At 35.4% G+C, this 72,089-nt stretch overlaps 1 protein-coding gene, 1 non-coding gene and 3 pseudogenes across 2 annotated transcripts; 4 read left to right on the top strand and 1 right to left on the bottom strand.

Moving 5' to 3' along the window:
• Positions 1 to 31,348: 31,348 nt before the first annotated feature.
• On the top strand, positions 31,349 to 34,446 carry LOC120127339. The gene is made up of 8 exons (XM_039145254.1): positions 31,349 to 31,391; positions 32,093 to 32,469; positions 32,542 to 32,644; positions 32,745 to 33,326; positions 33,515 to 33,615; positions 33,706 to 33,795; positions 33,882 to 34,009; positions 34,083 to 34,446. The coding sequence occupies exons 1-8, from the start codon at positions 31,349 to 31,351 to the stop codon at positions 34,225 to 34,227; spliced, it is 1,569 nt and encodes a 522-aa protein (XP_039001185.1). The 3' UTR covers positions 34,228 to 34,446.
• A 43-nt stretch (positions 34,447 to 34,489) lies between these two features.
• On the top strand, positions 34,490 to 37,109 carry LOC120127338 (annotated as a pseudogene).
• A 709-nt stretch (positions 37,110 to 37,818) lies between these two features.
• On the top strand, positions 37,819 to 37,890 carry TRNAH-GUG. The gene has a single exon. It is a non-coding gene; the product is annotated as a tRNA-His (tRNA).
• Positions 37,891 to 45,372: 7,482 nt separating this feature from the next.
• On the top strand, positions 45,373 to 46,137 carry LOC120127337 (annotated as a pseudogene).
• Positions 46,138 to 65,491: 19,354 nt separating this feature from the next.
• LOC120127276 lies at positions 65,492 to 70,285 on the bottom strand (annotated as a pseudogene).
• Positions 70,286 to 72,089: the final 1,804 nt, after the last annotated feature.

The raw sequence follows: 72,089 nt of genomic DNA, 5'->3' as shown, positions 1-72,089 counted from the left end.
CTGAAAATTGAATCTGGTATGGGTTAAAAAGAATAAAATTGTTCCACTTGAATCTGATGAGGTGGAAATGCTTCTAGGTTTCCCTAAAAACCATACACGAGGATGAGGATCATTAGAAACATGTTCCTCTAGGTTATCAATATCCTGTCTCTTTTCTCTGGAATCAGTGATGCAGAGATTGCCTTCTATTGTCTTGGCATATCTTTGAAAACAGATGTGTAAGAACTGAATGATGATCAGTTGGAGCAATTGATGAGTAGTTTTGGCGAATTCAACCTTGTTGTCAGTGTCATCCAGCGTAACAACCTTACTGGAAGAAATAAACATCATCATGATGAACTAGAAGATTTTTGTTAGTGCATTTTCTTGCAATGACTGCCACAGTGACTGTCTATTTTGCTGCTCCAAAATACACACTGCCATATCCCACTCTTCCCTAACCATGGAAAGGTTTAGTTGATGGTAAAACTGGTTATCTCAACTTTTAGAATCCTGTACGGCATACAAATGTAGAATTTGTTCCAACTTCTTATTCTGTGCCATAAGTCCTCAAATTCAAATTCAACAATCTTCTGAAGGACATAATGGATATCATTTTGACAAAGAAAGTGATCGGCGTAGAAGAAGTAACAATGATGTATCAAGACTTGAGCTAACACCAGAGTGCAGGTAGTAACTGTTCATGGCTTTATGATGTAATCTTCTAGAGAACATGAATTGATGATTGGGGAAAATAATCTATCTGGTGATGCTTATCGCCCTCAGCATGAGATAAACGATAATCTTTCTTGATGAATTGCTAATGTCATAAGAGAGTGTCACAAGTTCAATTCTCCAGACTTTCTGGCTTCTTGGACCACTTGCCTTCAAAAATGTGAAGCGCTTCATTCTTCTGGCTTCGTTCATTCTTTTTCTACAACAGAGGTAGAATAAGCAACAATTTCTTTAAGGACCTTCCTCATTTGAGACTGTATTGTTTGAAAATGTTTTTTCTCCTTTCTTTATTGAAGAATGAAAGAATTTTGCAAAGTATTACCCCTTTCAGGTTCACAATATAATCGAATCATAAACAATGAGTTTAATGAATATCAAATAAATCAACTACACTTTTAAATCATTCAAAAATCATAGTTCTATGGCAAGTGTCAAAATTATTGATTGATTTGAGGTGTGGTTGATTTTGGTAAAGTAGGTTCTTTCAAGTTGGTTCAGTATGTCGTTTCGGCTTCCACTATCTTGAAGAAAAGGTTGTTATGCTCATCTTGTAAAGATGCTTCTCATTTCCAAAATCTCAGGAACGTCTTTGGGATGTGCGGTGCTTCTTTTAAGAGCTTAAAATTGTCTCTTATGTCGTTGTTGCACCATTCAATATTCGAGCCGCCTTTTCAGGTTTTCAACTCAAATCCTCCTTTGGTTCTAAGATGTTATTTAAAAATTTACATCTTGAACCCCCCTTTTATCATTTTTCATATCATGTATTAAAGATTTTAAAAACCAATTTTTGCAAATAAAAATCAATCTTGAGAGGCGGAATGAATTCTAAAGATATTCTCTTTTACTTAGAAATCCATGTATGATTAAAATGGACTTTTCAGGTACGTAATGTAGGTCATGGCTTATGGTTACGAAAGAAAGGGATAAAAAGGCCCAAATAAGTGTTTAAGGGTAATCAAACCAAGGATCAATTCATTCTGATGCCATCAATCTTGCCTTGCTTAACTTGGATCTGCTTTGTTGGAGATTTTTCCATCATCTAGATCCCTCTAGACTGCCAAATTTTGGATTCATTTCCATTTTCTAATATCTTCAGCATTTCTTGCTCTTCTTTTTTGTACTTGATCAACTTTGTAACTTGAGGCTCAATAATTCACCCATCTTGATTTAATTTTTTTCTTTTTCTTTTTTGTTTTTTTTTCTATGTCTTTCCTTTTTTTTTCTTTTTTCCTCTTTTTTCTTTTTTCCTTTCTTTGCTGGATTTTTTTTTCTTTCTTTGTTGAATGAGTATAATACTTCAATTGCTTTGAGCATCTCCTTTTCCTTTTGCATTTTGGAGGTTTTCCATTATTCTTGATTGGATTGATCTTCAAGCACTTTGTATTTGACATACTTTATAGTTCAAAACTTTCATGACTTCATGGAAACTTGTCTTAGTAATAAAAATGTATTAACAATCTTTATTCTTGTGAGCAAATATCCTTCACCTTGCCCCCTAATGTGGAGGGTGATCCTTGGTTATGGTTGAATCAGAAGAAAAATCATTCAGGCTCAAGTGGGGACAACAAAGGATATATATATATATATTAAAGGATAAATGAAACAATGCCATTCGTCATCTCATACACAGAAACCTTTGTAAAAAGAGGTATCTCCAGGTGGATGAATATTCAAAATTAATTTTGCTTACATGAAAAATGTAATTAATGCATGATATATTTATTTCAATCAATCACTTTCCCCTTCTTCTTTGAGTATGCCCTAATCACTCGAAATTATCATCAATGAGTTGGTCCATGATGCCTCATCTCGTCTCTTCTTGCAGTAAAATTCACGGATAATTGAGAGTTTGGTTCTTTTGAGGTCTTTTGGTTTATGATGGTTTTGTGTTTGGAAGGATAAATGTGTGACTCTTAAAGTCATGTATATGGTGGAAGGGGTAATATCATAAACCAACCAACTCTATCCGAGAAGGTAAACATCTAGAGTTGATGTCTCAAAAACAAGTAGAGACATTTCTTCAGAATCTCAGATAAATGTAGTGTCAGGATTTGGTTTTGGTAAGGGTCGAGTAATTGACATTGGATGGGATATTGAAGATATAATTTTACCACTTGCCAATAGATCTATAACTCTTGCAAATTTAAAAGAATATTTAATCTACTTGATACTCAATAATCTCAAGATTAAAACTTGATTCTTTGCTCATAACCATAAAAGCAACACAATTTATTTTTTTGCACAAAAGGCAGAGAAAGGAACAGAAAACATATTCAAACAAGATGCTGAAAGCTGAAAGGTACTACAGTGGTAAATAATACTTCCACTTGTTTATGCATCATTACTCCTCTATTGTTGGGTGTGTACTTGGCCCAGGATTTTTATCCTTATTTGCTCCCCATTTCTAGATCATTTCTTGTGTCAAGACTCCCTTATCGATGAGCGTCTCTATTTCCTTTAACAGTGACCAATAATTCCCTGTTAAATGTCCAGATACTCCCAAGTGAAAATTACAGAAGCTATTTTGATCATAGCAATGAGCATAAGGCCTTGGTGACACCTTCACCAATCTTGGTGTAATGTATTGACCTTTAACAAAATGAGGGTACAGGTCTGAGATAGATTCTTGAAACACCTTTAGAGTTTTTCTCGCTCGCGAGGCCATCACTTTCTTTGATCGTTCTGAACGAATGAATGCTCTCACGTTATTGAGGGGGTTCTGAATGCTCATTTCAGCTATAACTGGGGTAGTATTAACCAGACTCCTTAAGTTTCCCCTTGCCTTACTGGTTTTCGGAAAATCTGATATAGGTATCTGAGGTGTCTTCTGGGTTATATCTGCCTCATTCTTTCTTAGACCTATAGGCCAATCTCGAATTACATCCATGGGAGCCTTTTGATTTCTTTTCCCATTTTCGTGTGCCTGATATTCTTCATAGGATTTGGTTATATTAGTTTTTGTTGCAACAATGGTTTCTGAACATTGAACCTTAACCCCTTCTTTTATCTTGCATTTTTGAATTGCTTGCTCTAAAGGGTCTTGGAAATTTCCCTTAAGGTTACCAGGAACCTTAGCTGAACAATTTGGAATTCTAGTCTGATTTATCCAAGGAACTTCCTTATAGGTCCAATTCTCATTTGGAGGCCATTGTGATTGATCAAGTTGTGGAGTAATTGATCTGGCTGAGAGCATTTTTGGATGCAATTTTTCACTCGAATAGTGGAAGGGAGGAAATTGAAATCCCTGCACATTCTTTTTCTTCTTGATCACTCTATAAGGTTTGGCACCATGTTTAACTGAATAAGACCTCATTGTATTAACCCCAGCTTCTTTCTTGACTTTAGTATTGTCAGAGCCTCTTATCTTGCCATTCTTGATAGCCATTTCGATGATTTCTCCACTTACGATGATGTCAGAGAAATTATTAGGGACAACCCCTATCATGTGATTAACATAAGGAAATTTTAATGTACTGATGAACAAAGTAGTTAACTCTTTTTCAGTCAATGGTGGATGTACTTGAGAAGCAATGTCTTTCCATCGTTGTGAATATTGTCGAAAGCTTTCATTGCACTTCATATTCATGCTTTGCAACATTGTTCGATTAGCGGCCTTATCAGTCATGTGCTTGTATTGACCCAAAAAAGCTTGAGCTAAATCCCTCCAAGAACGTATTTGAGTACGTTTTAGCTGATTATACCATCTGGATGCAGACCCAGATAAACTGTCTTGGAAACAGTGGATCAACAATTTTTCATTCTCTACATAGCCAGTCATACGACGACAATACATAGTGATATGATATGAAGGGCATGTGGTCCCATTATACTTCTCAAAATCTGGAACCTTGAACTTTGGTGGAATAACCAGGCCAGGGACCAAACTTAGTTCTTTGGCATCAAACCCATAAAATGACTCAACTGTCTCTATAGATTTTATCACCTCTTCTATATTTTCCAGTAGTTGAGTGAATTTTTCCTTCTCAACTGATTTGTTTTGGTCAAAGACCTCATTACTAATACAAAATTCATCAGGCTTCAACTCAGAAGTAGTAGGACAATCAGTGGGGAACGATGCTCCAGCTTGATATGGTGAGTTCTTAACAGCGAAGTAAATCGGTGATTGAATTTCCTGGGGTATAGAGGTGAACTCAGGAATATGAACAGGTTTAACATCCAAAGAATTTCTGTGGTTTTCAACAAGACTCTTTCCAGCGGTCTGATGCTTCTCAATCATTTTTTTCATATTGTTTAGTAGATCGATATGAGAATTTGTGATATTAGCTTCAATTTGTGCCAACTTGCTCCTCAATTCTTCCTGTGTCTCTTTTTGTTCTATCTCTAATTTGGATAGCCTATCTTCAGTTTCTTTAGACATTTTTCTTGTGTCGTGCTGAGCGTTCTTGCTTCAAGGAAAAACCAAGATCACTTCGTTTGAAATCCTTATTTTAATGAATAAATGTTTTAATGTATTATGACATAAAAAATGCAAAGATGCCAAATGCAAATGTAAATATGTGAATGTAATAATAAGAATACAAATTGTGCAATACAAAAGCAAACATAAAAATACAAATGCAAAGATGCCAAATGTAAATATGCAAATGTAAACATGTAAATTATTTAAAATATCAGAATAGGACATCCAGTTATATTAAGACTGCCCTTTTCTTTGATATTGAAAATAAATAAACATTATTATTTAATTAAATATGTTTTAATGCATGATGTAAGTTTAAAAATGTAAATGTAAATACAAACGTAAAAATGTACAAATGCAAAATACAAATGCAAGTATGAAAAGGTGTTACTCAAGAGTGATCATCTTAGAACAGATTTCATTGAACATAAAAGTTTCTGTGCATCAAACAAAACTTTACATATAGGGGACATCTTTCAGTCCTAACTTCAACAAAACTTTACATATAGGGGATAACTTTCCCTCCTAACTTCTCTAAAGCCAAGTTAGTTTCCATTCATGCTCAACAGTTGAATTATCAGTCTGTTTCAATTCTTTGTAAAGTTAGGTTGGTTTATCCGCTTATGGGTCATATTGTTTGTCTGGATTGTAGCTTCTTCTGTGACATTTTTTTTCTTCATCTTCTGTGTCACTTCTCGGAGTTGCTCATTTTCCCTTGTAAGAGAACATTTTTGTCCAAGAAGTTCTTGAACAAGATTTTCATATAAGTTGCAGTTCTTTTTCAGCTTGGTGACCCCTGTTATCCACTCTTCTGGGGTACTTCCTAGGCCAGCATTTTGAAAGGCTTGACTGATCTTCTGAAAATCTTCATGCATGGTTTTCATTTCTGTGCTCAATTTCTTGTTTTGGTCGTTCAAGTCCTTCAAATAACATGCTTGAGCTTCATAAAAACCTCCTCCACTCTGAATGCCCTGACTGATGCTCTTACCATAGACTGCTTTTGGTATCAATCTGGCAGAATCTTTGTGGAGTACTTTTGGTATTAATATAACCGGTTCTCTGTGTGCAGAACTTCCCTCTATCCTCGTAGTTTCTTCAGGATGTCTTTCCTTGGCCGCATCATATTTTGTTTGATCATAAAACTTTTTGTCCATTTACGATTTCTTTCCAATATGATGAACAGTCTTTCTAGTAAACACCTTTTGATTATGCCATGATCATGCAATGTAAACAAAAGAAAATAAACAAATTAGAGCAATGTAACATGCATGGAAAAATAAAAAAACAAAAATAGAATAATTAGTACCAACTAATGGAAAAAATATATCTATCAAGGTATAAATCTTAACCTCATGCTTTCTAGTTCCATGCTTTGTTTGGAAAATTTAACCTAACCGCATGATTTCTAGTTCGCATGCATTTATTCAGGAAAAAGAAATAAATTAAAAGCTAGAGTTTATTTCTCCTTTGTGTATACCTACTGACAAAATTTCGGCATGGTTTCAGATCGGGAGAGTTTCTAGGGTTTATTATATGCAGGTTTTCAGTTCTAGGAGTAAAGGTACTCGAACTGTCCTTGTTGATGCCCCCTTGGGCTGTCAAACCCTCAATCCTAGTCCATTACAGACTTAAGCGGATCGAGTTCAATTCGAGTGGACACATTTCTCTATGACTGACACGGAGAATAAATTCTCACGAAGACATAGAGCATATGAACCCCGAAAGTTACTTGCTAGGTCTGACACGGAGAATAAATTCTCACGAAGACGTCGCTTTCACTCCCACTTAAAAGGGACAAACTCAATTATAGAGCTTTATGTTATGCAATGCAAGTGTTGTGTGTGAGGAGAAATGTTCAAACCTCTAACAAATAAATAATAAAATTTAATATTTGAAAATAAAGCATTAAATAACATATAAATATTATGAAAATAATAAGTATATATATAAAAATTTTGAAAAGAAAGAATTAAAAATTAAATATATGAATTTTTAATTTTCTAATTGATAGAGGCAATTAATAATTGGTTTTAAAGTTTGACCAGTCCCCAGCGGAGTCGCCAAGCTGTCGTAACCGGTTTTCGTCCGGGCACGAATTTTTATACTTGGCGGGAAAAGTGATGTGAATAAATGGTTTTTTAAAATAATTTGGGAGTCGCCATCGGCCTTTTGGGTCAGGTAGGTCGAATACCTAAAAATTATCTTTTAAAAGAGTTTTTAAGAAAACATCAGTTAAAAGATGAACTGATATGCGTTTATAACCAAAAATTCGTTCTTTTTATTAATAAAAAGAGATTCGTGGTCGGTTACGTTTAGGGAAGGATTAGCACCCCTACAACACCCAAAATTGGTACTTTATTAATTATAAATTGTCTCTATTATTAGAAATTTAAAAATTCAAAAATATATTTAATTCATAATTTTGTTATTTCAAATAATTTAAAAAAATATATTAATATATATAAATAAGATATTTACTTATTTAGAAATATCAGAAAAGGGCTTCTAGGTGTCTTAAGACAACTCTTTTCTTCGATATTAAAAAAAATTAAAACAATTAATATATAATTTATAAAGTATGATATTTATTTATTTAAAAATATCAGAAAATGGACATCCAGTTGTTTTAAGACTGGCCTTTCTTAATATTGAAAAATAAATAAATATTAAAACAAGATTAAAATAAGTTAAAAGTAATTAAATAATAAATAAAATAAATATTATTTATTGTATAAATATATATATTTATGGCTAATTATTAATAATAGTAATAATAATTAAAAGTAAACATATAAAATTAACATATAACTAAACAATGAATAAAATTAAAACTATATAAATAAACTTGTAAAAAATAAATAAAAATTGAAATTAGAGACTAAATTATAACCTAATAGAATTAAATACCTAATTCATAATTAATTAAAATTTCAGAGATTAAACATGTTATTTTCCTTATTTATTAATTTGGTGACTAAAATAAAATTATATAAAATTCATATATCAAATTAAAATAAATTAAAAAATATACTCGGGATTAAAAAATAATTATTAAATTAAAGGACTAAATATGATATTTATCCTAAATATTATTAATACTGTTAATGGCTAAAATATAATAAAATAAAATTTAAACATTAAATTAAAATGATTAAAAGTTAATTTTAGTGACTAAATTGCAAAGTTACAGACCTATAAGGGTTGCGGAAAGGGTTTACCCTTTCCTAAATTACACAGATACCTTAAACGCCTGGCCCGAAGGGCCAAGCTTCCCCATTTGCATCTTTCCTTTCTCTCTCAAAAATGAGAGAACCAGAGTTCTCTCTGGTTTCTCTCTAGTTTCCCTCGCCGGAGGGAAACCGACAGCCATAAGCCACCGTACTCCGCCGCCGGCCACCGCCGCCGACCACCGTGAACGGTGGCCGGAATTTACAAAATACCCCACCAAAGCGTAGATCTAACCGTCCTAATGCCCGATATAAGGTTATTTTAACCTAAAATCCCATAATATATCGTAGATCTACGATTTTCACCTTTGGCGTTTCGGTTCTCCGATGACTCGTGGAGGCTCTCACGGCGACGATTTCCTCGGTAAGTCTCTTTTTCTCTTCTTTCGGTTTGTATTTTCTGGGATCGTTGGTGTAGCTCTTTCTCTGTATCTCTTTTTTTTCTGTTTGTTGTTGTCCGTTTGTTCTCGGTTTTTTTTTTCTTCTTTCTTTGCTGGTTGTTGGTTGCCTCCTCCTGGCTCTCCTCCTGTTTCTTTTGCAGATTCGGTGGTGGTTTTATAGGCCACCACGACGCTCGCTTCAGACCGGTCACAAAGGGGCGAACCTCGATGAGTCACCAAACTATGGTGGTGACTCATCCTAGAGTGAAGACGTGTGCAGCTGGCGTTCTGGAAGTGGAGCTTCTGGAGGCTTCAGCGGCAAGGTGACGTGGTACTGGAGTGTCGGCGCCGTGTGGCAGCTGGAATGGCTTCAGAGGCGGCTGGAAACCCTTGAGGCGGCGTCGCACAGGGCTAGGGTTAGAAAACCCTAACTGAAACCCTAAATATTTTAGGGTTTCTATCTGGTTTGGGCTTGTAAAATGGGCCTGATTATTGGGTTGTGGGTTTTGTAATTATTTATTAAATAATAATAATATATAATATTAATATTAATAATAAATAATAATAATAATAATAATAATAATAATCAAATGAATCAAATGAAAAAATTAGTGTCTTCAATAATAAAATCAGAGAAATGGAGAGAGAAAGGGGGAAGAAAAAGTAAGAAGGAAAGAGTAAAAATAAAAAAGCAAAAACTTTTTTTTTGGCGTGTTTACCCCTTTTTTCTGACGTGTCATTTATAATATTTTCAGATGATTTAAAAATTATTTATGTATTCCACGTCATAACGCCGTTGCAAAATTAACGGCAGAGTGACCAAAAAAGTCCAATGTCTAAAGTTTAGTGAGATAATTAAAAAAATTGATAATGCAGTGAGTGAAATAGGAGAGAGAGTAAAGTTCAGTGAGTAAGCATGTAATTTACCCTAAATTTAAATGAAGAATGGTGTGTAGGTTTAATAATTAAGATACTAATATATTTAGCTTCAACGTTTATAACTTGTATTTTAATATCTTATAGAAGTAAAAGGTAATTTATTATTAGGTATAATGTAAAAATTAGCTCTCAACATTTATTAAAATAGTCATTTTAGCCCATTATGTTTCATTTTAGGGTAAAAAAGCCCCTAATGATTGACTAAATATTCAATCTAACCCTTATTCTTTCTTTCTAGAGAAATTTGACCCTTAATTAATGAGGTGAACGACAATATTTGTAGCAAATGCCCAAAACTTCAAGGGTAAAGAACCTCGAGCGAGCAAGACAATAGTCATTTCAAAAATGTGTCGATGTTTACGTTCCACAACACCATTTTACTGAGAGGTGTGAGGATATGTGACACCATGGTAAATTTCATCTTAAAGCAGAAGTGGTGACAAACTCCGATACTCACCACCCCAATCGGATTGAACTGCTTTAATACCAACCCCAAATTATTGTTGAACCATCCTTTGAAACAAACAAAACACTTGCACAACTTTACCCTTTTTCTTCAACAAATACAACCAAATGTATCTCGTATGAGCATCAACAAAAGCTCAACAAAAGATACATAAAAATTATAGTCATTTGATACGATATGCAACAGCCCCAAAAGATCAGAAAAACTAATTCAAATGGCTTAGTATAACGATTCTTTGAAGAAGAAAATGGTAATAAGGGACTTTTTCTCATTTGACAAGGAAGACAAACATACAACATTGTTTTATTTAATGATTTTGCCAAGACAACATTACAACTTCTACAAGCCTGAAATAAGGTATCAAAAGCAGGATGACCAAAACGATCATGTCAAAATGTAAAGTTTGTTGTCAAACCAAAAGCTTCAAGTCTTCTACCACCATGAACTCAGTTTTCTTGATCAAAAGTGTATAATACATTCACCACTTTCCCTAGTAACAAAAAAACACCGATTTCTTCATCATGAACCACACATCGGCCAACATGGAACTCAAAGAAAACTTGGTTGTCTTTAACAAGCTTTGAAAATGAAATGATTTTTTAGAAATGTGAGGAACTATCAATATATTACTTAAATTCAAAGCTTTAAATGTAGTAACTAATGAAGTTTGTCCATGTAACGTCCTGAATCTCGGGTCAGTAGTTTCGGGTTAACCCGAGTGGGTTTAGATAAAATCCATTAGCTTAATAGAGAAACTTGGGTCAAATGAGCATTGATTTGGGCTTGGGTTTGGCCTAACATGTGATAAAAATGGTGTTTTTAATATGGGATCAAAGCTAGAGTCACCAAATGAGTAATTATACCAATTTTAAAAAAAAAGTTGAATTTCCTTAATTGAGCCTATGGCACCTGTTGATGCCTCATTTTTCTCCCACTTCACTTCATCATTTTCTTCATATTCTTCAACTTATTCCTTTTAAGCTAAAGCAAAGGTAGAAGCTTTAGTGACTTCCTCAACTAATCTTACCAAGGCAAGGTAAGAATCATAATCTCTATCCTTAGAGCTTTAATTCAAGCCCTCAATCTCATATTTCCACCTTGGACCCCAAAATATGGGTTTAGTGGGGGTTTATAAAACCATGTCGTTTTTGAAGAATTTAATCTTTAAGAGATGCTCTAAATTACTTTCTAAACCTTCCAGCAATGTTAGTAATGTTTATGCTTGATTCTTGTCTAGTGAGAGAAGTTGGGGAACCTCTCAAGCCAAGGGAAAGAAAAACCTTATGCTAGGGTGACTTGGTGACATTTCCGAAAGCTTAGAAACCAAAGGTAACTCACTTCTAACTCAACTCTACCACATGTAGGTCATTAAAATGTGTTTATTGAGTTGCATGAGTTATGAATGTAGAAATTAGTGTTTTCCAGCATGTTTATAGAACGTTAGTAAATTACTGAGGGTCCCAAATGTTATTAAACTCATTTATTTCTAGAGAATATAGAAATTAGTGTTTTACAGCATGTTTATAGACTTTTTATGACTCATATATTCATACATAAGACTTTGATAACAATTAGGGCCCTCAGTAGGACGTTTGGGGTGGAAAGTTAGTATTTTTCATGCTCAAAACAGGGCATTTTTGGGCAAGAGTATCAGTACTGGAAAAACAGTATCGATATTGTTCTTCAGCTAGAGTAAAACAAGGAAATTTTGTGAATGTAGTATTGGCACTCCTTCATAGGGTATCGATACCATGGGTAGGGTATCAATACTCCCCATAGAAATATCGATAGCTAGGTATTTTTCAGAACATCGAAGCCAAATTTGGTACCAATACCCAGGCATTATTGATACCAATATTGATATCCTCAATAGGGGTATCGATATTCAAATATTTTTCAAAACATCAAAGCCAAAATTGGTATCGATACTCAAGAAAGTATCGATACCCTAACCAAGGTATCGATATCAACTCTTATTTATTAGGCTAAAATTTGTCAGTGGTATCGATACCTAGAAATCAGTATCGATACCAAGAGGTCAGTACCAATAATAAGGAGTTTAGTATCGGTACCCACGGACAGAGTTTGGGAAAGAATCCCAAAAGTTTAAAGGATAGATTTGAGGGATCTCGTAATACTAGAATACCATGAAATAAAACTACAAGTGAGAACAGTGATTAAACTCAAAACAGTTAGAAATAATAACAACTAGGATGACATAAAACTAGCCTTATTTGTTACTCAGGACATAGTCAGGACACCCGAGATGCAAAACCCTCAGTCGCACTATGATGTCAGCCACATCATAGTAGATTAGTACTTCTTATGTCTTTATACATGTGCCTTTAGCTAGCACATATAGTGAATGCATGTAGTACAATACAGTTATCAGTGAGGCATAAGCTCGTAAGCTCAGCGTTCGAAATGTGTTTCCCTGCACAGGTTCTTAGGAGGCTGATCGTGGGGAGTTGCAATTATCAGATAATCCAATGCAATAGTTCTAGATCAGTCAGAGTATTCAGAGTATGTCTTGAGTCATTCTTAGAGCGCATGTACTATTTATGGACCCTTATGTATTCAGTTGTAGCTCTTTTGATGTAAACTCAATATTTTATTATTTTGATATTTTGGGAGCTGCCCTGTATTGTAAACAATATTACCATGATTTACTTTAATTACTATGGATGGATTTTTATCAGACGCTTCAAAGTTAGTTATTTTAAAAGAAAATTTTTGGGTTAGCCACTTAGGTGGTCCCATGTGACATCATGATCCAGTAATCTTCGGGTCGGACTGGATTAGGGTGTTGCAGTCCAATTTCAAAAATAGGCAAACATGTGCCATCACCAACTATCAACTTATCACTTATCGGCACCGGAGTAGTCTGCTTCGTCCAGTGCATCCCCGGGTTTGGTAGTAACATGATGAGTTACCTCGGATTCGATGAACCATTTGCCTTGAACTGAGCAAGTTTGTGATTAGCAGTCGTATTCATGGATGGTTAGATTAGCACCAAACCAACTTGTAGTCAAAGAATAATCATCATCCATAGAGACTTATAAAACCTGTACCAACACCGGTCAACAAGGTGACCATTTTTGCCACACAGTTGGCACTGAAATCATACACGACCCCACGATCTTCTTGATGCCCTTGGGACCGACCACCTTGTGAACCAAAAGATTGAGACGGACGACGAAGACCTTCAGCAACGCTAGCACTCAGACTCAGCCCTTCAAACTGGTCAAACCCCTTTTGTTCTAACTCAACATCAAGAAGCAAAGAAACAACCCCATCCAGAGTAATCGGGTCATGACTCATGGTTAAAACAATCACAAACGTTTTAGATCCAATAGATAAACCTTCCAAAATAGTGGTTATCTTCTCGTGATCGAAAATCGGACTTCCACAAGTAGCTAAAACATCTCAGATCTCTTTCACTTGAGAAATGTACACATGCATGGACAGTTCACCCTTCTTAACCGCCTTCAACCTAATGATGGTGGTGATCGATTTACTTGAGAAGAACTAAGTAATAGCACCCCTAACTTCCATCGTCTTGTCTACACCAACCTGCTGAGGAAGAAGAGGAGGCTCATCATCGACAACAGCCACAACACAATTAGTACTATCCTGAGCAACGAAAATCTCATAATCTTCTTTCTCCATCGACTCACAATCTTCATAAATCACCGTTTGAGGCAGCAGCACAATGCCACAATCATCAAGAACCACACTGACTTTTTTATTCGTGAATATCTTGGAATGAGTAGTCGGGTGGTGTCAGACTTCGCCGTACTGTCACCAACAGCGAGAGCACGAGACATCATTATCATCAATGGAAGCAAGAATACAACCTAGAATACGCAGCAAATGATACCATGTTAGATTTCTAAAAGGAATAGGTTTAGAGAAAACTTCATCAATATCGTAGAAAACCAACTTGCTTTTTTCTTGCAACTTGCATGGGAATATATTGCGTAGCTCTTCACCTCAAACACGTGAAGGGCTAGCTGACTCATCAACAAATGCAACAAATCTACAATAGACTTATGACAACCTCGACAACCTGCTTAGTCACCAATTATATTATGCATGCTAACACTAACTATCGTATCGATGTGAGTTTGATCAAGTTTAAGACATCTTTGACAATTCAAAATCAATAAATTTTGATAACGCGATTCTCAAATCTCACATTTGTTGAGATATAATGTTTTTAGGTGTTTAAACATATATTCACTTGTACTCGTGTTCATACAATCTCACATTGACTAATTAAGTGTTAAACTATAATTACGTATGGCAAGATGGCCTTCCTCTAAAGTTATTTTTCTTAAGGGTTAATGCAAGCCCTTGCATTAACCTTTACGTTTAATATGTTTTTACCAATATTCACTTTGGATAACTGATCTCGTTTACAATAAATAAAAGTAACCTTCCAAAAGCTCTCAAAGTTTATACATTTTCTATTTAATCTTCAAATCCACCATCTCTCAATCACAGCAATAACAAACCATCAAAAAATGGTCTCATCGCAGCCATCACCGCAGCCATCGACGTTAGCTTCGAATCCTCAGATCAGAAGCCTATGTGACGAAACTTTTGAACCCGATCTTTGGCTAGCCTCCATTGCACAATTCTTTAATGGCGAAACCACCTACAATCCCTCAATGTGATATTGATAAAAGCCATGGCCGAACAACCAAAGGGGCGATTACCAGCGCAACAGAGAAGGCCGCGACCCTAAAACTCCCATGATCCGAAGATAGTATTCGGTCTAAAAGCCTGCCGTGAACTGTATGGCGATGCTTTGAACGCTTGAAACAAGCCTGCCGTGATCGCAATGTTGATAAAAGCCATGATTGAGCGAACCAAAAGGGCGATTACCGCTGCAACATAAAAGGCCGCTAACCCTAAATACTTCCATGATCCGAAGGTAGCGTCAGCACTTAAAGGCTGCCGTCAACATTACGATGATGCTTTGGTGGCTTTGAAAGAAGCCATGGATGCGACTCTGGTTCCTGAAAACGACACCGTCCAAACCAAGGTTTTTCAAGCCCTGGACGATTACGAAATCTGTGACAATGGTTTTACGACGCACCCGGATACCTTTCCCCCCACAGAGTCTTATATCCTTATAATTATAACGAAATTGTCATATGTGAATATATGCTAAGAACGATTTTATTTGGAAAAAAGGTTAGTATTAAATAAGATAAATTAAAAAAAATAGAATCGATAATTATGATCGGAGTTGAGAGATGATAAAAGATTTTGACATTTATTTTTATTGTGATATTAATTTTTATAGTATTCACGTCATTTGAATCATAGTTAATATCAGACCATATGTGTGTTCTCTAATAATGAAAGATCCGATATAATTGTAAGCCAAATAATATTCACATTCTATTCTTCATTACCAATAAAACGAAACCTATGTTTATATATCTTGAATGGTCGTGAAAGTCAATATACATCATCCGCACATATCATGTGACCAAATAAACATACGAACCTACAATTATGATGTAGAGACATACATACTTGAGTGCTTGAAACAACCAACAATTGCACCACCATTGTTGCAAATTCAGGGTCTAGTTTGCCATTACACCTTCAATAGGTCGCACAACCTTCATTATATGGAAGCTTTGATTTTCACAAGAATTATTTAGAAATTTTTAAGTGTTCTTAAAATTTCAGATGAAAAAAAAACGAGTCTATTACCATTAAAATGAGTGTTTGTCTCCCTAAATCCCTAAATAATTTACCCAATCGATAATATATTACTTTCACAAGGGCATGTATAGGAAAATGACACATCTCATTTAAAGATGAATTGATAATCTTCATCGAATTGTTCATATAGTCCTATCGATATCCTCTCATCATGTCTTAGTCCACATTTCCTTACAAATTTTAGTTATATAATCATGGTGAACACTATGTTTGCGATCCTCTAATTTGTGATCATCATTACCACAATATTATGAGTTGTACATTTTGATACAATCAAACGTCTATCGTAAATGGTGGTAGTTTAAATATTGATGTTAGATACACCATAATTTATGTGAGATACACCATAATTTATGTGATGGTAGTTGATTAATAAAAGATTTATCCGCCTACATAATAGGACCAATATCTTTGGTCATTTAATTGAATGAAATTAGAAATGTATGATCATACTCAAATAAGTTGATTTGAACTATCATTATTGTTTGTTTATTATAGTATACTAAAAAAACATAAGATAAATTATACAAGTGTGGTTATTTATGACTCGTATTCAATCTAAATAATAAGAATAAAAGGATATAATAAATAAAATGTTAATCATAAAAAAATTATGTCGAATCACAAATTTTTCGTAACTTAGATAATAATGATACATCGCTAGATAATACTCCTAGTTTGTAATATTAAAATTATTCTAATATTACTATAATATTACTACTATAGTTAGAAGAATCTATTATGATTCTTATTATAATATAGTATTATTGTAAAACAAGTATGTCAGCATTGATTAGCAAGTAATAATAAAACATGTACTGGAGTAAAGAAACAAACATGGCCAAAATTTGTACAAAATTAACATTTACTACACCATTTCTCTTTAGTTTCTTAAACTACAGTCGCTGCAACAAAAGATGGTGCTTGTCTTACTTTTCTGCTGCATCATTTTCTTCAACCCTGTCATTTGCGTAAGTCCACAACCGCCGGCTTCTGCTCCAACAACTGCCTCAGCCCCGGTTCCGACGCCTATACCACAGCCATCGACGGCGGCTTCGAATCCTCGGATCAGAACCCTATGTTCAGAAACTTCATACTCCCTTCTTTGCATAAGGTCCGTTGCACCATTCTTCAACGGCAAAACAGACCCACGATCCGTGGTCGTGATGCTGATAAAAGCCATGACTGAACGGACCAAAAGGGCGATTAAAGCTGCAACGAAAATGGCTGCTGGCCCTAAATACTCCAATGATCCGATGACGGTGTCGGCACTCAAAGGCTGCCGTGAACAGTATGGTGATGCATTGGTGGCTCTGAAAGAAACCATGGGTGCGGTTCTGGTTCATGAAATCGACACCGTGGACACGAAGGTTTTTCACGCCATGAAATATTACAAATCTGTGAGCATGGTTTTACGGTTACTGACGATATCTATCCATTGACGAAGATTAATGACAAACTTACAAATCTTGTTGACATTATCACTGACCTCACGACAAGCATATAATCATGGTTTTCAGAACCGGACCGGTTAACGAACCGGCTATGCTATCGGTTTACTGGTTCAACCGGTCGAACCGATCCGATCGATCGGAAGAACCGGACGACGTCATAATTATTTAAAAAATTAAATAAAAATACCAAAAATATTTAATAAAAAATAATTTTTTATATCATAATTCATATTCAAAGCAAGTCATAACATATATAAGTTAAAAACCATAAAATCAAGTGAAACAAAATGATTCAAATTAACTACAACATAATATTTAAGGTAAAACATATTAAATAATAAATATAATTATATAACTATAATTAAAAAATAAATTTGGGGCTAAAAAATCATAACAAAATGATATTGTTTGGTTTATTTTTTTAAAAAAAAACAATCCCACATGGCTAAGAATTATAAAAGATCATCCAACTAACTTATATAAATAATAGAGGTAATTTGTCATTCAAAATTATGGAGCATTTTGGTAAGCATTGAGTGAACTATTTTTTCACTTCAATCAAGCTCGAATTTTAGGTTTCAATCGAGCTTCTAAATTTTTTTTGAGTTCAAGCCTTTTCGAGTTCAAGTTTCAATATTATATTTCGAGTTCGAGTTAAACTTCATAATTTTTAGCTCGTGAGTTTGAATCGAGTTGAGCTTACTTTTAAATTTTTCAAGTTCGAGTCGAGCTCAGCAATACTCGAGTTCGACTTGGCTCGTTTAACAAACGACGTCGTTTGGTTTAATTTTTTAAAAAAAAACAAAATTGGCGGTTTTTCCCGGTTTTCAGCCGGTCCGGTTTGAACGGTTCAGCGGTTCCGGCCGGTTCACTAGTAGCGGTTCAACCGGTCTAGATTAAACCGGACTAGGCAACAGTTCCCGGTTGAACCGGCCGGTCCGGTTTTCAAAACAATGGATATAATAGAAATTTTGAACGTTCTCGAAAATTATACTTTGGGTAAACTACATCATATATATAGCACTAAACTTTAGAGATTATATCATTTATACCACTTAAATTTTGATTTTACTAATAATAGCATTAAACTTTGATTTTCGTTTCAATTATATTTATAAATCGATAAAACGTTAACGACATGATGACGTGGTTGAAGACTGACGACGTAGACTTCTCACTAAAACGGCGTTGTTTTGATTTGATTATTAACGATATAAAGGCTTAATAGTATAATTGAAATGGAAATCAAAGTTTAGTACTATAATTGGTAATATTAAAAGTTTAGTGGTATAAATGATATAATGTTTAAAGCTTGATGGTATTTGATGTAGTTTACCTATTATTTTGATTAAAAAACTTGCTTCTCCCTAAATATATATTGTCAATATATTAAGAAAACTCTTAACAGATATTATCTTATAATCAAACTATTTAAAATAATAATAATAAAAATAATAATTTTAACTCTTAATACTTATATAATAATAAATTTAATTATTTATGCTAACATAATTTATAATTTGACCCATAATTATAAAAGATGATTCTTAATGTTTTTTATAATTTGATCTATTCAATTTGATCGACATTAAAGTTAAAGGTATAATGTTAAAATTAACATTTTATTAAAATTATTATTTTTTATTTTTATTTTATTTTTTGGAGTATTTTAGCTCTTTAACATTTTATTTTTTGGACAAAAAAAAACTCTTCATAGATGGATTACTAAATAAATGGTTAATGTTTCAAAATATAGGTCGTTTACTCTAAAATAACATATTGAGGGTACTCCAAAAAATAATAAGGATCAAAGTGAATGTTTAGTTAAATGTTAAGGTCACTCTGGTGGCCCTAATGTGATATATCAGATCGAATCGGGTTACCCGTATCAGTCTTAAGCTGTTACATTTAGTAGTATCAGATCATAGGTTGAGTCAAGTCCTTCTGAATAGATCAGTTAGTCGACTATCATAGGGTGTCTGGTTAGTACATTCTCCTATATGATAACCGTACTTCTCTAAGCCGAAACTCCAAGGTCGAGTCGTCTTTGTTGCCAATTGCACACACCGCCACAAACCACCAGTACGTGTGGGCTTCAAGTCCAGTTGAGTCAATTGATTCCTCTAGAAGTTGAGTCAATTCAGACCGAGTTGATCAAGTCAACCTGTTGACCCGTTGATTCGACCATTGACCCTTGACCAAAAAGTTAATTTTTCTGAAAAAATGCCTATTTTATATTTTTCGACGTCTTTAGTCCGAATTCAAAGTTTGTTTCGCCAAATTCAAACCCGGTAAGTTGTTTTTTTCAGCATTTTAATTTTTGATTCGAATAGTTTTCCTAATTAAGTTCCATTTCTGACGTAATTTGTTTTGCTATGTATCCGAGACTTTTTAGGGAGTTGAATTTAAGTTCAAGGGAGACCAAATGGATTTAATTGGTCGATTGGTGTGGCTCAAAAATCGAGGTAATACTTTACTACCTTTTGAATTCTTTATCTTACTCGTTGATAATTGATAATTTCATGAATGAAAATGATCGGTCTCGTGCTTATTAAGAGTTTTTGAAACTAATACTGAATACGGTATAAAGGCGGTAAATTGAATAAGACTTGATAGACTCGTATAAGGAACTAGAAGATTAACGAGAAATAATTTCAAGTTCGCTGGTTAATTGGTAATTCAAGTAACCTAAGAATCCATAAATTCTGATTACTTCTATAAAAAGGTAAAATGTCAGAAATACTTGGAAAAGAAATTATGTAAATACTCCTGCTAGGTAAAATTACGAAAATACCCTTATGATGTAAAAAGACGAGAATTATGCCCAAAGTGGAAAATAACCCTAGAAAGCATACTTAGAGTTATGTTCCTAAGCAAACACCTGAAGACTAAACCAACAAACGTATTAGTTACGTCTGAATAGTTCGAAATGGTTGAATTATATGATAAGACTAAATCGAAATATAATGACTATAATAACCCTGAGTATTGAAATGACCCAAATACCCTAATGACATGGTTTAAGGAAATGTTTGTAAATAAGTTTTGAAATTACTAGTGAAGTATTAAATATTTTAACGACCCCTAAAGGTTATGGAAAATACCCAAGTACGTAGGTCATCTTGGAGACTGTTGCAATACATAAATAAAAACAAATACAATTGAAATACGTACAGTTCCTCAATATTCGTTCAATGATGGTTCCGAAGTTGATCAGATCGACTAGTGATGTCAGTATTAAAGTGTGAATATTCTTGAAGTGTATTGATTCGAGTGGTTTTCAGGTATAGCAGTGCTGGGATTTGTTCAACTCAAGTTGACCCGATATCCTGATAAATCGACATGAATCTTGAATACCATAAATAATTATTTCACTTTTATTAGATTAAGTTGCTAAGAATCTACTAGAAATCAAAGTGTCTGAAACATCATTGATGGCCTAAATAATGGAATCGCTCTGGTTATATCTGAAATCTTAATTTATTCTGATGTAAAAGTTCCTAAATATCTTTCTGATACACCTGAAATCCTAAATGGTCCTGAAGCATCAATATATGAATGTTTGTTTAGATCTGATAGTAATTAAACCATTTGAATAGGGACATCGATCCTGAAATCCGATCAATTTTGTGTAAGTTTGTATTTTCTATTCCTGATAATTTCCAAGCGCTTTCGAAAAATATATGGATTCTCTAATATGTTCCTATTGAAAAAAATGTTTTATCTGATTTATATAAAGTATGATTTCTGATATCTAGTTTTTTATTTATGACACAAGGTACAATTAGCACCTGATTTCTGGTATTATTATTTGATATATGATTTGTTTTATTAGGGTATTATCTGGGTAGGCGTTTGGAGACTTTGAGGTTCAACTAGCTGGTAAATCTTTTCTGTTCTGATCATTTATATTAGACTCCTAGATCCTAGAGGTCTAGGGTAAGTCCTTATGGAAACCTGTTATGGAGTACTGCATTTGGTGTATGGTTGGATGGAAACTCTGTATTTTAAATAAAAACCCAAATTCTGATTTATGTTTTCTGATATTATTGGTTCTATCTGAAACTATTTTATTGGGGTATTGATTGGGTAGGATTCTAGAGTCTCTGAGGTTCAGCTAGCTAGTAAATCCTTTATATTATGGTCATTCATATTTGACTCATAGATCCTAGAAGTCTAGGGTGAGTCCTTATAGATGATGTCCTGGGGAATTTCACATTGAGTATTTGGATGGAGGGTACTACAGTGATTTTACAAACATGTTTTACTGAAATAACTACTACTGTTTTAAAATTATAATTAAATTTTATTCTAGTTTTGAAAGATCTTACTAGACGTATGTTTCAATCTCTGAACCTGATCTTCTAAATATTTCATATGAGCTATAAGCTACTTGTCTGATACGTGAAGAAATATCAGTGGAACATCAGCTCATCACGAAAACATGTAGATGCTTGAATCAATGAGAAAATTTTTATATTTGTCATTTATTTGCATGTCCTTCAGCATCACCTGGTAGGTCTGTATTACTGAGCTCCCCAAAACTCACTCTTTTACTTATCATTTAGGTTAAAAGAATTGATCAAATACATCTATCGACTTCAGTAATGAGAGTTCATTCAGCTTGGCTTGTAGAGTACGGTACAAGCGTAATTAGGGGCATGTAGGTCATATTTGATTTTTATACGGAGTTTAGAACTTGTATGATTTTAATTTTGTTTGTAATATATAAATGGTTTTCTGAACTTGTATTTTATTTATAAATTATTTTATGATTTTACATGTTTTAAAAAATGAATTTCTCCTGGATTTTTATTGTGGGTCGCTCCGGTGGCCCTAATGTGACACCTCAAATCGAATCAAGTTACCCGTATCGATTTAAGGGTCTTACACTTTCAATTTTAACAACATGACCACATAATTATTTAAGTAGTTTCAATGTAGCCACATATCATTACAAAACAAAAGATGTAGTTAATATGGCTTTTATTGACTGACAATGAGTTAGAGGCCCACATAAAGGAACGGAGGTAGATTTTATGTTAAGAGTGAACTTGAACTTATAAAATTTCAGGAGGAGAAAATATTTTTTAAAAATAAAATACATAAAAATCTAAAATATATGATAATTTAAAATTTTTAGGGGGCTATCGCCTCCGTCTAAGTCAACCTCTGTCCACATCAATTATGTCATTCGTTTTGTAACAGCATGTGCCTACATTAAAACCACTTAAATAATTATGTGATTATATTATCAAAATAAAAAATATGATGGTCATATTGACATCAACCCCACAGTTAAGTGGTCATTTGAGTAATTTACCTTAAAATTTAACTTCACTAGTGATTTTTAAATATAATATCAATTTTACTTTAAAATTTACATAAAATATTAATTTAACTCTTAAACTTTATATAAAATATTAATTTGACATTAAATCCAAATAAAATATACGTAGGTAACCATATCTCTTCATTGTCGTTGGTTATCATTAATTGTCGTCAGGGACAAATACAAAATTTTATGTTAGGGGACGAACTTGAATTAAAATTCTAAAGATTAAACTTGAATTTATAAAATTATAAAAAAAAATTCAATAAAAATACATAAAAAAAATTTAAAGTATTTAATAGTATTAAAATTTTAGGGACGATTATCTCACTCGTTTTCTCTTGATCTATCTTTGATTGTCGATGCCCGTCACCGTCGACAGGTAAATAAACAAATAATAATAAATGAACAAACAAAAGAAAAGTGGGTCCAAGCCCACGGTTTAGGAGCGAAAGAAATAAATTGAAAATAAAAACGGAGCGGAAAAATGGAAATTCCTGCTTACAGTATCCTTTACCAAAGCCATTCCTGTAAGAGCTAAACCCTCTGCTCTTTCTCAAACCCAAATTTTCTTCAAAACACAAAGGCAAAGGAAAATTTGACAAATCCCCTCCCTCTGTAAAGGGTCCACCTCTCCTTTTCAGTTCTTGTAATTGGGTAAGTGTTTGCATTTTCTTTATTCATTTTCTTCTTTGTCGGTTTTCTTACCCTTTGTTTGTTTACTTGGAAAATCTGGTAGCAAGCTTCGATTTTTATTGCTTTTGATATTTCAAATGTGTATACTTTGAAGCTAGTTTCTGGGAAATTATATCTTTTGTTAAGCTCCAAGTTGTAGATTTTAGGGTGAAAATGCAGCCTTTTTTTAATCAGTCTTTGCCTTATCATTGAAGATTTTGAGCTTCAAAGTGACTATTAGTTTTTAGTTTTTTTATTTAACTTTTCCTTAGTAGGTAAATATGAAATGGAGACATTTAGGATTGTGTTTTTTAAAACTTGGGTGTGGTTGATTTTCCTAGTAATGAGAAATTTTCTACTATATTAATATTGATTTCGACTTGTAAAGGACCAAGTTGACTAAAGAAGTATGGGATTTAACATCTGCTAAAAAATTTGTTCTTTTTTTAAAATTTATTGTGAACATGATTATTGAATTTCTTTTGTTGTTTGGATTTGCTTTCTTAATTGTTTTTCAATGTCTTTTTTGAGCTTACTTGTTTCATTTGCTGCTTAAGACTTGGATTCCCTGGCTGTTATGGAAAGCTTTGCCGGGTCCTTGTTAGCTGTCGTGAGCTGTGCCATGAAGAAGAAGAGGAGTGGCATGTTACGTCGTCCACGTGTTACTTTACCGACATTCACGTATAATCATGTTTTAATGTCATCGCCAACGCCAACCATAGGTTGTAGTGGCAGTGAAGAGCAAAATTTTAAGAACGGTTCTAATGGTTTTGGAAGTGAGAGTAAGCTGAAACTTAAGCTCAAACTTGGTGGGGTTATGCGTACGATTCACACTAACTCCACCGCTGATCATGCCTTTGACGGCAACCCTAGCTTAACTAAGTATTCCGATTTCTCCGAAGTTGCTCAAGCCGGAGAAAGGTCCATTTTCCTGGTATTTCCATCTAATTCGAGCACAGCACTGCCTGATTATATTGTTTGTATAGAATTTATTTGTCATGATCAGGAATCTGGTGTGAAATTGATCCTTCTCTATTCCATTCGTCATTGCAATGGGAGAGGTTTCTTGGACAGGTTTTGGATGAAATTTATTTGTCACAATATCTTTGGTCATTTAATTGAATGAAATTAGAAATGTATGATCATACTCAAATAAGTTGATTTGAACTATCATTATTGTTTGTTTATTATAGTATACTAAAAAACGTAAGATAAATTATACAAGTGTGGTTATTTATGACTCGTATTCAATCTAAATAATAAGAATAAAAGGATATAATAAATAAAATGTTAATCATAAAAAAATTATGTCGAATCACAAATTTTTCGTAACTTAGATAATAATGATACATTGCTAGATAAAACTCATAGTTTGTAATATTAAAATTATTCTAATATTACTATAATATTACTACTATAGTTAGAAGAATCTATTATGATTCTTATTAGAATATAGTATTATTGTAAAACAAGTTTGTCGGCATTGATTAGCAAGTAATAATAAAACATGTACTGGAGTAAAGAAACAAACATGGCCAAAATTTGTACAAAATTAACATTTACTACACCATTTCTCTTTAGTTTCTTAAACTACAGTCGCTGCAACAAAAGATGGTGCTTGTCTTACTCTTCTGCTGCATCATTTTCTTCAACCCTGTCATTTGCGTAAGTCCACAACCGCCGGCTTCTGCTCCAACAATTGCCTCAGCCCCGGTTCCGACGCCTATACCACAGCCGTCGACGGCGGCTTCGAATCCTCGGATCAGAACCCTATGTTCAGAAACTTCATACTCCCTTCTTTGCATAAGGTCCGTTGCACCATTCTTCAACGGCAAAACAGACCCACGATCCGTGGTCGTGATGCTGATAAAAGCCATGACTGAACGGACCAAAAGGGCGATTAAAGCTGCAACGAAAATGGCTGCACACCCTAAATACTCCAATGATCCGATGACGGTGTCGGCACTCAAAGGCTGCCGTGAACAGTACGTTGATGCATTGGTGGATCTGAAAGAAACCATGGGTGCGGTTCTGGTTCATGAAATCGACACTGTGGACACGAAGGTTTTTCACGCCGTGAACGATTACAATATCTGTGAGCATGGTTTTACGGTTACTGACGATCTCTATCCATTGACGAAGATTAATGACAAACTTACAAATCTTGTTGACATTATCACTGACCTCACGACAAGGATATAATCATGGTTTCCATAACCGTACCGGTTAGCGAACCGATCATGCTACCGGTTCACTGGTTCAACCGGTCGAATCGGTCCGATCAGTCGGAATAACCTAACGACATCATAATTATTTAAAAAATTAAATAAAAATACCAAAAAAAATTTAATAAAAAATAATTTTTTATATCATAATTCATATTCAAAGCAAGTCATAACATATATAAGTTAAAAACCATAAAATCAAGTGAAACAAAATGATTCAAATTAACTATAACATAATATTTAAGGTAAAACATATTAAATAATAAATATAATTATATAACTATAATTAAAAAATAAATTTGGGGCTAAAAATCATAACAAAATGATATTGTTTTGTTTAATTTTTTTAAAAAACAATCTCACATGGCTAAAAAATATAGAAGATCATCCTAACTAACTTATATAAATAATAGAGGTAATTTGACATTCAAAATTATGGAGCCTTTTGGTAAGCATTGAGTGAACTATTCTTTCACTTCAATCAAGCTCGAATTTTAGGCTTCAATCGAGATTCTAAATTTTTTTTGAGTTCAAGCCTTTTCGAGTTCAAGTTTCAATATTTATATTTCGAGTTCGAGTTAAACTTCATAATTTTTAGCTCGTGAGTTTGAATCGAGTTGAGCTTACTTTTAAATTTTTCAAGTTCGGGTCGAGCTCAGCAATACTCGAGTTCAACTTGGTTTGTTTAACAAACAACGTCGTTTGGTTTAATTTTTAAAAACAAAAAACAAAACTGGCGGTTTTTCCTGGTTTTCAGCCGGTCCGGTTTGAACGGTTCAGCGGTTCTGGCCGGTTCACTAGTAGCGGTTCAACCGGTCTAGATTGAACCAGACTAAGCAACGGTTCTCGGTTGAACCGGCCGGCCCGGTTTTCAAAACAATGGATATAATATAAATTCTGAACGTTCTTGAAAATTATACTTTGGGTAAACTACATCATATATAGCACTAAACTTTAGAGATTATATCATTTATACCACTTAAATTTTGATTTTACCAATAATAGCATTAAACTTTGATTTTCGTTTCAATTATATTACTAAATCGATAAACGTTAACGACATGATGACGTGGTTGAAGACTAACGACGTAGACTTCTCACTAAAACGGCGTTGTTTTGATTTGATTATTAACGATATAAAGGCTTAATAGTATAATTGAAACGGAAATCAAAGTTCAGTACTATAATTGGTACTATTAAAAGTTTAGTGGTATAAATGATATAATGTTTAAAGCTTGATGGTATTTGATGTAGTTTATCTATTATTTTGATTAAAAAACTTGCTTCTCCCTAAATATATATTGTCAATATATTAAGAAAACTCTTAACATATATTATCTTATAATCAAACTATTTAAAATAATAATAATAAAAATAATAATTTTAACTCTTAATACTTATATAATAATAAATTTAATTATTTATGCTAACATAATTTATAATTTGACCCATAATTATAAAAGATGAATCTTAATGTTTTTTATAATTTGATCTATTCAATTTGATCGACATTAAATTTAAAGGTATAATGTTAAAATTAACATTTTATTAAAATTATTATTTTTATTTTATTTTATTTTTTGGAGTATTTTAGCTCTTTAACATTTTATTTTTTGGACCAAAAAAAACTCTTCATAGATGGATTACTAAAGAAATGGTTAATGTTTCAAAATAGAGGTCGTTTACTCTAAAATAACATATTGAGGGTGCTCCAAAAAATAATAAGGATCAAAGTGAATGTTTAGTTAAATGTTAAGGTCGCTCTGGTGGCCCTAATGTGATATATCAGATCGAATCGGGTCACCCGTATCAGTCTTAAGTTGTTACATTTAGTAGTATCAGATCATAGGTTGAGTCGAGTCCTTCTGGATAGATCGGTTAGTCGACTGTCATAGGGCGTCTGGTTAGTACATTCTCCTATATGATAATCGTACTTCTCTAAGCCAAAACTCCAAGGTCGAGTCGTCTTTATTGCTAATTGCACGCACCGCCACAAACCACCAGTACGTGTGGGCTTCAAGTCCAGTTGAGTCAATTGATTCCTCTAGAAGTTGAGTCAATTCAGACCGAGTTGATCAAGTCAACCTGTTGACCCGTTGATTCGACCATTGACCCGTTAACTGTTGACCAGACCCATTAACTTTGACTTTGACCAAAAAGTTAATTTTTCTGAAAAAATGCCTATTTTATATTTTTCGACGTCTTTAGTCCGAATTCGAAGTTTGTTTCGCCAAATTCAAACCCGGTAAGTTGTTTTTTCAGCATTTTAATTTTTGATTCGAATAGTTTTCCTAATTAAGTTCCATTTCTGACGTAATTTGTTTTGCTATGTATCCGAGACTTTTTAGGGAGTTGAATTTAAGTTCAAGGGAGACCAAATGGATTTAATTGGTCGATTAGTGTGGCTCAAAAATCGAGGTAATACTTTACTACCTTTTGAATTCTTTATCTTACTCGTCGATAATTGATAATTTCATGAATGAAAATGATCGGTCTCGTGCTTATTAAGAGTTTTTGAAACTAATACTGAATACGGTATAAAGGCGGTAAATTGAATAAGACTTGATAGACTCGTATAAGGAACTAGAAGATTAACGAGAAATAATTTCAAGTTCATTGGTTAATTGGTAATTCAAGTAACCTAAGAATCCATAAATTCTGATTACTTCTATAAAAAGGTAAAATGTCAGAAATACTTGGAAAAGAAATTATGTAAATACTCCTGCTAGGTAAAATTACGAAAATACCCTTATAATGTAAAAAGACGAGAATTATGCCCAAAGTGGAAAATAGCCCTAGAAAGCATACTTAGAGTTATGTTCCTAAGCAAACGCCTGAAGACTAAACCAACAAACATATTAGTTGTGTCTGAATAGTTCGAAATGGTTGAATTATATGATAAGACTAAATCGAAATATAATGACTATAATAACCCTGAGTATTGAAATGACCCAAATACCCTAATGACATGGTTTAAGGAAATGTTTGTAAATAAGTTTTGAAATTACTAGTGAAGTATTAAATATTTTAACAACCCCTAAAGGTTATGGAAAATACACAAGTACGTAGGTCATCTTGGAGACTGTTGCAATATATAAATAAAACAAATACAATTGAAATACGTACAGTTCCTCAATATTCGTTCAATGATGGTTCCGAAGTTGATCAGATCGACTAGTGATGTCAGTATTAAAGTGTGAATATTCTTGAAGTGTATTGATTCGAGTGGTTGTCAGGTATAGCAGTGTTGGGATTTGTTCAACTCAAGTTGACCTGATATCCTGATAAATCAACATGAATCTTGAATACCATAAATAATTATTTCACTTTTATTGGATTAAGTTGCTAAGAATATACTAGAAATCAAAGTGTCTGAAATATCATTGATGGCCTAAATAATGGAATCGCTCTGGTTATATCTGAAATCTTAATTTATTCTGATGTAAAAGTTCCTAAATATCTTTCTGATACACCTGAAATCCTAAATAGTCCTAAAGCATCAATCTATGAATATTTGTTTAGATCTGATAGTAATTAAACCCTTTTAATAGGGACATCGATCCTGAAATCTGATCAATTTTGTGTAAGTTCATACTTTCTATTCCTGATAATTTCCAAGCGCTTTCGAAAAATATATGGATTCTCTAATATGTTCCTATTGAAAAAAATGTTTTATCTGATTTATATAAAGTATGATTTCTGATATCTAGTTTTTATTTATGACACAAGGTACAATTAGCACCTGATTTCTGGTATTATTATTTGATATATGATTTGTTTTATTAGGGTATTATCTGGGTAGGTGTTGGAGACTCTGAGGTTCAACTAGCTGGTAAATCTTTTCTGTTCTGATCATTATATTAGACTCCTAGATCATAGAGGTCTAGGGTAAGTCCTTATGGAAGCCTGTTATCGAGTACTGCATTTGGTGTACGGTTGGATGGAAACTCTGTATTTTAAATAAAAACCCAAATTCTGATTTCTGTTTTCTGATATTATTGGTTCTATCTGAAACTATTTTATTGGGGTATTGATTGGGTAGGATTCTAGAGTCTCTGAGGTTCAGCTAGCTAGTAAATCCTTTATATTCTGGTCATTCATATTTGACTCCTAGATCCTAGAAGTCTAGGGTGAGGCCTTATAGATGATGTCCTGGGGAATTTCACATTGAGTATTTGGATGGAGGGTACTACAGTGATTTTACAAACATGTTTTACTGAAATAACTACTACTGTTTTAAAATTATAATTACATTTTATTCTAGTTTTGAAAGAACTTACTAGACGTATGTTTCAATCTCTGAACCTGATCTTCTAAATATTTCCTATGAGCTATAAGTTACTTGTCTGATACGTGAAGAAATATCAGTGGAACCTCAGCTCATCACGAAAACATGTAGATGCTTGAATCAATGAGAAAATTTTTATGTTTGTCATTTATTTGCATGTCCTTCAGCATCACCTGGTAGGTATGTATTACTGAGCTCCCCAAAGCTCACTCTTTTACTTATCATTTCAGGTTAAAAGAATCGATCAAGTACAACTATCGACTTCAGTAATGAGTTCATTTAGCTTGGCTTGTAGAGTACGGTACAAGCGTAATTAGGGGCATGTAGGTCATATTTGATTTTATACGGAGTTTAGAACTTGTATGATTTTAATTCTGTTTGTAATATATAAATGGTTTTCTGAACTTGTATTTTATTTATAAATTATTTTATGATTTTACATGTTTTAAAAAATGAATTTCTCCTAGATTTTTATTGTGGGTCGCTCCGGTGGCCCTAATGTGACACCTCAAATCGAATCAAGTTACTCGTATCGGTTTAAGGGTCTTACACTTTCAATTTTAACAACATGACCACATAATTATTAAGTAGTTTCAATGTAGCCACATATCATTACAAAACAAAGATGTAGTTAATATGGTTTTTATTGACTGACGATGAGTTAGAGGCCCACATAAAGGAACGGAGGTAGATTTTATGTTAAGAGTGAACTTGAACTTATAAAATTTCAGGAGGAGAAAATATTTTTTTAAAAAGAAAATACATAAAAATCTAAAATATATGATAATTTAAAATTTTTAGGGGGCTATCGCCTTTGTCTAAGTCAATCTCTGTCCACATCAATTATGTCATTCGTTTTGTAACAGCATGTGCCTACATTAAAACCACTTAAATAATTATGTGATTATATTATCAAAATAAAAAATATGATGGTCATATCGACATCAACCCCACAGTTAAGTGGTCATTTGAGTAATTTACCTTAAAATTTAACTTTACTAGTGATTTTTAAATATAATATCAATTTTACTTTAAAATTTACATAAAATATTAATTTAACTCTTAAACTTTATATAAATTATTAATTTGACATTAAATCCAAATAAAATATACGTAGTTAACCATATCTCTTCATTGTCGTTGGTTATCATTAATTGTCGTCAGGAATAAATACAAAATTTTATGTTAGGGGATGAACTTGAATTAAAATTCTAAAGATTAAACTTGAATTTATAAAATTATAGAAAAAAATAATTTTTCAATAAAAATACATAAAAAAATTTTAAAGTATTTAATAGTATTAAAATTTTAGGGACGATTATCTCACTCGTTTTCTCTTGATCTATCTTTGATTGTCGATGCCCGTCACCGTCGACCGGTAAATAAACAAATAATAATAAATGAACAAACAAAAGAAAAGTGGGTCCAAGCCCACGGTTTAGGAGCGAAAGAAATAAATTGAAAATAAAAACGGAGCGGAAAAATGGAAATTCCTGCTTACAGTATCCTTTACCAAAGCCATTCCTGTAAGAGCTAAACCCTCTGCTCTTTCTCAAACCCAAATTTTCTTCAAAACACAAAGGCAAAGGAAAATTTGACAAATCCCCTCCCTCTGTAAAGGGTCCACCTCTCCTTTTCAGTTCTTGTAATTGGGTAAGTGTTTGCATTTTCTTTATTCATTTTCTTCTTTGTCGGTTTTCTTACCCTTTGTTTGTTTACTTGGAAAATCTGGTAGCAAGCTTCGATTTTTATTGCTTTTGATATTTCAAATGTGTATACTTTGAAGCTAGTTTCTGGGAAATTATATCTTTTGTTAAGCTCCAAGTTGTAGATTTTAGGGTGAAAATGCAGCCTTTTTTAATCAGTCTTTGCCTTATCATTGAAGATTTTGAGCTTCAAAGTGACTATTAGTTTTTAGTTTTTTTATTTAACTTTTCCTTAGTAGGTAAATATGAAATGGAGACATTTAGGATTGTGTTTTTTAAAACTTGGGTGTGGTTGATTTTCCTAGTAATGAGAAATTTTCTACTATATTAATATTGATTTCGACTTGTAAAGGACCAAGTTGGCTAAAGAAGTATGGGATTTAACATCTGCTAAAAAATTTGTTCTTTTTTTAAAATTTATTGTGAACATGATTATTGAATTTCTTTTGTTGTTTGGATTTGCTTTCTTAATTGTTTTTCAATGTCTTTTTTGAGCTTACTTGTTTCATTTGCTGCTTAAGACTTGGATTCCCTGGCTGTTATGGAAAGCTTTGTCGGGTCGTCGTTAGCTGTCGTGAGCTGTGCCATGAAGAAGAAGAGGAGTGGCATGTTACGTCGTCCACGTGTTACTTTACCGACATTCACGTATAATCATGTTTTAATGTCATCGCCAACTTCAACCATAGGTTGTAGTGGCAGTGAAGAGCAAAATTTTAAGAACGGCTCTAATGGTTTTGGAAGTGAGAGTAAGCTGAAACTTAAGCTCAAACTTGGTGGGGTTACGCGTACGATTCACACTAACTCCACCGCTGATCATGCCTTTGACGGCAACCCTAGCTTAACTAAGTATTCCGATTTCTCCGAAGTTGCTCAAGCCAGAGAAAGGTCCATTTTCCTGGTATTTCCATCTAATTCGAGCACAGCACTGCCTGATTATATTGTTTGTATAGAATTTATTTGTCATGATCAGGAATCTGGTGTGAAATTGATCCTTCTCTATTCCATTCGTCATTGCAATGGGAAGAGGTTTCTTGGACAGGTTTTGGAAAATAAGTCTTTGATCTTGTCTCATTGTCATTTTACCTTATTTTTGTCGTATATACGCACGTGTCTGTGTGTGTAAATTTATTGTGTCTCATTTGTTCTTCGGGATGCAATCTAGCTTTTTGTGAGCTGATGATTTGTTGCATAAACAATCACTGCAGGGCAAGAAAGGCTCCCATCTTTCTGATAAGGGAGAAGGATATGGAGTTCAATGGAAGGATTTATCCAGAAGTGGCTCGGGTTGTGGAAAGGGGCATTCATCTAGGGGAAAGGCACTTGAGAATGAAACTGACAGAACTGAGCCAACTCGTAAGAGCAAGCGGGTTCCTAAGAGGCGTGTCTTGGATGTGGGCAAAAATAGTGATGATGATGATGACGACGAGGAAATCCGTTATCTAGGGAGACTGAATACTTCAAACGGTCTCTCGAATCATAGAGATGAAGAGGATGAGATAAATAGGAGAGAGGGTGCTGTTCTTGAGGATAGAGATTATGTGGAAGAGGACGAGTGGGAATCTGATGATGAGCCTGGATCTAAAAGGAAGAAGCTGGGCCTGGGAAGGGGATCAGTTGATTTGTTCGTGGATGGAAGAACCGAATCAACTCTCGTTACTCGTACTGGTGCGCTTCAGTCTGGGAAAGATCTAATATCTGGTCCAGGTGCTGGTCTTGTTGAGTTCCCCGATGGTTTACCTCCTGCACCACCTAAAAGTTAGCAATTCCCTCACTCACTCCTATGTTTACATCCCTTTGTTCTTTCCCCTACTTTAATCCTTTCACTTAACTCCTTTTTAATAACTTGGATCGGTAATTCAGCCTCAATGTGTTTAAAGTATATTTGAGCTTTAAATGCTGAAGATCACGAAATTGATTGTTTTAATAATGACTGTTGATTATAGAACAAAAGGAGAAACTTTCTGAAGTGGAGCTACAGTTGAAGAAGACCGAGGCTGCACAGAGACGTAGAATGCAGTCCGAGAAAGCAGCTCGTGATGCTGAGGTTTTCCCCACTATTTCTTTTGACTCATTTTACTGTTGCTCCATGATCATTCGAGAAATGGTATTCAGTAGGTCTTTGAATTTGTCTTAGGCTGAGGCAATCAGAAAAATACTCGGTCAGGATTCCGCAAGAAAGAAAAAGGAGGATAAGATGAAGCAGCAGCGGGATGAATTGGCACAGGTTTGTGACCCTTATTAGGTATCATGCATCATTCTGTGTGCTTTGTAGCATTATTTTCATTCATTTTGATGCTGTCATTAATGCAGGGAAAAGCTACCAAATCCGAAACTCTTGCATCAAACACAGTGAGATGGGTTATGGGTCCTGGTGGAACAACAGTTACATTTTCTGAAGATATCGGTCTACCTCAGCTATTCAATTCAGCACCATCAAGGTACTCTTATGAATCCATCTGCCTATGCTTTTATAGTAATTTCATGTTATTTATGCATTTCTTTTCCCTCTAGTTATCCACCGCCCCGAGAAAAATGTGCCGGTCCAAATTGTACAAACACATACAAGTATCGAGATTCCAAGTCGAAGCTTCCATTATGCAGTCTTGCTTGCTACAAAGCAATACAGGCAAGGGCTCAACCTTCGACTGCATGTTGAGATGTCTCCCTTTGATTTCACTGATGATGCGGAAATGGTTCCATTGTATTATTTGAGATGAGAATTGAAGGTGACCATTGAAATGTCATTTGTCACTTCTAATGTTCGAGCTCGTATCGAGTGACCAAGCTCTCTCGCCCTCATTGTTGCTATTGTATTCATTTCGAACTCGTCTGTTCGAGGACGATGTATTCATTTACCTAACCACAGTAACAGAAACCCCACCATTTAAAATCCCAATTATGTCAAGAACAAGATCTTTATGGAGCTTTGTGATGGTAAAATTTTAATGATTTTAAAAAACTAGTTGTGACACCATCATCATTGGGGAAAAGACCCAAGTTGATGACTAAGCTAATAGTTGATTTTCCTCCATTAATACATTAAAAAAAGAGAGATGGCAATGGAAATATTTACATAGGACAAAACGTAAGTCAATTGCTTGGTTGTCAATCTCAAAGCTCCAGTCTTTGTTGCAGGCTGCATTGTAAGATCTCATTTTCATGTCCTTTTCGAAGTTCTCATTTTCATGTCCTTTTCGAAGTTTACTTTATGATTTTTCAAAGCTATTTGATATTTTTTGTTTCTTGTTTGCTTGCCATTTATGTTTTTCTTTGTGCTTGTAACCATGCAATTGTCTGATTCATTACTTTCCCGACAAGACGATATCAGGTAGATTGTGACATAAATACTACAACACCTCAATTTTTTAAATCACTTATGTCCGAAACGTCCGTATCGGTCGTATTTCAGAAAAGAAAAAAAAAAGAAATTTACTCATACTCGAGTTGGAGTAACATAGTTTGAACTCGGATACCTTAGTGGCATTCAAGTAAATGTGGTTGATTTCCATCAATGGTGCAGGCCACCTTGGAAACATCAATAAGACTCTTTCGTTGAACAATATACTAAAATATTGCTTGTTGTTCATAAAATATCTTCTCGTATGCATCATACAGAAATAGTTGAAATTGTTGAATGCTTTCTATATAGTTTCATTGAGGGATCTCTTAGATTCCATTGCTGTCTGCCATGGGAAATGATGTATTCTTGGGATGAATTTATGTTTATGCAGCTCCAGATAAGCTAAGTTCTTCCGATAAAGGATTTGAGAGCTTTAATGGCGATGAATCAGTGGCTTCTGATTATGAATTCTATGGAGATGAATCAATGGCTGCCACAGGTTTCAGTTTCTCGAAACAAGGACTGCAGCAGCAGCAACAGAATTTTAGGGGTTATGGAGTTCTTGATGGAGTGAGTTTCAATGCTCGATCTCCGTTGATTCCGGCATGTTTCAATGAAACCGCGGAGCTCAGTCGGATCAACAATGGAGTTGGTGAGGATATTGATGGGACAAAGAAGGGAAGACAGCAGCCTCGTTGTTTATCTTCCTTTGGATTGCTGAACAGCTATGGCAATGAACTCAAACGTTTGCATGGGGAAAGAACCGATGATTATGAAACAGTATCCGATGCTCGGGATGATGAAAACCGGAATTTTTTGACTGAAGAAATCACGAGGATTGCTGGAGAGATTTTTATAAAGTCATGTGGCCAAACTGTTGATGGAATCTCCATGTTTGATCATCCTTCTAATGTTTGTTTTTCGGGATTGTCAGACCTGAAGACAAGAGATGTCGAGCTTGCTGTGCTTCTTCTAGCCATCGGGGAGAAAATAGGGTACCAACAAAATGAAAGTGCTAGCAGATTGATGAAACAATGCGATTACATGTCGTCGAAAACCGGAAATCCGGTTCAGCTAGTAGTCTATTATTTCACCGAGGTGCTTCGAGAGAAGATCGAAAGAGGGTTCAAAGTTGAGACTGTATTTTAATACCGATGAGGCGATGAAGTCCATGAACCCGACTGTACTGGCATGCCATCAAGAACTTCCTTTTGTTAAGGTTGCACAATTTGCAGGGATCCAGGCCATTGTGGAAAATGTAAGGTTCACATAATTGATCTTGAAATAAGGCATGGTGTTCATTGGACTATCTTGATGCAAGCTCTTGCATCTCGACGACACGAATGCCGTCTGGAACTCCTGAAAATAACTGCCGTTTCAACTGAAGCAAAGGCGTACGTTGAGGGCACCGGCAAGAGGCTGTCGGGTTTTGCTCAAAGCTTAGGAATACCCTTTGCCTTAAAGGTTGTTATTGTCTCGGATATGTTAGATCTTAAAGAAGATCTCTTTGAAATCGATGCTGAAGAGTCCATTGTGGCATATGCGGCATTCGCTTTCCGAAGAATGCTCGTGATGCCGAACCGGATCAAAAATATAATGAGGGTACTCAGAGTTATGAATCCTTGTTTAATGGTGGTAACCGAAATCGAAGCCAACCATAACTCGCCAATCTTCGCGAACAGTTTCATCGAAGTACCGTTTTTCTTCAGTGCATACTTCGATTGCCTCGCGACTTGCATGAAACATGATATTAAAAGCAGAGAGATCATAGAATCAGTGTTCTTTGGAGAGGGGATTCGGAACATGATAGTGAGTGAAGGCGACGAAAGGAAGGTCCGGCACGTGAAGTTCGATGTTTGGGGAGCGTTCTTCGTTCGATACGGGATGGAGGAGGCGGAATTAAGCATGCTATCCAGGTACCAGGTAGACCTTATTCTCAAAAGTCTTTCCTGTGGGACTTGCTTTACACTCTATATGAACAGGAAAAGCCTACTCATCGGTTGGAAGGGAACGCCGATGCATTCGATTTCGGTTTGGAAATTTCTATAAACCGACAGATTAACGTCTCTAATCTTTGATGCTTCCGTTCAACTGTTTGAAGTAAGAAAGTCATGATCTTCATCAATCATCGGCAGCCGCAGTGAGTGTAGTGGTATAGTTTTATCTCATGATCTTTGCTTATGAATGTCCTTTCTGAAATTTTGTGGAAACAACAAGCTCTATGCTTTTACTGTTTTGAATGTGTTACCTTAGACTTCTTAATTTATTTTTTTAAGTATTTGATATCCATTTCTTTTGTATATATAAAAAATGAGTACGAAAATACGATTTCAAAACTTAGAAAAATTTAAATATACTTGTTCAAACATATACCCGGAACCCGTTGTCCAGTAGAATACGGAATAAATAGGCTGCACCGTGTAGCCGATCGGTTCCGGGTTTACCCTTTGGCCGCCGTTGAAGGAGCTAGCTGGGGTGCCGCTCAAGGTGTCCACAATGCCGCCACTCAAGAACACCATTTAGATTTAGCCAATGGCTGCGGCCAACATGGTAAGTGCAAGTGCGGGAGCAGCAAACCATATGTTTCTGCATGTGGACAGCAAGCCGGACCATCACCCTGAGAGTTTTCCAGTTATACTCCCTCCTCTGCCAGCATTGGTGGCTCCACCACGGTTTCGGTACCACTACAACCCCGCATTCCGGTTCCTTGTTGCCCTCACTACTGGTTTATGAGAGCAAGAACCATGTCAAGTATGTGCAAAATGAGACGGGAAACATATAATGTGTGTTATTTTTATAAAGCCACTATACACACACTACAAGACACTCATGACCATGGCAAAGTTAGACTATGTCAAAACAAGAGAAATAAATAATTATAATTATTATGTGTAAAGAAACAATGAAGTGGCTGTAGTTTAGTGGTAAGAATTCCACGTTGTGGCCGTGGAGACCTGGGCTCGAATCCCAGCAGCCACAGTTTTTTCAAGTTCAAAGTTGATCTCCTGGTTTGCAGTTACGTTTACTAAAAATCATAGGAGCTTTGTTTATTTACCCTATATAATATCTGTATGTCGTATTTTTAAATTAAATGATCATCTAGCTCAGTTGGTAGAGCACAAGGTTCTTAATTTTTAAGTCGTGGTATCGAGTCTCATGGAGGACATTTCATAATTTGGAGGTCTCTTACAGAAGTTGCTCTCAACCTAGTGTTGGGGGCAATCAACTTTCTTACCTTTCTCTTACCCCATTACATATGGGAACAAGGGACAGCCATTTATGTTGTATTTTTAAATATTTCAATTTTAAATTTAACAAAAAAAAAAGAAAATAAGAAGAAAAATTATTTTATATGTTTATATTGATGTTATTTTTCATGTTTGAAGTATTACAAATTTATAGATTTTGCATGCTAATGATTCGTTTTATGTATGTTTTGACTCATTTTTGGGTTTTCTATTTTAATTTTTGTTATTTTAATTGTTTTTATTGTGTTACCATATTGTGTGTTGCATTTGTCATAACTTACAATTCTCTAAAAGGTTTATTTGTTCACAACATGTTTGTAAACTTTGTTACGAGGTAAATTGTACGGGTGGTTCCTTATGTTTTAGGTACATCCGACCTTGATCATCAATTTAAAAAATATATATAATTTCAATCTCTTACATTATCAGTTTATTTGCTTCTAATTCCTTGATCATTAGTTCTCGTTAATCCATTAAAAGAAATTTTACTCGACAATTAAAATATAAAAATAAAAACGGTCACTTTTATTAGATTTCCGTTAATAGGTTAACTAGACTTAACGACACAAAAATTAGAATCAAATAAATAGGGAACGTAAGGAAAAAATACTCTTTTTTTAGATCGGTGACTAAAATCGGACGAACCGAAAACATAAGTAACCATGGTATAATTTACCCTTTTTTATATTGAACTAATTTAGGGAGGAAAAAAATGCTTGTTTCATGCTTTCATTAATTTTTGAGTTAATTGCATCATACGTCCACAATGACCCTCATTTTGAAATGGTCCCTTAACTTCTAAAATTTTAAATTTCATCCTTAAATTATGACTATCATTTTAATTTAGTCTTCAAACTTTTGAACATTTTATTTTCATCCCCAAACTATAATCTTCATTCTAAATTGATCCCCAAACTTCTTGAATATTTCAATTTTATCCTAAATTATACGTATACACTAATCACATCTCTTGTTAATAAAATCATTAGGCCGAGTTATTTTAGTATATGTTTTAAAAAATAAAATTTTGGTTAAAATATGGTTGAAATGGATTACATATTTGGATGAAATTGGAAAATCTAAAAGCTTAAGGACCAATTTAGAATGAGATTCATAGTTTAGGGATGAAAATAGAATGTTTAGAGTTTGAGGACTAATTTAGAATGATAGTCATAGTTTAAGGATGAAATTGAAATGTTCAAAAGTTTATGGACCAATTTGAAATGAGTAATGATTTGGGAACTCTAGATTTTTGTATCTATCTAGGTTAAAGGGTCAAAAAATCCTTAATAAAATTTTGTATTCAATTGAAAGTTTGCCCTTAATAAAAAGGATGAGACGAGGCGGTGTAAAAGCAACGTCTCATTGTCTTCTTCGTCAAAAACAATCAAAGCCAACTCTCCTAATCTCTGAATTATAATATGTTCATGCATTTATAATGAGGAAGACATTTTCATCAAAATAACTTATTGTAAAAAATATAGTATATCCAGATTCAAAGCAAAAAAATCTGAATCAAATCGAAGATTTGAACAAACCTCCAAGTAATCAATAGTGACATGCCCAGTTCCATGATCATCCCATTTACAGTCCTCACTCAAACGATAGACTTTTACTTGTTGAATTTAAAGAAGGAGATGAGCTGAATAGAGTTTGAAGATGTTAAAAGTCAAATAATTTAGGCACCAAATGGTGCTTTGTCAAAGTAAAAAAATTAGGCACCTAATTTTTGTTGAAATTGGGTAGTGGGATAATTAATTTTAGTCATTGTAATTTAGGGTATTTATAAGATTAGTCCTTAAGTTTCAACTATAAATACCCTAGCTCATATAGCTTCAAAATCATCCCAAAGCATTCTAGCTTTCTTCCAATACTAGAGAGATTTTAGAGAGTTTCTTGAGAGTTGTTTTCTCCTTTTTATCTAGAGAGAATTATCATTGTTTTTCTCCTTGGTAGATCGAGAGAGGTTGTAATTCCTATTTTCTCATAGTGAAATTCTTCTACCGTTTCCCGTGGTTTTTACCCTAAATTTTTAGGGGTTTTCCACGTAAATTTTATGTCTCTTTTTATCTTCATTTTTATTTTCTCAAATTATCAGTTGCGATTTTGCTCTATCCGATAGCCGTCTTCCGCAACAATTGGTATCAGAGCTAGATTAGAGTGTGTAATATCTGCTTATTGTCTTTGTGGTTGCCACTAAAAGGTGGATCCTCCAACATAAGAAAGTAAGAAGTTATTACCTATTCTTTGAAGGTTCCAGAGAACTATTCACGATAGTGAAATAGTGAGAGCTATCCGTAAACGAAGCAATGGCAACGAAATTTGATATTGAAAAGTTCAATGGGAGAAATTTCTCATTGTGGAAATTGAAGATGAAGGTCATCCTGAGGAAAGACGGTTGTCTAGCAGCTATCAGCGAAAGGCTAGTAGATTTCACAGACGACAACAAATGGATCGAAATGGACGGAAATGCTATGGCAAACTTTCATCTAGCATTAGCAAATGAAGTATTGTCAAGTATCGAGGAGAAGAAGACAGCTAAGGAGATATGGGATCATCTCACCAAACTGTACGAGGCCACATCGTTGCACAATAAAATTTTCCTTAAGAGAAAATTGTACACTCTCCGTATGCCAGAATCTACTTCAGTGACGGAGCACTTAAATACACTGAACACTTTATTTTCTCAGCTTACATCCTTAAGCTGTAAAATAGGAGAACAAGAACGTGCTGAACTTCTACTTCAAATTCTACCGGATTCATATGATCAACTCATCATCAACTTGACAAACAGTAATGTCACCAGTCTAGTCTTCGATGACGTTGCAGCTGTTGTTCTACAAGAAGAAAATCGACGCAAGAACAAGGAAGACAGATAAGTAAATCTGCAACAAGCAGAGGCATTGACAACGATGACAACGATGAGAGGGAGATCAACAGAACGTGGCCAAAGCAGCAGTCACAAACATGGTAGATTGAAGTCGAGAAGCAAGAAGATGAGTTGAGCTAAAGGTTTAACTTCAAGTTGATGATGAGTTGATCATACGAATCCGATAGCCGTCTTCCGCAATAGAAGACTCGTGCAAAATTCAAGAAAGAAACATCAGACTGAAAAAGGGTCTGGTGTGCTAAAGGATTATATCAGTTAAACACTGCATAGTCCCACAACATGAAGTTAAACCTTTAGCTGTTGTCTGAGCCATTCTCCCATAACAAGATATCATTTGACCAAAAAATGAAGAGAATAGTTAAATAGAATTCTCACACTCGTGATGAATTCACAGAATATACAACACCGGCCGATAATGGTACAAATATATAGTTCAGTAGGCAATGATATCACTACATCCTCTCATTAACACAAGTTGGACCTGGATGTTATATCAATGTCAACCAAAAAAACTATTCAGATCTCAAAACCCCCACCCCAAACAAAAATGATAATGAATAATTATGAACTATGGCACTCCAAGATAACATAAAGTTAAAATATGAAACTAAAATTAGTATATTCACATAGGATTTTTTCCCCAGAAAATAACAACTACATTTAAGTTACTTAGCAAAACAAGCTAAATTCACAGTTAACTAGTAACCTAACCAATATAAGCATTACACATGTGGAATGAATAAATACTCATTTCAAAAAGTCGGTACAGTCTAGTACACATCCTCTGTCATCAACTAAAGTAGAGTCAACAACAACAACAAAACCCTATTCCCGTATGCAATGGGGTAAGGAGAGATAGGGTAGTAAGCTGCCCCCAACACCAGGTTGAGAGAAGCTTCCGTGAAAGACCTCCGACAATAATAAAGATAAAATGCAATGCATGTATAAATAAATACAAAGTTGAAACAGTCTTCATATGCAGTCTTCATATGCGTGTCTGTAATGGGGAGTAATCTCTGCGTAAAAATCTCTGCATATATACAGAAAACGTAAGACACAACTAAAAATTAAAAAGAATAAACCTGGAGAAGATGATACACAATAGTCAACGATAGCAAGTTACAAGAAGGAATAAAGTCAAATGGGTTAACACCTAAACTAAGGCAACACTACTCCGCTAACCTAGTTCTAGGACTTCCTAAAATTTAAAGACAGAGACGTATATAAAGTAGAAGTCATGAAAAATTACTATAAAGGCATTAAAAAGATGACAGAGATGTTACACCCTATGTTTGCGACCCGCACTACTCGGCTACCCTGATCTTAAGTCTCCATACTTTCCTATCAGAGGTCATGTCCTCGGTAAGGGCTAAATCCTTCAAATCAGATCTCAAGAAGTCTTCCCACTTCTGCCATGGTCGTCCAATCCTTCTGGCACCGTCGACTGTAATCGACTCTACCCTCCTGACCGCATCCGACGGTAGTCGCCTAAGGACATGTCCAAACCACCGTAATCTTCCCTCCCTCAATTTTTCGGATATCAACACCACCCCAAGGACATCCTAATAGCAGAGTTTGGTGTCATGTCCCACAGAGTCCTACCACATATCCATCGAAGCATTCTCATTTCTGCGACCTCCATCTTCTTTTCGTGATCCTTCTTGATTGCCCAACATTCTGATTCATACAGCAGCGTTGGTCTTATTGTCATTCTATAAAATTTTCCCTTAAGTTTTTTAGGCACCTTCTTGTCACACAAAACTCCAGTAGCAGCCCTCCACTTTATCCATCCCGCCTTTATACGGTGTGTAACGTCATCATCTACACCCCATCTTTATATATCATAGACCCTAGGTACTTGAAACAATCCTTTGAGGGGAGAACGTGTCCTTCTATGCATACTTCTACATCTTCATCGTTTTGGTTCCCACTGAAGTTTGAACATAAATATTCGGTATTTTCAATATTGATCCTTAGACCTTTTTCTTCCAAAGTAGTCTTCCAGGTAGCCAGTCTACTACTCAGCTCAGTTTTTGTTTCAGCAACTAGGACAATATCGTCAGCGAAAAGCATACATCATGGGACACCGTCTGGTGTCGCTAAAAAGATGTAGTCCATAATCAAGGCGAAGATGTAAGGGCTAAGAGTCAACCTCTGGTGAAGTCTGATTTCCACCGGGAAAGCCTCGGTGTCGCCAACTGTAGTCCTGACGTAAAGATTATAGTGCCCAAATAAGAGCAGCAAGATATGAACTAACCTGAAGCGAATTGGAGTTGCCTTGAGATTTCTCTTGAGCGCCCAACGTAGCTTCTCGCTCTCCTATTACAAAATTTCTGGAATCCCAAAATAGCCACTGGGAATCTTAAAGATTGAGGACTCAGAAGTTAAAATTGAGAGACTTAGGGGAGAATCAAGAATTATGGCTTTTGGGAAACTAGAAGAGCGGGGTATTGGAATACTAGGCGGGAGAGAAATAAGAATTTCCTCTATGAAAGGGGATCAATAGAAAACCCTAACCGCCATTAATAAAAGCCAAAGAAACTTTCTTTTGTTTTCCCGCTCTTACTCTCCAAGAAAATATTCACTAAAGTATTAATAAGTTTCTTCGTTTGCTATTGATGTTTCAAAAATAACGAAACAATCATTAATTTTATTGTGTGCATCAAAAGATGTGCACAATTTCGATTGAGTGAATTTCACGAAAAAATTAATCTTATAAGAATATAGAAAACTGAAACAAAAATTATTGATATTAATTTGTCGTGAAAGACAATATGATTGGTTGTTATGATTAGGGATGAGCAAAGCTTAACTCGAAAAATTGATTTTTCTGAGTAGAAATGACTTCGAGTTGTAATTTCATAAACTCGACTAGACTAAAAAAAATTAAGTTCAAATCGAGTTATAAAATACAACTCGAATAACTCAAAAATTTTAGTAATTAGTAGATGAATTTTCAAATTTGAATTTGAATCCCACAATTATGTATGATATATATATATATCACATATGAAAGAAATATATATGTATTGTATTTTTTTTATCAAAAATACACATGAATTAATTGTTATATGTATGTATTATATATGATCATAAAAAATCATTTAAATTGAAATCAAATAATATCTTAATATTATAAATATTATAATTAAATTTAAATAAAAACTTGAAAACTCAACTTGACTCGACTCAAAAAAATTTCAAGTCAACTTCGAGTTGTAAAATTGGACTCATCAACTCTCACTCACCGCTATTGATGATGACTGAGAACTATAGTGCTAAAAAATAAATTATATAGAAACTCAATCACAAAATCGATACAATCATACCAAAATGATATTTTAATGTAGGTCATATCAATCAAAATTAATCGTATGATCATCTTGTTAATAACTTAACATAATGATATAATTAAATATAAAATTAAAATCTAATGTTATAATTGATAAAATTAAAAACCTAATAATATAAACGAATCAGTCAACATGATCATATTTACTTTATAAAAATTATGATCTGTTTAACTCGATAAAAAAATTATGATCTTTTATAAATATTTGACTAACGAATGTACTTATTAATTCATGACATACAATACAAACTATAACTACACAATTATATAATTTGAATTTTAAAATAATACTAATTATATTAATTTTACATCAAATATCATTTTTCCTTGAATAATATGTCGATCAATATAATGAAACATGTAGATTATCATAATTATCCAAAAAAAATAATATATAATTGCACTCAAATACACTCATCCAATAGTAAAACAATTCTCCAAATAATTTACTTTTAATTAAGATTATAATCAAATAGAGCATTCAATAAGTTATTTATATATTTTTATTTATCAAGATAAATGAATTGCCCGGCCAGCTCAGTAGGTAGAGAGTAAGGTTTTTAACCTTGTGGTCGTGAGATCGAGTCCCACGGTGGGCAATTCATAAATGTTGGAGGTCTTCCACGAAAATTACTCTCAACCTAGCGTTGGGGGTAACCTACTACCCTACCTCCCCCTTATCCCATTACATATGTGTAGACACCCGTTTTTGACTAGGCTTAAATATATATATATATATATGTTATTATAATAATTATTTATTATTATTATTATTAATTATTATTAATTCTATTAAAAATTTTTTCAGGCTCCACTACCCCACCATTATCTCAACTACACACCTACCCACCTACTCCACTACCACATGCATCAGGGAGCAAATGGCGTGGATTTGGAGTGTTTGAAATTAGCTTTAAATAAGGTTGGTGGGGGGAGCAGTGGGGAGGAGAAAGGTAGAAGCAAAGGCTCAAATGGCAGTCGAGGCTCCGAATATGAATTTTTTTCCCCAGTTCATCCCCAACGGAGACTTTTCTTGTGTTCCTTTGGTCGATACAATGCAAGAGGTTGATGTTTATCAAACCTTTTGCAAAACTTCAAACAATAAAGTCGACAGTGGCCTTACGTATAGCGTGAATATCCCAGTCTCGGCTAAAAGGAAAAGGCCAAGAGATGCATCGTTTGTCAATTGCTTCGATTCGTGCACTGTTCCTCGAAAGAATAAATCTTTGGGTATTTCTTCTGTTGTCGATGATGGTGTTTTCTGTCAGATCCAACAACAACAGCATCAGGAAATCGACTATTTGATTGCCCAACATATAGAAAAAATGAGGGTAGAACTCGAAGAAAAGAGGAAGAAACAGTCGAGAATGTTGCTCACGGTGATCCAAGACGGCATCGTGAAGAAATTGAAGGAGAAAGAAGAGGAGATTCAAAGAATGGGGAAACTGAACTGGGTTCTTCAAGAAAGGGTTAAAAGCATGTGTTTAGAGAACCAACTATGGCGGGACTTGGCGTAGACGAACGAAGCCACAGCCAATTCTCTACGCACCAATTTAGAACAAGTCCTGGCTCATGTCGCCGAGGAACGAAACGCCAACGACGGAGACGTGGCGGATTTGGTTGATGATGCGGAGCCAAGTTACAGAAGTTGCGATGAAGGGTGGCGTAACTTGGTGGTGCTACTGCAACAAAGTACGCCAAATATCAGCAAAGCAAGATCAAAGCCGTCAAAGTGATATCGGATTTGGAGTCGCATCGAAAGAATATCTTTGCTGGTGAAATTCGGATTGTGTTAACTCGAGATGTGATTGGATTTGAATTTGCAAAAGGGGCAATTCAATCTTCGATCTTTATCACAAGCAGTGTCACAGGTGGCAACTTTCCCTTTGCACATTTAACATGCCTTAATTTCCATGTTTTGGCTTTGGCATTAATTGATTTAATTAAAACATATACTAATGTTAATTAAATTAATTTTGTCTTGACTCCATGATTAGGTGCTGTTATATTTCTTAGATTGATTGCCTGCAAATGTGACTATTAATTGCCCTAAAATTGTATTGTGTGGTTGGTTATAATTTGGTTAATTAGGGTGTTGACTGTTTTAATGGGATAGTAATTAGCGTGATAAATTTCCATGTTTAATTAATAAATTATTAGTAATTAGATCAGAATTTTGGAACGTTTTGTTAATGATTAATTGCTTGTAAATTTAGATAATAACTGTTACTAAACTCGCATTATTTATTAATTAATTTTAATGGCCTTAGTTTTGACACCTAGACACTCTAATTCATTATCCTTATTCAAAATTAGATTTTAAGGAAATTATTTGATGATTCAATAATTATTCTCTTTTGGTCTTAATTAAGAATTTGAATAATAATTTTGATGCATGTTGTTGAAATTGGGTATGTTGAATTAAATATTTTTTGACTTTTTTCAGTAGTAATTCTAATCGATCAAAGATAAGCAATTCAAATCGGGTTTTGAAATTTCGATTTAAATTGTAATTTTCGCGATTAAGACAACCGTCAATTTAATTGGTACCGAAAGGGCAGTTGAAGGGTGCTAATCCTTCCTTAACTGTAACCGACTCCCGAACCCGACACATTTCTGGTGAAACGCATATCAGGTAAGATGGTGTCCGATCTACCTAAATATCGTTTTAAAATGATCGATGGCGACTCCAATCATTAATCTAATTCGAAGCCTCATTCTGGGGCCGAACCGTAAGACGGTTACGACAGCTTGACGTCTCCGCTGGGGACCGGTAAGTGAGTCAGGCCAAAATTAATTTCTGGTTGTCTTTTTTAGCAAAAATTACAAGTTTAAATTTTAATTTATTTATTCGATTCTTATTATTTATCTTTGATTGTTTTTTTTCAAATAAATAGTTGTACTAACGTTTTTTAAATTATTTCAGATATTTTTCAAAATTGTCATCTCTAGCTCTATACCCGAGCTCCGAACCCTTTTAAGTGGGGGCAAAAGCGACGTCTTCGTGGGAATTTATTCTCCGTATGGGCCTAGCAAGTAACCTTCGGGATTCATATACCTTATGTCTTCGTGTGAATTTATTCTCCGTATGGGCATAAGGGAATGTATCCTCTCGAGTTTAACTTAGTCCACATAAGCTTGTTGTAGATGCTTAATTTGTCTGGGAAGTTAGAAACCAGAAAAAAAGAGATAGTGGGGAAATAACTACCAGAAACGTGGGACACGCAAAGAAAGAACAGGGGAGGTCAGTTTTGTTTAACTACTGGAAACCATCAGAAATGAGGGACTTCACGTAGACACACAACAAAAAAAATACTTCAAGGGGGGAAGAGAAAAAAGGGGACGAACAAAGAAAAAAAATCAGAGGGAAATTTCTCGTATAGGGATTAGAGAGAAAACTGAAAGCAACAAGTGTAAGAGAATCTTTTAAGATCAATACAAAGAAATTTTCCAGATTTCTTTTTTCCTGTGGTTCGAAAGAAAATCATAGCATTCATTAAGGTATTTATTTTTTTTTTCTTCTGTTTCATTTTTCAGTGCTTTATATGTGTATGGTATGAACACGAGTAAGTAAATCACTAGAGAAAGAAAGACCAACCACAACAAACAAGAGATTCACGAAACAAAGAAAAAATATTCAGAACCAGAGAGCGAAACAGCTGAAAAATAGAAAACGAACCCCGTACCTTTATTCGTTTGAAGAAACTCACTCACATCGCTTAGGGCCAAAACCACCACCAGTCGTTCAAGGTAACCTCTTTTGACCTTAGATCTATGTCGATTTTAGGAATTTAGGAGGGGGTTTAGGTTTGGCTTGCGAGTCTAGTTCCTGAGCGAGGGGGAGATGATCGGGTTTTGGGTTTTCTCAGCGAAGCCTTGAGGGAGAAAGGATGAGAGAACGGCGAGGGTCGGTTTAAGGATGAAGAGAATAATGAACCAAGTAAAAATTTTGCCCTAAGTATCATATACATCCAGTAATCAAAACAGCGTCGTTTAGAACTGAGTCAAAACGGCAGCGTTTTGAGTCCAGGAGTGATACGACGTCGTTTGGAATGGGTCGAGCGGTGACGTTTTGAGAGTTATATTATCATCCGTGTATAGGTCGTTAGGGAGTAATTAGGTGCGAAGTCCAGTATCTTTTAATTATATTTTAGTCTTTGAGTTAGTCTTTTCCGTTTTCGTAATTCGGTTCTACTAGCGCGCATTCTGTTTTGGTCACCAGCTTATGTTATTTTTCATTTTTCGTTTATTTTTGCATTTAGCTTGTGAGTTTTGATGTTTGACAATTTAGTCCTATGGCAGACTTGAGTGATGTACTAATCAATTTATATTTTGGTTAATAATTTGATGTTTAGCTATTTTTCATCCTTTATGGTATTAAATTCAAGATTGGGTTATTCACAGTATGTTTTTATTTTATTTTAATGAATGTGCGTGTTAATGTATGTATACTATATCGTATAATTTATTTAGCATGAAAGCCCTTGTAACATATTAATAGGAGTATGATAGGTTTAATAATCTTAGAATTTAAGAATTTAAGATTTTCTTTGTAAGATAGATAACCATAAATGCATGTGAATATTTTTATAGACTTAGAAATTTGTTTGAATGCATGACATATTTTGCATAATATGCATGATAACCTCATGCATAACTGACATATCACATAATTGGATTAAGGGTAATATCCTTTTAATTTAAAATTGTTGAAGTGGGCAGTCATAACTGATTTGAGGTCCGCTTTTAATGATTTTAAAATAAAAGTGTATCCCGAAAGTGAAACAAAAAAATTGATTGTCACCTAAAATTGGGAACGAGAGAAAAAGAAATGTTCGTTTATTTAAATATATCGAGAAAAGGTTGTTATATCTTTAAGATCTGGTCTCGATATTTGTAAATAATCGAACATTCTTTTATCTTTCTAAAATGACTTGGTAATTTTAATTTAATTCGTTTGAGTGTTCTTGAATGTTTTTAATTTTACATTTGTTTTATGGGATCAAAAATTCAAATTAACTTCGAATTTGTAAAGTTTATTGCAAAACGTTAATTAATCGACTAGGTACCGATTTAGGGCGTTGTGGGGGTGCTAATCCTTCCCCGCACGTAACCGACTCCCGAACTCGGATTTTGGTAACGCAGACTTTAATTTGTTGTTTTAATTAAAATTAATTTTTATTTAAAATAACAAGCATTTTTGGGTGCCCAATCACACCCTAATCAAAGATTGGTGGCGACTCTTTGAACTGTATTTTTTCGATCATAAAGGAAATCCAAAATTTTTCGAAACGAGAGGTCTTTTCAAATCACATTTGTTTTTAAATTAAAAATCAATTGAAAGAGGTAAATTAAAAATTAATGGGGTTTTAAATCTCACATTTTTCACCATTTAAGAAAAAAAATCGTTTCGACAGCTTGGCGACTCCGCTGGGGACTTTTTTTAGAGAGTCAAGCCGATAGTCGATTAATTAATTGTCTTTGCAATTGAAAATTACAAATTCGTTTTAATTTGATTTTTGATCCATTGTTTGGTTTTAATAAGTTTGTTTGTATTTTGATTTATTTTTTCGATTAACAATTAAATAGTTGTACTAATTTGTTTGCTAATGATTTCAGATAATTGTGTGAATTTAGAAATTTTGAGTGTTTTTATTGATTGTTTTTTCGCTTTTCCTCACACACTGCACAACTGCATTATCATAACATGAGCTAAAACCCCGCTCCGTCCTAATTAAGTAGGAGTGAGAGACTATGCCCTCGTGTGGTTTTCACCTCCGCATGGGATAGTGGATCGCCTGGAGCTCACGCCTTATGGTCCTCGTGATGGTATCACCTCCGCATGGACATAAGGAGGTGTGTTCCCTCGAAATTGAACTCGATCCCCTAAAGCCTGTGATGGGCCAGGATTGAGGGTTCGGTAGCCCAAGGGGGCACCGACAAGGACAATTCGAGAAACTATTACTTTAGAACTAACCCGGCATATAGTGAACGTAGAGCCTGAACTTAGGTTGAACCAAACCCAAACCTTAAGAATCCGTGAGGAGGGTACACAAGGAAAAGTTTTTTTTGATTCATTTTTTTTTCGAACAAGCATGCGAATAGATATCATGTGGTTAGGTTTATTTTTTTTTTTGAATAAATGCATGCGAACTAGATATCATGCGGTTAGGTTTATTTTTTGAACAAGCATGCGAATTAGATATCATGCGGTTAGGATTCTTTTGTGGATAACAAAGCCTGGGGGTAGATATCATGTTGGGTAGGATCTGATAAAGCATGATGGGGTAGTCAGCATGTGGGTAGGATTTTTTATCTTGAATTAATTGCTTCATGTTTACTAACCGATCTTTTGTTGTTTTTGCCTTGTTTCTTTTCTGTTTTGCATTGCATTGTCCATTACATGGTGTTGATTTGGGGTCGATGTCCATATAGAAGGCCAGTAATATGGAACGAACGGTTCAGAAAGAGGTTGAGGACAATGCAGATGTTCTGAGGTGGTCGGAACAGTCCCAATTGACCAATGGAGACAGCGTGATGCCTGGATACGTGTCGGAGTTATTTGGTTATACTCACATCAACGTGCGTCAGAATGATCTAAGTGAGCTAAAGGAGATATGGGGAAGATGGACAGTAGTCGATAAGGAGAGGTGTTATCAGTTGTACGGTGATATTCCTTATCTTCTGGATGTTCATATTGATCGAAATCTGTTTAGAGCATTGGCGCAGTTCTGGAATCCGGCTTATAGCTGTTTCACATTTGGTAGGGTGGACCTGACACCAACAATAGAGGAATATCAAGCTTTGGTCTGTTGTCCGAGGTCCCAGATAGATAGAATATATACCAAGTTGCCAGTCACTCCTTCATTTAAGAAGAAATTACTATTGATGACCGGAATGAGTGAAGATTGGGTAATCAGAAACATTAAGAAGAAAGGAGACAGTGAGTGCATCTCTTGGGCTGCTCTGAAAGAAGTAATTGCTCATCATCCTGATAAAAGAAAGAAGCTTGACTTGTTTGCTTTAGGGATTTATGGGCTTGTTATTTTTCCAAAAGTGCTAGGATATGTAGACGTATCAGTTGTTGACCTGTTTGAAAGATTAGACAAGCACGTGGATCCTGTTCCAGCTATTCTAGCTGAGACGTTCGGTCTTTGAGTTCTTGTAGGCGCGAGGGAGAAGGACGCTTTATAGGATGTGCGCCTTTGCTGCTAGTGTGGATTCTGAATCATTTTAAACATGTTGAAAGAGCACCAGGACGAGTGTTTCTAGACGGTTTCTCACCTTTGAAGGATTTTCTTTCTAAAGAGTGGCCTGGGGGTTTTACCGAAGAAAAATGGATGGTCATCGTCAAAGATATCAGGGATGGAGATATTTTATGGCGAGCTTCGTGGAATACCTCTTCGGATATACTTTACCGATGTGGAGAGCGAGATTGGGTTCCTTTGCCAGGTATATGGGGTTTTGTTGGGTATGCTCCGCTACTAGTTTCCAGACAGTATGGATCGAGGTAGTTCATTCCAGCCACGTGGGACTTGGTAGGGTCAGATTTTGCATTCAAAGTAGACCAATATAAGGGTAAAGTTAAAGGGGTTGCTGAGGCCTGGAAGCAAACTCGTCGCGTGAATTTGTTCACCTATGATCTCGAGTTATCTCAAGAGTACGAGCAGTGGAGAAGCGGTTGAGTAAACGATAACATCCCGATAGTGAATCCTGAAAATATTCAGCCGGTGGAAGAACAGTTGAGAGTGGTGCCATCTCCATTAGAGTTAGCCAAGCGCGATTTCGAAGCAGAACGGAGACAATGGAGAATGACTTTACAGAAATTGGAAGATGAAGTGTATCAAAAGGGATTGGAGATTGACATTCAGAAGAGTAGAGCAGATCGAATTGAAAAAATGGAGAAGCAACTTCGGCTAGACTTTGACGATCTTCGGTCAACTTATCAGCGAATGGTAAAAGCTCAGACAGGTTCTAGCTCGAGTAAGTCTGTTGAATTGAGGCAAGAGGTGGCGAGCCTCAAAAGGGTAGCCGGAGAGAGTCAAGAAGAGCTCAAGCAAAGCAGGCACCAAGTTAAGATTTTATCGAAGGAAAATGATTCTTTAGAGCAGTGGTTACAAGAGAGTCAAGCCCAGAATGAGAAGTTGAAGGGGAAAATTTCAAGTTTAGAGACTGCATTACGACGATACCGAAGCGGGGAAGGTAGCTCAAGCCGTGGGGAGGTTGAAAGTTTGAAGAGACAAGTGAGCGAGCTTGAAGCCATGGTTCAAGAGTTTCAGAGGCAAGCAAGTGAGTTATCGATAGTTCCCTATGAGGGGGATATACAATGGCGTTTTCGATGGGAGCGAGCTCAGGCGAGAGTTAAGCAAAGAGAGGACTTTATTGCTTGTTACCTAGAACACGCACGAGGGATAGCTCAATATTTGGTCATTCTATCTGAGGAAGCTGCTGATGTGACTGAAGAACTGGATCCTGAGGCTGAAGAAAACCAGAAGATTGTAGAGTTACTAGCACACGTACAAGAAATAGGAGAGATGGTGAAAATTTATTTGTGATATGTTTCAACTTTGTAATTGAACGTCGTTCTAATATAAAGAGTTGTTCTAAGGAGTCGTTCCAGGATCAACACCCTGCATTTTGCATATGCATTTTTAATGCATTTAGTTTTTGCATCGCATTTTATTCATTCATAATCATATGTTTCATATTCATTAATAAATATCAGCGATAACAAAATGACTCTGTGACAGAGTAATACTGGAAAATCCCAAGTATATCTACAGAACCAGGAAGAAAGTTATGGAAGACAAACTTGCCCAAATTGAGAAGGCTCAGTCGGAGTTACAAGATAATATCAAGAAAATGCAAGAAGATATGATGAATGCCCAAAAAGAGATGTTTGCCAAGTTTGCGAGTATGTTGGAAGGAAGAAATCCAGAACTGGGGAAAAGCCCTATGCCAGAAGGTGTAACTGAAGACCCACTTCATCATCCAGGGTAAACCCCAGAACAATCTCAGAATGTTCAAGTGACCCTGTTCATGTCGGGAAGGTGCACATTAATCCAGTCGGTGCTTCTGTTAACGTACAGCCTGGATCTAGTTCGTATCAGGAAGAACATCAATATCATCAAGTTCCAGACCTTGATGAAGATGCCAAGAAGGACCAAAATAATCTGTTGGAAGAGAAATGGAAGCAGTTAGAAAGAGAGGTCAGAGCCATGAAGGAAGATACCAGTGTCTATGGATTTGACGCAAAGGAGTTAAGTCTAGTTCCTGATCTGGTCTTGCCTCCAAAGTTTAAAGTTCCTGACTTTGAAAAGTTTGATGGTACCAGGTGCCCCTCTGCACATATCACAATGTTTTGTAGGAAGATGACCGGATACATAGGGGACGATCAATTGTTGATACACTGCTTTCAGGAAAGCTTAACTGGCTCGGCAATCCGATGGTATAACCAGCTGAGTAGAGCTAATATTAAATCGTGGAAAGACATAGATAAGTCATTTCTTGAGCAATACAAACATGTAAAGGATGTTAGGCCCAACAGGATGATGTTGCAAGGAATGGAAAAGAAGTCTAACGAGAGTTTTAAACAATATGCTCAAAGATGGAGAGATGTAGCAGTGCAAGTCCACCCGCCATTGGAAGAGGAAGAAACAAATATGCTTTTTGTCAACACCTTAAAGGCTCCTTTTTTCTCGCATCTTATTGGTAATCCTTATCGAAGTTTTACTGATGTAGTTACGGCGGGAGAAATGATTGAAATGGCTGTTAAGAGTGGGAAGCTCGAGGGAGGAGAGTCTAGTAAGAGGCCACCAACGAGTAAAAAAGAAAACGAAGTCAGTAATGTGAGGTATTACGATTCTAATAACATCACTGTTTCCCGTCCTCAAGGAGCAGGGTCATCGACACAAAATGACAATAGACAAGGGGCAAGGGACCAGATGAGAGAGAGGCCTCAATTTGACCCTATCCCGATGACTTATAAGGAATTATTTCAGATTTTGTATGATCGGCATGTGGTTTCGCCGTATCACGTGACACCAATGCAACCTCCTTTTCTAAAATGGTATGATGCTAGTGCTCAGTGTGAGTACCATGCAGGGAACCCTGGGCATTCCATTGAGAATTGTACTGCTTTTAAGAAGGTTGTCCAAGCTTTGAGAACGAGGAATGTCATCAACTTTGGTGATAGTGAGCAGCCAAATATAGCTCAGAATCCGTTGCCAAGCCATGCAGGGGCAGGAGTTAATGCGATTACTGAAGAGAAGAAAGAGAATTGTAAGGAATGTTGGTGAGGTGGTATCACCCATGAGTTGGGTGTGGTGCCAGATGGTCAAGGTAGGATTGTTGAAGCCCAGTTTGATGGGTGAACAGTTTAACAGTGGAGAGGTGTGTCAGTATCATAACAGTGAAGGACACAGTATTCAGCAATGTCCTGACTTCCTATCTTTGGTACAAGACATGATGGACAGTAAAGAAATTGAGTTCTTTAGAGAGATTGTTGAAGAAGAGGAAGCGGAAGTTTGCGCTTCAGAAGGATCGTCTAAAGGGGTATACAATGCCAGTTGTCCCTGATTATTACTCCCAAAAATCGAGTTGCTGAGAAGGTAGTCCCAAAAGTGGTTATTACACCTCCATCTCCATTCCCATATCGGGATAATAAACAAGTGCCTTGGAGATATGATTGCCAGATGGGAGATGTAACAAAAGAGAATGAGGAAGTAGATGAGGTGGGACGCTTTACTAGAAGCGGTAGGTGTTATTCTCTTAATCCACTTAAAGAGTCTGAGAAGAAGGTTGCAGTTGATAAAGGGAAAAAAGTGGATGTGCAGATAGAAGAGGATAAGCCTGTTATCAATGAACCAGTAACCGAGAGTGAAGCGGTAGAATTTTTGAAGTTTCTGAAACACAGTGAATACAGTGTTGTGGAACAGTTACACAAGTTGCATGCCCGTATTTCTGTTTTATCATTACTTTTGAGTTCAGAGGCCCATAGGAATGCTCTGTTAAAGGTTTTGAACCAGACTTTTGTTCCGAAAGAGTTGCCCATTGAAAAGTTGGATCGGTTAGTTTCCAATATACAAGCTGATAATTTTTTATCTTTTTTTGAGGATGAGATCCCTTCTGGGATGATTGGTAGTCAGAAGGCTTTGCACATTACAGTTAAATGTAAAGGGTATGTGTTGTCCAGGGTCTTGGTTGATAATGGTTCAGCTTTAAATGTGATGCCCTTAGTGACTCTGAAGAAGCTTCCATTAGATAGTACACTTATGAGAACCTGTCAAAGTGTGGTTCGAGCTTTCGATGGGACTAAAAGAGAAGTGTTGGGCAAGATTGATGTTCCTCTGAATATTGGTCCAGCAACTTATGAAGTAGAATTTCTCGTAATGGACATTATGCCTACGTACAATTGTTTGTTGGGAAGGCCTTGGATTCATCAGGCCGGTGCAGTTCCGTCCACATTACACCAGAGACTGAAATTTGTAATTGATGGAAGGTTGGTATGTATTCACGCTGAAGAGGACATTATTGCTTTTGTTTCTACTACTGCTCCGTATATTGAAGTTGATGAGCAAGCCATCGAGTGTTCTTTCAGATCGTTGGAGTTTGTCAATGCTACGTTTGTGGCCAAAGGCAAGAAGATACCAAAACCTCGATTGTCAAACTGTACCAAGATGGGGCTTAAATTGACTCTTGGAAGAGGAGCAAAAATTGGAAAGGGTTTAGGTCGACAGTTGCAAGGACCGGTAAATCCCATATGCCCTATTACTAAAAAAGATCGATTTGGTTTGGGATATCAGCCAACTTCGAGGGATAAGATGAGGGGAATTAAGAAGGGCCAAGAAATCAGAAAGGCCAGATTGGCTGGTGAAGACCTTAGCTGGGAACCCATGACCTTCCCGCCGTTGAGTAGCATTTTCATGTCTGGAGGGCATATGTTTCAAGGGAATTCAAGGAACACCGAGGTGATAGTTGAGAATGCCTTGGGAGATTTAGGCATTAATGTTATAACTGATGATGAATCCGAGGAAATGAGAGCTATGGGCATTTATCCTGCACCACCGGGCTTCGTGTTGAACAATTGGACCGAGGAAGAATTGCCTGTAGTTTACAAATATGTTACAGAGTAATGCACTGGAACTTTCTCCCTGTTGTTCATACCCTGGGGCAATAGGTGATTTTATGTAAAGGGTTAAGCTGTTTGTTTTTTCTTGCTTTCAATAAAAGATGCATTCTGTTAGTTCCAAATGGCAAACATTTTCCCATTCATTTCATTCATTCATTCTTTGTTGTATATATGTATGTATTTATTTATTTATTTCTATTTATTTATATGGGAAAAGATCCTCCCATATGTATATATGTATATATATCTTCTCTTTCATTATTTTTTCAGGAGCTCAGATATCAATAATATGAATGCTAATGACTCTGACCCGGAGATTGATTTCGAAAAGCCTATATGTCAAGGGGAGATCGAGGATTGTGATGATGATGAAGGATGTGAACTACCTTCTGAATTGCTGAAAATGGTGGAGAATGAAGATAAGCAGATTCTACCTCATAAAGAGTCTACTGAAAGTTTGAATTTGGGGACGGATGAGGATAAGAGAGAAATAAATATTGGTATCACTCTGTCAGTTGGAGGTCGACATGATTTGATAGAATTGCTTCAAGAATACAAAGATGTGTTTGCTTGGTCATACGAAGATATGTCGGGTTTGGATACAGAATTGGTTGTTCACAAACTGCCAATAAAGCCTGAATGTAAACCGGTACAGCAAAAACTGAGAAGAATGAGACCTGAGATGCTGCTCAAGATTAAAGAGGAAGTGAAAAAACAATTTGATGCCGGGTTTCTTAAAGTGGCCAAATATCCTGAATGGGTAGCTAATATTGTCCCAGTACCGAAGAAGGATGGGAAAGTTCGAATGTGTGTTGACTACAGGGATCTCAATCGAGCTAGTCCAAAAGATAATTTTCCTTTGCCACATATAGACACTCTAGTGGATAATATTGCTGGAAATTCTTTGTTCTCTTTTATGGATGGTTTCTCTGGCTACAATCAAATTAAGATGAACCCTGAAGATATGGAAAAAACAACGTTCGTTACCATGTGGGGAACGTTTTGTTATAAAGTAATGCCGTTTGGACTGAAGAACGCCAGGGCAACATATCAAAGGGCCATGGTGATGTTATTTCACGACATGATGCATAAAGAGATAGAAGTTTATGTCGATGATATGATTGTCAAAGCTAAGACAGAGGAAGAACATATTGGGAATTTGAGAAAACTCTTTAAAAGACTAAAAAGATGCCAGCTAAAACTCAACCCAAATAAATGTACTTTTGGGGTGACATCTGGGAAGCTGTTGGGATTTGTAGTGAGCCGAAAAGGAATTGAAATATACCCAGATAAAGTAAAGGCTATTCAAGACTTGCCAGCCCCACGAACACAAAAAGAAGTCAGAGGATTTTTTGGGAGATTAAATTATATAGCTCGGTTTATTTCACAATTGACAGAAAAGTGTGATCCCATATTCCGCCTTCTTCGCAAGAATAACTCAGGAGAATGGACGGAGGACTGTCAAAGAGCTTTTGAAGCAGTGAAAAGATATTTGTCGAGCACTCCAATCTTAGCGCCACCCATCTCAGGCAAACCCTTGATTCTTTATTTGTCGGTTTATGAAAATTCAATGGGGTGTGTGCTGGGGCAACGTGACCAAACTGAGAAGAAAGAAAGGGCTATCTATTATCTCAGTAAGAAGTTCACTGAATGTGAGACAAGATATTCACCCGTTGAAAAGTTGTGTTGCGCTTTAGTATGGGCTACCCGAAGGCTTAGACAATATATGTTGTATCATACTACTTGGCTTTTATCCAAGATTGATCCTTTGAAATATCTAATGGGTGTGCCTGTATTATCTGGAAGATTAGCTCGTTGGCAGATCTTATTGTCCGAATTTGACATCCAGTATGTAAACCAGACGGCAGTTAAAGGAAGTGCTATAGCGGAATTCATTGCAAGCAGGGCTTCAGAAGAATATGAGTCGTTGAGCTTTGATTTCCCGGATGAAGATTTAATGGCTATTTTGGTAGAAGAAGCAGTTGTATCCACTAGCAAATATTGGAAATTGAACTTCGATGGTGCTTCAAATGCCATGGGACATGGAATCAGGGCAATTTTGGTATCACCAGAGGGAGAGCATTATCCTTTCACCAGTCGGCTTAGTTTTGATTGTACAAACAATATGGCCGAGTATGAAGCTTGTGTTCTGGGTCTTAGAGCTGCTGTTGAACGCAAAGTAAAAATGCTCAAGGTGTATGGAGATTCAGCTTTGGTAATATACCAGCTCAGAGGAGAATGGGAGACAAAAGATCCCAAGCTTGTAGAATACCGTAAGTTAGTTATGGAACTTGTTAAAGAATTTGATGAAGTAACTTTCAATTACCTCCCCAGAGAAGAGAATCAGATGGCAGATGCCTTAGCCACACTGCAGCAGCGTTTAAGATGAACGAGTATTCAAATATGATGCCCATTGAAATGAAGGCTTATGAGTATCCAGCCCATTGTTTTAATATTGAAGAAGAAGAAGATGGAAACCCTGGTATTATGATATCTTGCAATATATAAGGTATCAGAGTTATCCAGAACAGGCTACTGAGAATGATAAGAGAACCATTAGAAGAATGACATCAGGATATGTGCTTGATGGTGAGACCCTATACAAGAAAAGTCTGGATCAGGTCTTGTTAAGATGTGTGGACGCGAAAGAAGCCAAATTGATTCTTGAAGAAGTGCATGAGGGAATATGTGGTACACATGCTAATGGGCATGCTATGGCTAGGCAGATTATGAGATTTGGGTATTATTGGTCAACTATGGAAACAGACTGTATCAATTATGCCCGAAAATGTCACAAGTGTCAGATTTATGGAGATAGGATACATACTCCTCCTCATCCGTTGCATGTAATGACAGCTCCGTGGCCATTCTCAATGTGGGGCATGGATGTTATTGGAAAAATTTCACCCAAGGCTTCAAATGGTCATCGCTTCATTATGGTAGCCATAGATTACTTCACCAAGTGGGTAGAAGCAGCTTCTTACGCAAATGTTACCCAGTCTACAATATGCAAATTTTTGAAGAAGGAGATCATTTGTAGATATGGTTTGCCCGAGAGGATTATCTCCGATAATGCGTTGAATTTAAATAATAAGATGATGGACTCGGTCTGTAAACAGTTCAAAATAAAGCATCATAATTCCACCACTTATCGCCCAAAGATGAATGGGGCAGTAGAGGCGGCCAATAAGAACATCAAAATGCTCATAGAGAAAATGACTGAGACCTATAAGGATTGGCATGAGAAGTTGCCCTTTGCTCTATTTGCTTATCGAACTTCAGTACGGACTTCAACTGGGGCAACTCCGTTTTCTCTGGTATATGGGATGGAGGCTGTTTTACCTATTGAGGTAGAAATTCCCTCACTTCGGATTTTGTCAGAGGTAAAGCTTGATGAGGCAGAATGGGTCCCAGCTAGGTATGACCAGTTGAATTTGATTGAAGAAAAGAGATTGAAAGCTATTTGTCATGGTCAGATGTACCAAAAACGTATGATACGGGCACATGGTAAGAAAGTTCGCCTTCGAGAATTCCATGAGGGAGATTTGGTGCTTAAAAGGATTTTGCCTATTCAGAAGGATTTCAGAGGAAAATGGATGCCCAATTGGGAAGGACCTTATGTTGTCAAGAAGGCCTTTTCTGGGGGAGCTTTAGTCCTAACTGAAATGGACGGATCAGAATTACCATATCCAGTGAATTCGATGCTGTTAAGAGATATTTTGCTTGAAGAAGAAATAAAAGAGAAAAGAAGAAAAAATGAGAAAAAAGAAAAAATGATGGAAAACGAAAAGAAAAAAAGAGAGAGAAAAAATGGAAAAAGGAATAAAAAGAGAAAAATAAAAAAAGAGAAATAAAAGGAGGGTTCAAGACGAAAACCCGAAAAGGGCGTCTTGGAACCAAAGGAGGTCTTAAGTTGAAAACTCGCAAAGGGCGACTTGAGTTGAGTTTGGAATTCAGAATTCGTGCATGGTGGAGGTTCTGAATCAATTTTGGAAGTGGAAAGAGCTCCTGATATGGATAGTAACAATGACAGTTGGTGATCAGGAATGAGACTAAAGATTAATGAGTCTCGATTGAAATAACCAAGAGAAATTGAATGCATATGAGATTCAATACTGGTTTAGGGCATCCAATGATAGAGATTTGGGAGTTTAGAAGTAGCTTCATACTCGTAAGCATCACAATTTTGGAGATCCTTCTGACAGAAGCTACACTCGAGATATTCTAACGGCGTGCCAGTTCAAAAGCATTTGCATTATTGATATTTGAAGACGCCTACTCTTTTGTTCTTTTACTGTTTCCAGTTAAAAGTTTGCCATTTAGTTGCCTAAAATTCTCTGTATTTATATAAATAAAGAGATGTCTTTTCTTGATAATTTCCTTTTTTGCAAACATCTTATTTTGAAAGGTTAAAACATATGGCTTAACTTGAAGTACATGAGGTCATTTTGTATTATTGTGCAAAAGGTTTTGGAGAATGCAGGTATTCTGAAGTTGACAATGGTTTAAACATGTGAGCTTGTGTGGTTACGGGAAAATGAGATCTTGAAGTTCGTAGAAAATTTCAGCCATTAAAAGATGACCCAAGGAGGTTATCATTGGTCGAGAAGTTGGTCAGGGATACTGACGGGTTTCAAGAAAGAAATAAGTCAAGGTACTGTTAAGCCGAGAGATATGGAATTGAGATTGTTAACTGGGGTGAACTGGTCAAACGTTCTGTGCCCAAGATGAAGCCGAGTTCCATCGAGATCAAAAGGAGATAGAGTTCCTTCAAAGAAGAAAACGCATTGAATTGCATAATTGCATACATTTTAGGCATGAGTAGGATCATGTCATTCATAATCGCATGATGGCTTAAATATCTACAGGTTTCCCAGGGATAGTTGAGGATTGAAGATATGAAAGCATCGAGATGAAGATAACTGGTCTTGAGATTTTGATAAGAATGATGTTTATACGAAAATTGAGTCAAAGCAGATTTAAATATCCAATGGCTCCAGACAAGTTTTCACGATGGAGATGGATTTTCAAAAAATTTCTCAACTTCTAAATTTTTTAGTATAATATTTTTCAAATATACATTCATGATGAATAATGTTTGATTTTCAGGTTTGACCTTTGAAGCAAATCATCTATAAGCCTTCACGAAAGAGTAGTGAAGCAAATTCGTTCGTTGAAGATTGAGTCCTATACTCTCTGAATGAATAGGGAGCGGACAAGTTCATTGAAGATTGAGTCCTATACTCTCTGAATGAATAGGGAGCGGACAAGTTCGTTGAAGATTGAGTCCTATACTCTCTGAATGAATAGGGAGCGGACAAGTTCGTTGAAGATTGAGTCCTATACTCTCTGAATGAATAGGGAGCGGACAAGTTCGTTGAAGATTGAGTCCTATACTCTCTGAATGAATAGGGAGCGGACAAGTTCGTTGAAGATTGAGTCCTATACTCTCTGAAAGAATAGGGAGCGGACTAGTTCGTTGAAGATTGAGTCCTATACTCCCTGAAAGAATAGGGAGCGGACCTGTTTATTGAAGATTTTTCGAGTTCTATACTCTCTGAAGGAAGAGAGAGCGGACCGTTTATTAAAGATTGTTCAAATATTATACTCTCTGAATGAATAGAGAGCAGACACGTTTTATGAAGATTGTTCGAGTCTTATACTTCCTGAAGGAATAGGGAGCATGCTCGTCATTTGAAGATTTTTCAAGTATTTATCCTGACGTAACATTCTCAAGACCAGACAAATTCGGTCATCTTTTGATCTTTGCTCTATTCTCGTTACACGACAATGAACAAAGAGGGGCAGCTGTAGATGCTTAATTTGTCTGGGTAGTTAAGAAACCAGAAAAAATTAGAGGGAACGGTTTGTAGAGAGTGGGGGTATTGTGAGTTATCAAAAAAACTGTAAATGGGGGATGGTCAGTTTTTTTAGATATAACCATCACAAATTACAGGGGAGCGGGAGGAGAGACCTTTCATACTTCACGGGGAGAGAACAAAAAAAAACAGGAGAAAAACAGAGAAAAAGGGGAAGGGAAGACCGCCACTTTTGGTTGATTTTTTTTTGAGGAAATAGAAAAACAGAAATGACATTGTACTGAAATTTACTTCTATTTTGGAGATCAAAGGAAACAGAATTTACTTGTTTCAACAAACCAAGGCAATTCAAAGCCAATTCTTCTAAGGTTCATTTTCTTATCATTACGTACAGTAGCATTTCCTTCGCCAATTTTCAATTTTTTTCTTTTTCGAATAAATCAGTAAATAAATTACATGTTATATTTCTAAAAAGTTCCATAAAAAATTAGGAAATAGGCAAGAGATTTAGTCGGTTTACCTTTTCGCTTTAATTATCGCTATTGGTTTTGCCGAGATGGATAGTGAGAACTGGTCATGTGGCCTAGCCAGAGTGAGCGTTGGGGTTTAGTGCGGTCGTCGGGTTGTTGTGTACAGTAGTCGGCTTTATTAGGCTAGAGTTGTGTGTGGCCAAACCCTCGTCGGGTTTAGATGGTGTTCTCATCGGAGTCGAGCGTAGGAGAGGGTGAGAGACTCTTTAGGCTGTGAAGGCGGTTGTGAGTGAGGAAGAGTTAAGGGATGTTGGAGGTCGTTTGGTTTGCTCAGTCATCGTTGGTGTCCGGGGTTTGAGTTTGAAGGTTTGGTTTGTATGGTGGTCTAGTTTATTTTAGGTTTTGGTCTTACAGTGAGGTTGGTTTTGATCACCGGCTTGCGGTGGCCGGTTGAGGTTGTGAGACCCTTGAAAGCTCTGTTGGGGTCTCGGCGGTAAGTGAAGAAGAAGGGGGAGAGCGGCTGAAGGGATAAGGGAAGTGAAATTAGGGTAACTCATCACCTAAAAATCATATATTAGGATTAGTGAAACGGCAGCGTTTAGTGGGCAAAGGGGAATCCGTGTTTTAGGTATAATAGCTGATTAGACCCTTGTAGCTTCAACCTGTTCTATTGTGGTCCCTAATTCGAGGTTTTTTTTCTTTTTGGAATGCTAATCTAGTCTCCTAACTTTCAGCGTGTCTCATTTTAGTCCAGTTGCATATTAGGGCCATTTTTGCACTGTTTTTTACATTGGTTGTGTAATTTACAGAACTTTCATTTTGGTCCTTGAATGAATCTTTTGTGCCTTCTTAATTTAGTCTTCATATTTATGAACACTTTTCATGTTAGTCCTGAAATGTTTTTATGTTTTATTTTTGAAATGTAATTTGTAATTTTGGTTGTTTGACAATTTAGTCACTTAGCATGTTTTTTAATTTAATAGTTAATTCCTACTTTGCATGCTTAGTTTAATTTTATTTTATTATGGTCCTTCATGGTAATTTTGAATGTGAAGTCGAGTTATTAATAGTATGTTTTATTGTATATATGGTTTTATTCTAATGTATGTTAATGTCGTAAATACATATTTTTTTATTTATTTTTTTTAGAAATTTGTTTGAGTGCATGGCATATTTTAATTAGTTTTTGCATGACATTATTTTGCATAATATGCATGATAACCTCATTTGCATAACTTGACATATATCACATAATTGGATTAAGGGTAATACCCTTTTAATTTAAAATTGTTGAAGTGGGTAGTCATAACTGATTTGAGGTCCGCTTTTAATGATTTTAAAATAAAAGTGTATCCCGAAAGTGAAACAAAAAAATTGATTTGTCACCTAAAATTCGGGAACGAGAGAAAAAGAAATGTTCGTTTATTTAAATATATCGAGAAAAGGTTGTTATATCTTTAAGATCTGGTCTCGATATTTGTAAATAATCGAACATTCTTTATCTTTCTAAAATGACTTGGTAATTTTAATTTAATTCGTTTGAGTGTTCTTGAATGTTTTAATTTACATTTTTGTTTTATGGGATCAAAATTCAATTAACTTCGAATTTGTAAAGTTTATTGCAAAAACGTTAATTAATCGACTAGGTACCGATTTAGGGCATTGTGGGGGTGCTAATCCTTCCCCGCACGTAACCGACTCCCGAACTCGGATTTTGGTAACGCAGACTTTAATTTGTTGTTTTAATTAAAATTAATTTTTATTTAAAATAACAAGCATTTTTGGGTGCCCAATCACACCCTAATCAAAGATTGGTGGCGACTCTTTGAACTGTATTTTTTCGATTATAAAGGAAATCCAAAATTTTTCGAAACGAGAGGTTTTCAAATCACATTTGTTTTTAAATTAAAAATCAATTGAAAGAGGTAAATTAAAAATTAATGGGACTTTTAAATCTCACCTTTTTTCACCATTTTAAGAAAAAAACAGTTTCGACAGTTAACACATGCATGGAATGCTTCATATTGTACATATACATCTATATATGTTTGTAATTCACAAGACTTTTACATTCAAATAGAGCTTTCATTCAGTTGCATTATTGTTTATATTATGCTTTTTTCCCCTTAAAGGTGATTTCTTTTTATTGTTTCCTTACAAATATAAAATTGGTAATATAAATTTCTACTAAAAACATATAATTGGGCTAGTTTCACGATTGTAACTGCCGCTGGCTGCTTTGAATGTTTCAAAATAGCAACCATAGAAAAGCTTGAGAAATTTGATATGATTTTTGTATATTTAGCAATTGATCAAAGAGTGTGTTTGTAGCCATTGGCGGAACTACATGGGCTGAGAGAATAGCCCCAAAGCTTGATAAATTATCACTAGACCCTCGAAATTTCTTAAAAATATATTTATAACAAAAAAACTATTTGACCTTTAAAAATGCTTAAAAGATAATTTTAACATTTATAACACTTAAACAACTACTTTATTTTATGCTTTATAAATAAAGATAAATTTTTGTAATTTATTCAACATTTTAAAACTTGAGAACTTGTAAAAAAACACATTATATATCTAAATTTGATTTATGAGTTTATTTATAAAGTCAAATATAAACATAATTGCTATTAAAATTACTTGCACCAAATTAAAATGTCTTGTGCTATAATTGGCAAAAAAAATACATGCAACAAAGTGTTAGTAAAGCGAATTATAAGTGACGCAGGTAGCAACAATGGAGGAGATACAGATGAATAATGAAGGAACTAAGGTAACATTCAAGAGCCTAGACACACCTAAGTAGCCAGACACTGTTATAGTTCCATCTGCAATCACTCGAGCTAGGGTTCCAGCTTCTGTTGAAAGAAGCCCTCCATTGTAAGTTCCATGAGAGAGCCTAGACGACATTACACGGGACAAGAGTGACAAGTTCACACCTGGATTCAGTTCATCAGAGGGAAGCCGAGAATTACATTCAGGAAGAAAAAGATATGGCATTAATGGAAAGTTAAACCACTCAGTTTTGCTATTGCTTTGTTTTGTCCCAAAAATGTACCTTCAAGCACTTCCGCAGATACAAAAGTGACGAGTGCAGAGCCAACATACTGAGGCACAGAGTAAGGGATCCCAATATGGAAGCTTAGGAGTATGCCAACCAAAACCATGATTTCAGAAGCCAGCAGAACTTGCCTGCAATCAAGTTAAATTAACATGTATGTCATCCATTCGTGGTAAACTCGGAGCTTATTGTTTCAGTTTGTCAGCTGCAGTAATTGTGCTCTTGCTCCTGATACTTGAAAGTAACAGAAACAGAAATAATACCTTTGACAATTCATTTTTTATTGTTAAGCTCCAAGTGAGTTCGATGGTAACGATAGTATGCTTATTTTCATATTCGAACTTACCTTTCTTCGAACATGTTGCTGATGTAGGTTCCGACAATTATGTTTACAGGAAGTACTGTTAGGCCAAGACATGCAAGAAAGATGGCCACGCTGTTGGTTGACCATATAAAGTAATACGAAGTGATGACACTTGCTTCAGCAAGCAATATCTCCATTGCATATTTAAGCATAAAATAAACAAATAGTTGCACCTGTGAACAATAGCACAAATTGGGTAAGGACCATGCGAAGTTAGTTCAGAGACTAGAAGTTCACGTAAAGCTAAACTGAAAATGAAGGATCAACCTAATACCTTCACAGATGGTGTGAGTAACCTGTATGCTGATACAATTGAAGTGACAGGCTTGCTACTTTTCTCACAAGAATCTTCGTCGTCGTCGTCATATTCTTGGTCTCCATTTTGACCCTGTTTGGATTCCATGTTTAAAAGCAGTGGCCGCGTGAAATCGTTCTCTATTGTATAGTTCGCCGCCGAACCTAAAACAGACAGTTTGTTCTTCGAATGAACTGTTGAATGACATTATCCATGGAAGGAATTGTGTATATAAGATAAAATGCAGACTTCATACATAGTAGAAAACGTTGGAGCCTGAACAGCCAGACTCATAAATATCTTGAGCAATGCAGAAAATGACAATACTTTGATATGGTATAAGATGAACTAGAAGAATGAGAAAAAAATGAAAACAACAATTGTTGCAAGATGTATTCATAAGTGTTCAGTTTTGTTGACCAACCAGCATGAGCTTCCTGTGGTCTTATGTTCGCCTTGATCTCTTGAGGGGGCTCTCTAAAATAAATCCACAGCCACAATAAGTAGACAAGCCAGGAAAGAGCCATAACCCAACCAGGCAACGTGTCCTGGTTAAAAGTGAGCTTGTAAATCTTGAAATCAGTTTGGAATAAGCAAGCTAGAGCTGGACCACATGCCATTCCGAGGGCACTTGCACTAACAAAACCTGCATATGCACGCATCCTCAGTTTATGTGGCACACAATCACTGATATAACGCTGTTTACAGCTCTAGCAGAACCTAACCTGGGAATGTCATTAGCCCAAACTTGTTCATTAATATAGTAATAGTAGTGAAGATGAATCATTCAAAGGAACGAGAGACATAACGCACTTATTGATGCGAACCTCTTTCCAGATAACTTACCCACAAAATAGTCGACCGACCAGAAGAATAACAATTGAGTTAAGATCATATGCCAGGGCATACAAGGTGTTCCCGATGAGAAGCACAATGCTGCTAAACACAAGTGGCCTCAAGTATGATCTGTTCGACCATGCACTATAATAAACTGAAGAGAATACTTGTGCAACAGCCATTGAACCAATTACAACGCCACAAACAGTTGCTGCAGCTCCGAGGCTAAGGGAGTAGTCGTCTGCTGTTGGGACAATAATATATGTGTTAACCATATATAGAAATGTGTTAACCAAATTCAAGAGCAGCGACATGAATGATATCTCTGCTCCGCAGCATCATCTTCAGATGGACTTGGTAGATCATTTTGCATAATAAATGCAGCTTCCCAAAAACTCGAGAAAACTTGTTGAATTTGATAACCTGTTTACTGCTGCTTTTATAGAATGGATCACAGGGTCCTGCAAGTTTCACGTTTGATTATAAATTTGACTAAGACAAAAGCAGAGTATTGGACACTGCCTAAAAAGTGAAAGGATTGAAGAAAAAACCGGATGGGATAAAGCAGGCTGATCATATATCGATACGTAGTTCCCTTGATGGTCTTGCAGGTCCGCGAGATTGCGAGATATGGCTCCAACCACAGCCCCAATACCCTGCATGAATGGTCAACCAGTAGCTGATAAACTGGTTCATGCTGCTATAATTTATCTGCATGTCATGTATCAAAGGAAAAAAAAAGAAATACAACTAAGAAATTTCTGTAAAATAGATTGAAAACATAATAAAAGAGAAGAGAAATCGATTCTGAAATCGGATGCATTACCACATGCCTAAAAACTTGTCGAAGCTGAGAATAAGGATGATCCGCACGGGTTTTGACATAGTAGTTGGTGAATCTATAACCAAAGCGCTTATCAAATTTCTTCAAAATCTTTCTCAAGCCAGTTGCATTCATCTCAACAAAGAAGAGAAGCTTTAAAAGATCATATCCTACTCCTCTATATGCTTCTCGTAACTCGAATATTTTGGATCCATCGGACCGCTGCAAAATTTCATCATGCTGTTCCCTAAGATCAGACAATCTGTTCGCCAGTTCTCCTTGTTGTTCCAGCAGAAACAATACAATCTTTTCAATCTAAAAATTGACCCCCCACCAAGCAAAGAAAGAAAGCAGTAAACAGTCTTGTCTTTGCATTACTTCTTGTTGTAGATGAAATTCATCAAATTTGTTTAAGCTTACTTGACTATCAAGCATTCTTGAGAAGTCCTTGAGAACATAATGGTGATCTTGGTCTCCAACCTCCAGTTGTTGAGCATATCGGTTGACTTTCTTCTTCAATAACTTGTAGTTGATATAATACCTGAAGATATTACAATGTAAATCAACCATCAATCAGAGTGTACATATGTATATACATGCATACCCTTGCCATTCTTGAATCTGTGACTCTTTCAACTTCTTCCCAAAGGCCACCATCTTTCAGTCAAAACTCCAGTTCACTCCTGGGAACAAAAATAACCAAAATACAATACGAATGTAAAACAACGATCTATATCTCTTGGAGCAATGAAACTTAAAAAATCTTAAAACCAGATGATGGAAAGAAACAATTATACAAATTCACACTCAAAGATACTTTCTTTATGTATCGGTGAATTTGGAATCTTAAAACTCCAGAAAAATGCACCGAACGAAGAAAAGAAGGGTGGGGAACCATTGGACCTTTAAACGGAAACCCAGAAACATAAAATGGGTTAAGGATCGTAGAAATACGAAAAAAGAAACAATCTTTTATTCGAACTCGTTGGTCATATGAGTTGAGCATACTACAGTAGACATATTAAGCAAAGAATTTCAAGTACTGGGAAAGGAAATTAGTGGGGGGGGGGGAAGGAGATAGATCCTTGGAATAACAAGAAACTAAAGGGAACACCTTTACAAGGTCATTGGATGAGAATCAGAATATAATATTATAACCGAAAGAAAGGGGCAAACTGCGTTTGGGGGAATTGAAACAGAAATTAATGATCAAAATCTAGAAAACAAAGTTTCTTTTATCGAAAAGGAACAATCTAGTCTAGGAGATGAAGAGCTTGAGGAAACCGCGCCAAACTTACAACGTGGTTTGTATTTGGTTCGGAAAAACAAGTTACCATGTTGATAATACTATATGACCCTGACATTTAGATGCACGTGTTTGACGCACCGCAACTACAGGGTTTCAGACATTTTGGACATTTAAACTTAAGTATATAAGTCCTTTAACTATGATTAAATAATATTTTGGTCATTAAACTTTTAACAATTACAAAATAATCATTAAATTTATAGAATTATTAGAAAATGCTCACTTTCATAAGCAAGTTTGATAGTATATGAGATGTCTTAAAATATATTAAAATAGTTAAAGTTCATAAACACATAGCATGCTGTAACATGTAAATGTAAGAGCAGAAGGTCATTATCTGCGACTCTGCACGCCCCATGTGTCATTAACAGCAAGCTTTAATCATAATTAGCAGCCGAAATGAAGTTTTTAAGTCATGCTTAACTATGACAAACAAACAAACCCATTATTTAACACACGTTACACTAATCATATAGCAAACAATAAGTAATCAATCAACATATGCACGTACACAATATGTTGAAAAGTGGGTAAAGAATCAACTTACATACAGTATCTTTGACTGAGCAGAAAGATTGAAGAATGCAGCAGATTGAAAAGTTAATCGAAACTGCAGCAGAAGCAAATATAAAAGATTTACATTGAAGGAATCAAGATGGTAGTGAAATCTCCACTGGTGTAAAGAATATATAGTGCAGAGGACGGGAACTGCAAACACAGCCTCACAAAATAGAAAGAGTGGGACGAAGGAGAAGGCTTTTAGCTACTCATTAGACGAAACACGTGTCGTTGGCTAACTGCATGGCTCCTTAGAATATTGAAAGGTAACCATTAAACCACCTGTCTTGTTTTCTTTTGACTGACATGAATTGGGACTGGAAATCTGTGGAGTATCTTTTACTTTAACATCAACAACTGTTGCGTGCTGGGTTTTGTTTGTCGGAAAGTAAAAAAAAAGTTAAATCCCGAAAGGTAGATATTAGCAGCATATTCCTTGCTACGATGTTTAAAGTATTGCTGTACCGACCTTACCATGTAAAGATGACAGGGACGACCACAAACATATATTTTAATAAACCATATGTGAATACTTTGGTAACTCTAAATAAGTTTATAATACATACGACAGGAATTGGATCTAGGGTTAGATGGGTGAGTAAATTTAACTCTTCCATTATATCTTTATATAAATTTAAATTAATAAATTATATATTAATAATTATAAAAAAAATATTCCTACAAAATAATATATACAAATTATTTTTTAAAAATGTATATTAAGTAAATTTTTTTATTTTACAAACAAAATTAAAACACTGCCATCAATATAGTAAATAAATAGGAGTTGTTATCATGTACATATACATTCTCAATTTGCGAGGACAAGATCAGCGTTCATGTCTTTATCTGCTGGATAGTGGGGAATCACATAAAAATCATACCCTTCTATGTGGTTCGTTGCTGTTGAATATTTTATTTTTAATTTTATCCGTTTTCATGCAATATGCAGGGTCACTCTTTTTTCTCTCTTTAATATTCTCTATAAATATATTTTTAAAAGGTTGCAATTTAAATTTTATTTAAAAGTTTAAAATACGATATTTTTAAAGAATAAATAAAATTATGAGAAAAAATATAGATTAATGGTGGGTATTGATATTTATTTTATTATTTTTTAAAATTATAAATTTATTTAAAAAAATATTTATAATATAAGGATTCTTTCTCATCAACTAATTAATCTTATAAGTATGTTACAGTTATTAACTAAGACTTAAAATTCATCCCAAACATATTGTAATTTTGATATTATGATGAATTTCTCTTCTTTCGTTTGTAATTTTTCGTTTATAATTTTTAAAATGTATGCATTATATGATCACCTTTATTTACTCATTGTTATTGTAATAATATTTTTTTTTTATAATTTTTGATATTATGATGAATCTTCAAATGGAAGAAACAAACTCAGTTCCCATGTTCACATCTCTATGCTCAAAAGTAAAACTGCAAGTTGAAGGTGTTAAATACATCAAATAAAACTATAATAGTGTCACAGACTGCCAGCCCAAGACCGAGCCCAGTTCGTTCAAGGCTGCCAGAGACTATCTTTGCCACGTTTTGGGCCTTCTAGAAGACCCAACAGAGCTGGCCCATCCACCTTGGAGAGAGAAGAGGCATGATAATTATTTGAAATTATCTTAGAGATAATTCCCACTAATTATTATTTAATTTAGAGTTATAGATAGAGTAGGGCTCTTTTCTGACCGTTGATGTAATTTAATCTTAACCGTTGATTGTAGGGGGCTCCAACTATAAAAGGAGGCTCACCCCCACCTCATTTACTCACTTCAGATTGAGGAATACAAGTTAGCATTCACTCTAAACTCTCTCTTCTCCATTTGAGCGCCCATCTCTCTATTTTTCCCATTTCCTTTATTTTTGCAACGTTCTAAGCATTCTCGCTTAGTGAAGGTTTGGGTTACTTAGCCGAGTTTCGACCTCGAAAACGACTAAGGCCGCACGAGCTTGCTAGCAGCAGTCTAGCCCCGTGACAAGTGGTATCAGAGCCTA

The sequence above is a fragment of the Hibiscus syriacus genome, unplaced genomic scaffold (genome assembly GCF_006381635.1).
Source record: "Hibiscus syriacus cultivar Baekdansim isolate YM2019G1 unplaced genomic scaffold, ASM638163v2 tig00110467_pilon, whole genome shotgun sequence".
NCBI lineage: Eukaryota > Viridiplantae > Streptophyta > Magnoliopsida > Malvales > Malvaceae > Hibiscus > Hibiscus syriacus.
This window is presented reverse-complemented; position numbering and strand designations above follow the sequence as displayed.

Excerpts from the sequence above, each read along its gene's own strand:
- LOC120127339 (XM_039145254.1), top strand. The coding sequence starts at position 31,349 with ATGGAAATTCCTGCTTACAGTATCCTTTACCAAAGCCATTCCT. Across the intron at positions 32,645-32,744 it reads GTCTTTGATCTTGTCTCATT|CTGATGATTTGTTGCATAAA; the intron begins GTCATTTTACCT and ends GCTTTTTGTGAG. Across the intron at positions 33,327-33,514 it reads ACCTCCTGCACCACCTAAAA|AACAAAAGGAGAAACTTTCT; the intron begins GTTAGCAATTCC and ends TGTTGATTATAG.